This window comes from Sinohyriopsis cumingii, chromosome 5, assembly GCF_028554795.1.
Source record: "Sinohyriopsis cumingii isolate HCF-2022 chromosome 5, ASM2855479v2, whole genome shotgun sequence".
NCBI classification, from domain to species: Eukaryota; Metazoa; Mollusca; class Bivalvia; order Unionida; family Unionidae; genus Sinohyriopsis; species Sinohyriopsis cumingii.
In genome coordinates, this window is record NC_142965.1 from 136,700,890 (window position 1) to 136,772,978 (window position 72,089).

The 72,089-nt window shown below is 35.2% G+C and overlaps 1 protein-coding gene and 1 long non-coding RNA gene across 2 annotated transcripts; one reads left to right on the top strand and one right to left on the bottom strand.

Annotated features, from left to right (window-relative positions):
- Window positions 1-35,739: 35,739 nt before the first annotated feature.
- On the bottom strand, window positions 35,740-43,236 carry LOC149800314 (uncharacterized). The gene is made up of 4 exons (XR_016420958.1): window positions 43,159-43,236; window positions 40,407-40,613; window positions 38,779-38,873; window positions 35,740-35,925 (listed from the first exon to the last, which is right to left on the bottom strand). It is a non-coding gene; the product is annotated as an uncharacterized LOC149800314 (long non-coding RNA).
- A 26,910-nt stretch (window positions 43,237-70,146) lies between these two features.
- Window positions 70,147-71,280, top strand: LOC149800315 (heat shock 70 kDa protein 12A-like). Its single transcript, XM_089958385.1, has 2 exons — window positions 70,147-70,335; window positions 70,543-71,280. The coding sequence occupies exons 1-2, from the start codon at window positions 70,147-70,149 to the stop codon at window positions 71,278-71,280; spliced, it is 927 nt and encodes a 308-aa protein (XP_089814511.1).
- The last annotated feature ends 809 nt before the right edge of the window (window positions 71,281-72,089 follow it).

Below are 72,089 nucleotides of genomic sequence, written 5' to 3' on the forward strand. Positions count from 1 at the left end.
TTTTATACCAGACGAAAATATGTGCGTAGTCAGGTAGGCCTCTACCCTCAAATACAGAACAATATAGATATAAATTACATGATGCATCATCTAAATTAACAAATCATCCCAACACCACTTTCTGACTTTAGAAGTTCAGACCAAATTCAGCGTAACAATAGAGTTAATAATTATGCACTTAAATTGGCAATAAAATATTGCTATAGTCTGTGTATTTGCACCAAATCTTGATATAACAAATAGCTGTTAATGTCAGTAGCAGTAATAACGTTATTGCTACCTGTTGAACTGTATACTGCATATGAGTGTTAAGGGTACATGTAAATGAGAGTAATGGGGTCAATAAGAAAAGACTGCAGCAGTTGATACCATACAACAAATAACTCATTTATGCCTTCATTTAAATAGTAATCTACTTGCATTTTGTTATTCCTTCTCAATTTAAACGAGACTCTGAATACAATATTTCCAATAAAAATACTACTACTACTACTACTACTACTACTACTACTACCAGTAATAATAATAATAATAATAATAATAATAATAATAAAAGAAAATGTGTCCAGAAGATATTCCTTTGGAATAGTGAACAAAAATTGTGTATACACTAGGCTCAGAAAATGTAAGTTATCGGAGATTCTACACGGATGAAATCAAAATGAACTCATACGTCTTTTACTATTAATCAAGCTGTAACGGTACGTCATGGATACACATATAGTATGCTACAGTAGCTTAATTGATGTCATGCACATCAAGAGACAATCATTAATAGCAAATGAGTTAAGAGCTATTAATTGGACCATTGTAAACAGTACCACTTAATTGGTGATAGAGAAATTATGTAGATTCTTCTAGAAATAACACAAACAACAAAGATAAGCATAGAGTAAATTAATAAATGATGAATTATATTTCAAACGCCCACAACACCTGATATAAAATTCATTATAAAGCTCTCTCACATATTGGGTCGCTGACCTCTATAGTTAAGTCGAGAATTCTATTTTGCATGCAAAAATATTTATATTTTTGGGATATAACCTACACAGCTTATTTATGTTACTCTCACGTGTCGACTGCATTTGTACAGCACTACTCTCATGTTGCTGCGCATTGAATACAGTATTTATTTTACATTTGTATATGCGAAAAAACATATATGCTGAATCGCTTTCCTTTCAAATTTTGCTTTAAGCGACTACGCATTAAAGACTTTTACAATAGAGTTTTAGAGGTCTTTTTCATGTGACACATTGGCTGTTTGACAGTGGCACACAAATTTGAAAAATCAGTAAATGTACGTCAGACTGATTTCTATTAACATAAACGTTTACTATTTTATACTTTAATGTGCGTTCGAGCCTTTGTGATCGTTTATTCAAAACGGCACGTAAATTATTTCATGAGCAGTATTTGTCATGATGAAACAGCCGTATGATCCAGTTTTATCGCCATAACAAGGGTGCAGGACATACCCTAAATAAATGCTTTGGAAATTATTTTGTATCATATTTGATGTGTATACATACTTTGTCCATGGCTTAAACGATATACAGTTGAATCTATTTGTGATTAGATAGGCATATTGTCAAATGATCATAGAACAGTCCTCCCCATGAAAAATATTGATCTCTCAAAGCTGCTTGAATATGACAATTTTATAATTGTTATTGAGAATATTATTAAGATAAAACGATACAAAGTATGTGCAAATCAAAGGTATAAAAAGAAACCGTTGGACAGTGAGCCATTGAAAACTCCTGGATGGTGAATACTCACATAGTCCTAGTAAAGAACACATATATACCATGCAGACTGTCGTCATTGTAATTCTTGTCAGCTCTTTGGCCATTGGAGGTGGAAAAGCCTAACATTTCTCTCTCTCTCTCTCTCTCTCTCTCTCTCTCTCTGTTTCTCTCTCTCTCATTCTCTGTCTCTCTGTCTCATATCAAACTCAAATAGCGTGTACCTTTCCAACTGTAACATTTACACAATAGATCTTATATGAATGCACAGTTTAAGTGAAAGTTATTTAAGACTTTATATAGACTGCATCATTTCTGAGATAAAAGCGCAACTTACAATATTTGTAATTGCGTTACAAAGTTCATTTTGAACAGGCACAACAAGAAATATGACGACAGCAATATTTTTTGCTCATTGAATTGGCAAATTAAAATGTACATTATCAACATTTAAAGTCCTGATTTATATTTAGAGATATAAGTGTGTTAATTATGAACGTTTCGAAGATATGTGTTGTCTTCCCAATTCCAATATTATAATAAAGAGAATATTGCTAATTTGAATTTATCTTGGTGTTCAAAAACAGGACCTTAAAGTATTTCGGTAGGCAGGGATATTGTTATTTGACTTTGTGATAGTTAACCTTTTTGAATTGGAATATTTCATTATATTTTCCTGATATTTGTGCTGCTTAGCAAATAATTATATTACATATGTCACGGACATTTTCAGTGAGACGTAATTTCTTTTCCAGCCGGAAATATGGTTTCTGTGTGCCCTATGAAGTACATGATGGTTGTGGGCTGGACGGTAAGACGTTTAGCAACCGGTTTGAAATTAAGTGCACGTCATGTCAATATATAGCCCTAAACCATATCAATATCAGTCTATATTTTTGTGTTTCTCTTTATATCCATATTGTAAGGCGAACCGCATCTGTCACTGTGATATTTCCGCCGTCTTATTCTGATAATAATTTTCATACATTTACTTTTAAATATGTTCTAATAATTATCAATAAACAAATATAAATGATGATATGCTTATGTTTTGTAATAACCATAAACTGCAATTTTTTTTAAACGAAATCTTCCAGGAAATGGTAGATAAACAAAAAACGGTCCTGCGGTTGTTCGGTATAACCGATGCGTCATGAACATGGGAAAGGACAAAAACTAAAATTGACAATTCCACAGCATAACCTTTAATAAATGATCCAAAAATGAGTGTACATGAAGAAAGTTAGAAAACATGTCGAATGTATTGCACTCAATATTTGATTGGTTATGATGTAAATATGATCGATCTTTGCATTTTAACATCTTTCTGGTACTAATGTATATTATATATTGTATACAGTCTATTTCGTGGTAAAATATGCACATAAAGTATAATTATACATATACGGGGTTTTATGCATTAAACTACTTTCTCATTCTAAGATCATGTCGAGAAAATGATTTGTCTGCAAGAATAATAGTCGATTATATTCAATAACAATGCAAAACTATGGCCGGCGTGTCTATAATAACTGAGACTTATACATCTAATTAAGTAATCCAAGTCGAAAACAAATGTCCGTACAAACAAATATCGAAATATATGCAATTTTATAACAGTTGTATCTTCTAAATATACCGGAACAATTCCCGGTAAATATAACCTTTAACGACCTCAAGAGGACAGATTCGATGATACGAGCACACAACGTATAATAAAGTAGCAGTGATATTTTTCAAACGCCAAGCAATATTCGCGAATCTGATATATTTTTTTGTTAACTTTAGTCGAGGAGATGTGTCATTCTAATGCATGTATAAATGACAATCCAGGATGGTACTACTATGATCTGAGTTAGAAAGTTTGCTTGTTTAATGTTTGATCGGACCTAATGTACTTTAAATATTGTTTTTAATACAATGACAATTAAATGAGGAGTCTCGTTAATAATGTTCTTCCCAGCTGAAAGGCGAAACAAGAAGAAATGTTCACTTTAGTTAATTTCGTTATTTTTATGGATCCGCATGACATGTTTTTATTTCCTTTTATCAGTTTGTAAACCTATTTATTCTTCCTTCTTACCTGATATCATATCGAATTAAGTTCGGTTTAAGTTTTTATCTGGACCTATGTCTAAACCCTAACACAATGTAGAGAAAAATTTGTGTAAATTGTATTGTCTGTATTAAGCTTCAAACGAAATTCAAAATGTAATGTACTCTAAAATATCCTGACGAAACGTCCTGTCGACACAAGATTAATACGTTGATCCATGATTAATATGGACTTAGCCCAGCAGAAGTTAAGAATAGAGAACAAAATACTATTTCTGTTTTAACATCTTATGACATCATCTACAAGGAATAATATCCAAAGAAAACGAAGAATTATCATATTCACCTATATATCTAATATATTACTTCATGCTCAGTTTTCCAAAATATTGCAAGAACTGTGCAAACGTTGTCCTGATTTTATTCTCCATGACCTTAACATTATCAGACTCCTGGAATTTATTCGTACTAAAAGGCATCATGATGCACAACACGCTACCGAGTTCGAGATGTTTTTCCATAATTAATATTTAGATGTAAGCATAATAAATATAACATAACTATAGTTCATTGCAGATAAATCGGCAATAATAACCATATTAGTTCAGATCAAATTTAAAGGTAAAAAGGGAAGATGCTAACAAAGAGTAGACTAGTGAGCAAAACGCACTGATACCTGTATACCTAAGAACAATTAAAACGGGACCAGACTGCACAAACATAAATCATTCTAAATTCATTCTAGAATTATGTCATTTGATTGGTCAATTTTAACTAAGATTTTCATGCAAGCCAATGTGATTGCTCGATTCCACAATTAAGTTTATGTTAGTGAACATCATGCCTGCTTTCCCTAAAGATCGATGTTACAATATTGTGTATACAATACTATTTACATTAACATGAGGCATCATTAGCTCGGTCGACTTGTACATACATATACCGCAATAAGGTGGTTCTTGTTATGGTGTAGATGCAACCACAATCTTCTGGCAATTTCTTGTCATCTTGAAAAGTAACCAGTAATGGATATCGATCACCTAGAAGGCATATGGCTATAGCCAAAAGGAAGACCAGATGGTCAAACATTGTCGGTGAATGTGTTGAATTATGTGGACGCATCTTTCAGTGTTCCTGTTCGCATAGTTTATGCAACCAATTGTTTCAAAGTTTCTCTATTTTGTTTCATTGCTTAATTCTTATTTGATGTCACCTAAGCTTCATTTGTTCAATATCGAAAATTCTTTATGTCAGGATGCATTGTTTTAAAGTTGGTAAAATTCGCTATAGCATCTGTTTGAGATAAACGGTTTTCAATCTTTTTGTTTCTTTTAGCAGTTGAAGGTATCGTAACTTCTAGTTTTAGTTACTGTACATTACCAATCTATATTTAGTGTTTTTTGAGAAAGGTCCAATCAATGGTATTTTCTTTTTGCTAGTAAGAGTGAAACTATATGATGAAAAATATGAATCGTTTATACCATTTTCTGCTGAGCGCTTTCTCAGAAGATCCTTTTTAATTTTTATTTAGTTTTGGTTACCCTTATTTGATGGCGGATCGGCAAAGGTTGTAGAAATGTGAAAGTCATTTATGCAAGAATTCTTACATACTAATGTATTCGAATTATATTTCGTATTTTATTTCTAGAAGAGTTATTTATTAAATTATCTAAGATTTAATCCTTGAATATACAGAATATATAATCTAAGTCAAATCTTCCATCACCGTCAGCTATGGATAACAAATACATCTCACACTCTACTGATCTAAGGTATAACATCTAGAATTGCTCCCTTCAGAGTATTATGTTTAATTAGAGAGAATTCACGTATCCAGCCAACTGAGACTCAAAGATAGATAGTAAAGTTACTTGTACTGTACTTAATGTGATATAATTGCACACACAGAATAATTAACATTTTCAGTGGTTCTGAGCTGGTTTTTAAAGAACAGTGCAAAGCGACGAGTTCATCTGAGCAAACCTGCATCTGTACAATGGAATACGACCTAGTCTGTGGTACTGAGTGTCACACATATGGAAATGAGTGCGCTCTCTTAAGTGCAAGTAAGCTAAGCATTGTTTTTAAATCTTACGAATGATTTTGATTTATACTTTTTGAATGCATAAAACTAGAATTCACACAGAAAATACAATCCGAAAACAATATTAGCTAAACTTCTCATGCTAAAAGGAGCTAATATGTTTGTGCAGCATATTTCTTCCTGTCATAGACAACATGGGCAAAGCTTTGCCAACATTTGCATAAAATGTAGATGAGACAAGGGATGTTAAGTTGTATTCATAGTGTATTGTTAAGCATTCATGTCAGACGTTTTTCAATGGCCCACATGGGACAGTGCAAGGGAAAAAGTGCTGCTGAGAATGACTGCATATGTCCTTACAACTAAGAAACAACATGCGCCAAGGACGACAACGCAAATGGCAACACGTGAGCCATGAACTGCATATAATGGTTGAGTCACAAAAAGACACGTTCTTGTTCTCATCTACGGTTGTTAGAACAAAACTCCATCCCTGTTGTGTTAGATGTTTATTTATAGGCGTATATCTAGCTGGTAGATGTTTGAGTTTTCCATGTTTTATTGTATGTTATTTTGATTGGGTTAAATAATTTTAGATATATTTCAAATGTAAAATATAGTCATATTTTTATATTAACTTAACGTTGCATTTTCTTTCTCTTCAGCAATTTCCATTTTTGCATAAAATATATATCCCTGCCTCTATGTTCTCTAAAGTTGTTCAGCACGAAGCTCCAGGTCAAAAATAAAAAATTAAATAAGACATCCATGTTCAAAAACAACCATGCTATTACGATTTAGATAGAAATAAACTTACGTAGATAATGAAAGTTCTTTATTTGCTTTATTTTCCTCTTCTAACTAAAATACAAAAGTGGAATTATGTTGGGAACTAAGACTGAGTTCGTGCTTCAACAGTTTCGAGAACAAAGAACCAACTTTCTCAAATATTTTGTTGGAACAAAACTTCATTAAGTCTTCACTAAAGCTTTTATTGTTGTCTCCCAACTTGCATCAGATCACGTCTGCATCTCTTGCCATCTCACCGTGCCAGTCCCTGACCATCCATCTCTGCTTCCTAATAAGAGAGATCAATGTATGATAGATAGAGACCAACTCATGCATAACATCCATGTAAACGTAACATCTTCATTTTGTTTAGTAATGCCATGATGTTTGTTTGTAATCTTGTAGTTGTATATGTTGTATGTGTTATTGTAAAGCGCTTAGAACCTTTAAAGATTAGGCACTGTTCTTGTCCATATTATTATTATCAATATTATTATTATCATTATTTAAACTCTAGCTCAGTCTAAATATTCTTTTATATCTGAAACATCAAGATCATTTCATATACGTGCGAAGAGAAGAACAAATCTGAAGAAAATGTTTTGTATTTCGTGAATTTGTCAACCCAGATAACAGCATGCAAAACTTGAACTGTCATTTTGAACAACGATGGTACATTAAAAACGGTATATGTGGAATATTTCTTCTGTTCAGACACAGGTTCTACATTACTTTATATTGTATAATTGTGTGATTGTTTAATAATAAAGCCCAAACCATCAGTACTTGCTGAATGATTTATTTATTTATTTATTTATTTATCATTTTTTTTTGTTTATTATGTAGATCTTCCCTGAGACTGTCAAAAAATTGCGCCACTGAGTTGCTTATCACACAGATATTTCCATACAAATCAATACAACGTTACAGACAGCTTCAGTATCAATTGTGCATGGTGGATCAGTTGTAAACATCAATAGATTTGTTGCAGCAATCTAACGTGCTTCTTCTGATCAACAAAAATAATGGTTCCTTTAGGAAAATACTAAATGCATGATAGCAACGTAAACAAGTTATCGGTGATAAATTGCAAACGTGATAAAAGATTACAAGAAAATGATAATTGTATGAGATGTTAACTTCATTATTAATTACACTCAGTGCTGAATTAAACGCTGTGGGGCCCTTAGGCAATCAAAATCTTGGGCCCCTCTCGCAAATTATCTCCGAATATGCTTTTAACTTTATCAGCCAACAATTTTAATAAACCAATTTGATTACACAAAACAAAAATTAAGTTATTAATGTTATTAAACAAATTAACATTTTATGTTATTAAACAAAAAAATTATTAAATATTATTTTAATCCGTTGTCATGGGGCCCCTAAGGCGTGGAGCCCATAGGCAGATACCTTTCCTGCCTATTTGGCACTGATTACACTCGTCGTTACCTTTAGTAGAACTGTCTAATGTATATTACCTGTAAGGCTCTATTTCTATGTAAGCTGCTATTCCTCTAATAACAACTATTGAAACAACTGCCAAGTCTTTATTAGTTATCTTTTCATAAGTTTCATTGCAATTGCTATGTACCATTCCTGTTATCTTGAAATTCTGTGGAAATCTAATTAATTTACAAAACAATAACACACACGCATACACACACAAAGTTTATATATGTGACGCGTCCATATTGTACTATTTAAATACCCGAAACATGGCTGAGGTGGCTGAGGTTGATGAAGATGTGAAAATGAATGGGTATGAATGCCCTTAAGATTAATTTACAGATGAATACGATTACACTCTATCATTTTGAACTATTGAAATACATTTAGACGTAAACTATCAACAGATTGTTAACCAACTCTAGAACAACATAGATCTACAAATGCAAATGCCCAAAAAATGAGAGTAGCTTTTTCCCGGTTTTAACAATTGCAATGTTAGTGATGATTTTTTTCCACACATATGCTACAACTGCGTTCAGAGGCAGAGATGGTGAAATTGATATAACATCTGAAGGAAGGTATGCCCGGATTAATTTCCTTATTTTACTCTCATAATTGAATGAGTTTTTTTTTAAAAAAAAAAACAATGTCACTGTTAGAATGTGCTAACGCTACTAGTTGCTTAGCAATCAATGTAGCAATGATGTTAAAAATGTAGGTATAAAACGTAAGTAATTTGTACACTTTACCTCGGTAAAACATGTGTTTGAAATATTTTTAAAAAATCAAAATGTAGATATCTAGTTTAACCATCGGTTATCATCAGACAAACAAAACAATTTACAATTTACAATTTACAATGCACAATCCAAAATTTTATATGGTTTTCTAGGAATTCTAGTATTTATTTATTTTATAGAAATTGTTAATGGTCTTGCTTTTAAATAATGAATGTGGTCTAGAGACTGAAGGTTACATTTGTTCTTTTTTAAATGAGTGCTCCGAAAATGATCGTGTTCAGAGATTAGCGCACATGAGTGAATTTTTTATTTAAAGCATTTAAAGTGGTGAAGAAATGTCATATACAAAGCTGGTGCAATTATTGAAAAGCGGTAATTACAATGTGTCAGTGGGTCATTATTTAATTTTATTTGATACAACAAAAAAACAAATTTATTTATAATTTATACGAGGTCCTGGTCTGTTGAAATACCTACTACTTGATAGCAATGTATATGCTTGATATCGTTTGCATGAAAAATGAATCCATATGTAATAATTTTGATCCATTTCCAACTGAGCATGTTATTGACAAAGTTAAAAGAACTTGAAATTTGGGTCACAAAGAAAAGGAACAAAAATATTTTCGTAACAAATATTGTTGTAACTTAAATTAGTATTTATAATGTAATGTGTGTAATAGTATAATGTACAATGCTTTAAAATAAAGCCTCCTGATTAGGGCACACAACGATGAAAATCAGGGCGAGTTCACTTAAGGGTAATATGTTGGTGTGATGTTGATGAAAGAGATACAGATAACCTATGATGAATAAATTCATGCAACAAAAACAGACTCTGCATGAAAACAATAAAACTCAATTTTTGTACATCGTAAATATGCACATTTACATCAACCATAACAATAAAATAACTTAGTTATACAGCTATATTCGTTTACAACGTTCGAAAGGTGAGGGAGAAAAATATTTTCAAGAAAAGTACAAAATGTGATTGGCCAAATATAAATTTTATCATAATTTATGTCACAGCTATCTACTTTAATTTTTTTTTTAAATTCCATGGTTCATGATATGGATTGAGGTGTTGAAATATGCGATAGGTTTGAAACCTGCAAAACGCACGATACACCCCTTGGTGAAATACTTGGTAAGGTCAAAGTGTCAAAGGTTACAGAATTTCACGCAGGAGCGTATTCAGATATATTGCACACTATCGGTATCCACATGTGAGGCCCGTTTAGCCGAATGTCAAGGTAGCTGAAGTATTTTTGGCGCTGACAGGGCATACTTTTAATCATTTAACTGTTACGAAAACTTACTGTATGAAACGTTCATGTCGTTTTATTCACGTTTATAGCGGGGAGATTTTGTGGGCGTGCCTAAACCCTCTATCTGCCCTCACCCATACCCCACCACGAAAATACGAATGGGGTATAGCTGAACATCGATATAGTATACCACGTCTCCGTATCCCCGGCGTGAAACAATGTTTTCAGATCATGAAATACATTTAATTTCAGTGTGTACATACCATGTCCTACCATAATTAGCACAGGACTGAAATAGGTTAAATAAGGCATGTGATGCTTTGAACCGTAGTTATCTCCCACATGTTCACTATACAACCTTGAGAAAAACTTTAGATAGTAACGATTGTTAAATGACATCTGTTTTCATGACTATCTGGATGAAACATTTTTTTTTTGAAAAATCAAAATAAGGTATAAAAACATAACAGCCGATGAAACAAATGTATAATCATATTTTTAACTCAAAATGTATCGTGAATAATGTACATTTATAAAAATGTACGGTACCGCGGCAATAAGATGTTTATATGTGATAGCTTCCACTGATATGGACTGCTTCATTGAAATTAATAATAATAATAATAATAATAATAATAATAATAATACCATGATAATCCATGCATAACACTGTACAGTATTTATTGGTTAATGCATTAGTATGGGAAAATATGAACTAGGTTTTGGGACGGATATACTGCAATACATTGGGAGTGCAGTATATCCATCCGACCAAACGAGTTCATATTTTCCCGTACAAATGCAGTTACCTCTTTATTATATTCTCATTTCCTTATTCTACCTAAGGCTTAATTATATAAACAAAAGTACATTTCCAGAAACGAAGTAACTGAATGTATGCTGTACTCTTAACAAAATACACAATCGCATATTCATCAGTGCACATAAACAACATTATTAATACACACATATCTCCGCTCATATAAATTTGAAATTAGTTGCGCTCTAGTCATCACTTTTAAAAGCAAATCACATTTTGGTCTAGTTAAAATTGAAACTTAGAATTATATAGTGAATGAATGTGCATTGCAGCAACTTTTCCATTTATTCTGGAATGAATAGATTTTGGTATATTTGTAGAATCTACACAATTTCGTGATTATTGACTGGATTTATCTGTGCCAATTCTACATGAAGTACACCTGATTTCAGCAGCGAGTGATCAGCGTGTTGACATATGCATGTGTGTTTCTGTTCAATCATTGAACGTTTGTAATCATATTGTGCGAGAAATATGAATTCTTTGAATTCTAATTATTAAGACACCGCTATGGAATATAATGTTCATTTCATTTTGAGTGCGGTAAGGAGGGTGTAATTACACTTGGAATGTAGTCGAAATTACATTACAATTTCGAAATGTGTAATCAAGCTTTAGAACCTATGACACTCGGATTTGCAGAACTAAGAAAGTACATTTTGAGGAAATTCAGGATTAAGTCTATATTTTGCCATTCTTATTACCAGCTAAAGAAAACACGTTTATACCTTATCACTTCCTTGTTATTTGTAGTGACCCAGAAATTGTATGGCGCCTACGGATAGCCTAAATCCGAAATATTGAATCAAAATTGATAAAGCATAATATTGAGAAATAAACAGCTGGTATGTAGTAGTCCACGAAATATCTGCTTTAGTTCATTCAGAAACAAACTTAATCAACCAAAACGTAGAGCGTCTCTACGTGAGTGTAGATGATTTGTTTGCAAGTAGATCCTAATACCCTATTGGACATACGTGTCGTGCACGTGAGAGCAATATGAGGAGTGCAATATCTTTCAGACAATGCAACGTTAACGGAGACTTGCATCAGCATATACTGATTAATTATGTACAGTATAATACACGAACTAAATAAGATAAATAGACTGAGACAGTATCATACAGAAGTTTCTTAAAACTTTTAACTTCTTTTTGTAAATTTTTTGTAGTAGAAGAGCGCACGTTTCAACTATTAATTTCTGTGACTGCAGTACAAGTACTCAGGTAACAGGTGTGAGGATCTTTTGAACTTAGTATATGTATTTCACTCTACTGGTAAAATGTAACCATTAGACTTTTTCAAATAAAGTTTCATCGGAAGTTAAATAATTTTCATGCAAAAGATCTATGTTCTTCTGCAGATGGTTTGTGCAACTAAAATGATAAGGTGAACAATGTTCCTAAATACTAGAACAATATTCATAACGAGGGGACATGACATTTTTTAAAATGTGATTCTTGAATGTAGAGTTATAAAATGAGTTGTTTTTGCCAAATAAAATATTTGGAAGAAATTTTAGTGCATGTAGAATTGATCTGGTAATTCCATGATAGAGTGTCTTCAGCTTAAGTCTATAGAAATACTCGTTTGTTTTTCTTCTGACTTATGTCAATTAGCAATCCTTGTTTTCTTTAAAATTTATGCACATATCATTTATGTTAGACCAACTTGGGTAATTATTTACGGCATCATTTACTCTATATTTCATCCATATTTGTACCGACAGTTAAAGCAGCAGTGTCATTCGTATGCATACACGAGTCAGAATGACCAGATACCAAGATAGGTCAAAAGGTGGTACATATAGTGATATTTACTAAATGGGTACGTTTTTGACGGACGAACATCCAAATAGATGTGAGAAGAAATAAATTTTTTAGATGGTAAATTTGCAGACAAACACTCGATCACGTTAACGATCACTTCAATTCTTACGTTTATAATTTCTAATGTTATTCCTGCACTTGTGCAAAGAAAGATATTAAAGAATCCGTCGGGTTTCAACAATCTAAAAGTATTCCTTACGGTGATGTTAGTGATATTACTTGATCTAGTCATTATGACTTCATGAAGTTATTATGACATGCAACTATCCAGTCGCATGGGGCCATTTTTAAATGGCAACTATTTACCATCGAGGTTTATTCCTATCATCAGATGGAAAAGGCAAAGGTAATTCCCATTGTTTATCCGTGGTACTTTTGACGTTATCAATGTTATGACGTCACAGAAGACGCGACATCATCATGGACGTAAAAGTACTTAAACCTAAAGTTTTCTTCCATCTTTCATAAGCAAAACACTCATTTCATCATTTTTGTACAGGTTAGAATTTACGTTATTGTTCCACAAAGCTGTTATTAAAGTTAGTTTGGAAAAGCCTAGAGGACCACGAAGAGACCGACATGTTTCGTTTCACCTGTCATTTTCTCCACGCCCTGGCTTCTGCTGCAAAGATGTGGTTGATCAAAAGCGACGAGTGATTGATACTCCTCCAGTGGCGAATTTCACTTCGTTAAAGCTTTCTTGAAAAAGTAAATAACTATGGCGAACAATTTCGTCCCCACTCCACCAGAAATAATACCTACCTTAGGCTACATATTTCTCTTTTCACCCATCCCTGTTAGACACCTCCCCTGGCAGAATGAATCGCGTCACAATTAGTACTTCCAGTTCAGTACTCGCGAATGCAGTTCTAGTCTACTTTTAGAATGTGTCTTACTCTCTCATTTTGATGGTGACAAAACAGTTATATTTATGCATTTTTGATAGGGATTTAAAAGTATTTGTTTTTACTTGAGAATATGAGCTCAGGGTGTGGTTGTCTGTGTGTATTTCAGCGACAGTGCACAGTGAATAATAAGGCCTTGGTGATGATCCGGAAGTGAAATTTATGTTCCATTGCATGCTGCTCAATTTACAGTCCAGCCTCTCCAAACAATGCTGGTGAATCTTTGACAAGAACTTCACCGCGAAATCATTACTAAAGGTATGAAATGGTCACATCTTGTGTATTTTGACTGTACCAATAAGAAAATATAATTAAAATTTAAAAGATGTAATTTCAAAAAAAATCATTTTTTAAAATTTCAAAATGATTTTTCTCTTACAAATACTACTAAATGATATCTGTCGGAGACGACACTCATTATTATTAACAGCGATGTATTTGAACATCACATACAAATTGCAATGGAGGATTTTTTCAAAGTATGTCAGCGAACATCTCTTTAAATTATGTGCTAGCACATACTAATGATTGCAGAATATGGATAGAAAATGTAACATTCAATATATTATATGGCTTATTGCCATATAGGGACCTTGAGACAAACAACTGCAAGAAAAAGCATGTCCACAGACTGACATTAATTGTAAAGTTGAGAAACCTGATTATTCCAAAGGAGCTCGATGCATCCCATTAATGCCAGAATAGTTTGTGTGTGAATGTGGATCATCTGATTATAGAACCTCATTCCGTTAACAATAATAGGTTGTGCTACAATGGTAATCGGCATTGCATGGGTAATGGTGACTTTCCAGACTGCACGATAAAGTTGAAATTGTAGCATGGAATAATAGAGGTATCACGATATTTCCTATACTCCAACCCACATCCATTTCGAATTATGTCTCGCATGGAAATAAAGATGGATGGATGGATGGAAGGAAGGAAGCAAGTAAGGACGGATGGATTGATGGATTGATGGATGGATGGATGGATGGACGGACGGACGAATGGATAGTTGGATGGATGGATTAATGTATGTGTGGATGGATAAACGTATTGAGTAAGAAGGAGAAAAGAAAGAGCGTGGTCTTTATTTTAGTAGACCATGTTATTACGTCTGCTTCTTAAATACATTCCTTCCTTCCTTCCATTCATACATTCATTCATTCAGCTAGTACGTCATGTCATGTCATGTCATTCTATTTTAGTTTAGAATTTTTAAAGATTTGTTTATTTTGCTTTTTAATTTCTTTATTTGTGTCTTCATATTCATAGAAAACTGTTCCGACCTCTCCATTGGTCTCCTCAGGTGGTAGTAAGCAATACAACTGCACATAACATTTTGCACGTGGAATTAAGATATTATTTTGTCTCCATTGGCTCCTGCTAAACCTGTGCATATGAGTGATCACCCTTGGTGTCTATCATTCCTTTCAGTAGTCAGATTTCATCTTGCCTTGCTAAATCATGTACTTCAGATGGGCCTGTATCATATTTCCTCGTCTTGTTAAAATACGTTACCTGGTTTGTGGACACGTTTGATACAGCTGGTGGTAAGTGCAGTCTTTATCCATTGTCTCCAGTGATCTCAGAGTCCTTGTTGAAAGTTTACCTCCAAAAAGTGTGTTTCACTTTTGTTTTCAGTGATGATCTCAGTCTATTATTGAGTCTGTGCATTGTTGAATGCGTCCATGCCTCAAAGTTTCTGGAATAGTTCACATTTTAGTTAATTAAACACTGACTGATATGTTAACAGCCTCACATTTCTGTGTATGTTTTCAGTCGCAGTCTTTCTACGACATCACAGGATGTTCTCATCATTTTCTGTCATGTTAAGATGAGTTATGTAATGACGTTCCAGGTATGCTGATCGCATAATAGTCACTCCCCCCACACGCACACACACACGCAAAGACCTTTGAAGAATGCCGGCAATTTTAGTAGTCCCCTGTATAACAGGGTAGCCTGGCAACCAGTACTTGGGGAAATTGACATTTAATTCTCGTAACATCACCACTATTGTCCTCCATTAGTTGCTTGAAGATCAAACAGCAGCGTGCTTTAGTGTCTTGGCTGCCAATTTTCTGTTTGTGCCTTTTTCCTTCTCTTGTTCTTATTCTTGGAAACATGTTTTCACTAAATATTGCAGAATTACACCGTTTGAACTGTAAACGACCCAAATTGACGGGGTCCAACAGTCTTTCTACTTCCCACATTGGATGCACAATGTTTTAAGCATCTTGGATGACAGCAGCAGCCGATGCATATCCATCTGTTGTTGTATGTCTAATGAGAAACTCTTGCAGCAGAACAGTTGTCCCATTTCTCTTCCTATTTGATAATCTGACTGTGGTGAAACTGGTAACATATTTGCTCTAAAGTCAGCATGGCCTCCTGGACACTGCACATCAAAACCTTCCCCTCCAGTCCAACACAGCTTGTGTTCTACTGTAGTACTTACAATGCATTGCTCATCTGTAAGTTTCACAAGCAATTCCAACAGCCTGCGATGAACTTTGACCAGGCATCTTTTCATGTCCAAAGCTAAAGGCTTTGTCTCTTCTTTTAAAAGCAACATTATTTGCTCATGACGTTGAACACCCCGCATGACATATAACCTGTCTGACTAGTTTCAGCTTGTCTGTCATATCCATTTAACTGAGCTCCACAGTTGCTTTGCCTACAATGTTGGAGTCCATTTGCATAGATGTTCACCTAGGTGATGGTACTTCAGTGTCTAGAAGCAAGTATCTAGCCCTGGTGTTGCCCATTGGTGTCCAGTTTGAAACATCATATTTACAGCAGCAGCATTTGGTCCAGGTTTATTTGAATTTATCTCTTCATGCAACTTATTATCTGGTGGCTTAAAGCTGCAGTTTTTGCACATCATAATATGCTTCCATACAAGTCCCCTTTTTTCATTAGCAATTGGGAACTCTGGTCTGTCACATATGTTGGCTTGATTACCATGGCGATGAATGCCATAATTCCTCAGCTCAACATTTTTTTCATGCAGATGATACGTGTCCCATCGTGCCCATTCAATTATGTCTCTCACAGGCCCAGTTTTGCTCTGATGCTCTGATCATGGTCGTGTAATTTTTACAGACCCAGGTGTGCTATTACAGTCTAGTGCCTGAACTGACTGGAGATCCCCATGTGTCGGCTTTGTTACTGCCATGAGAGAGAACTTGTCTGCATCCATTTTCTGGTCACTGGAACACATGCAGCACTGGAACTTGGTAGGGTATTATCAGTCGGATATCTGAATCCTTTGTTAGGTGGAATATTTCCAGGTTTAAAAAAATGTGTCTTCCTCTTCTTGTACCCTTTCATGGTTTCAGTTGCAATAACTGCATGTAAAATACAAAACGTATTCTCTCTCTCAAACTTATATAACTAGGAAAAGGCATGCTAGCTTGGTTTCAGAGAACTACACCAACTTTTTAGTACTCAAGAAGATTCGTGATTGCAACGGATTTACTGGTCGTAGCGCTTACAATTACCTCCCTTAGCTACAATGTACATGCCCTCAAAAAATGTAAAGTTCCGGATAGTTTAGAATTTCGCACCGCGTGGTCAGCGAAACATAAAGTCAAGAAAGGAAGGAATCTTAGCTGTACTACATATCATTATGGTTAAACCAATAAATAGATTATATATATCTAGTATCTTTTATTCATCTGGAACAACCTTTTTAAAATTTGTTTAATTGTGTTTAACTTTCCTTGCATCAAATATATAAGATCCAATTATTTCACAGATTCCGTCCTTTTACTTTGGTTTGCCTTCTAAACCAATATTGATCCACCTGACCGTATGTAAAATTGCAGACAGTATGATTTGAAACAGAAACTGTTTGCAAGAAAATGCTCTTCAATTCAATAATAAGTGAATACTCATAAATATTTATATTTGTTGTCTTTATCTATCAGTCACTCGTTCTATCTTAGCACCATTGGATACTCGTTGTTAACCAGAATCATGTTTATACAGTATACATATGCAAACCCAAATTTATTCAAGCATACACATACCCATGCACCAGATGAAATCAGACAGACAGATATACGGGCAGATAGGTGAGATGTTCAATACATGAATAACGTGTCTAACACCGATATTTCTCCAAATTATATAATCTAAAACTTCCAAACGTTCAAGGAAATAAAATTAAAATAATCACCAAGGAGACTCGTACGTGCGCCTGTCTGTTCAAGCGTGGATGACCTAGATATAACTTAGGTTATTTCATGAAAAATATAATGAACATTAATAGAAATGCAACAGCCTAAATCAATAACAAAAGAACCTTAAGAAGTTAGAATTGTTTTCCTCGTTGTCGTTCATCCTCCTGTAACTGCACTGATTAGAGCTGTAAAAATATAAACATATTTTCATTATTCTTCAAGCAAGGTAAATTGCAAGAACAATCTTCTAACGCAGAGATATACGTTCGCACAATCAAATAATACAAACTAGAGTATGAGGTAGTAATGGAAAGATAATGAAGTTCTGAAAAGGGCAGAGAACATTTATTTGAAAGCTGAGACCAACGCAAAATATTAAAAAAGATGTAAACAAAATCTATCAGATATTGATATAATTTTTTTCAGATAGTGCGATATCCATCTTGATTTCTGAATGTGAGCAGTCTGTCACATTTTCTTGATCTACATATGCCATCTTTATTGACTGAACTATCCGGAAATGAGTTGCACTGAGACGTCCTCTGGTGTGTTCAAGGGGAGATGATAACCATGAAATGGTCAATTGGAAGCCTAACATATGAGGGTTCCTCCACTTCATGGGTGGAAATGATATCATTTTCTCGGTAAGTACCCCTAGCTAGCGTATTTAGATGCGTCCAAATTTCAGGTGTTACCTTTCAATGAAAGGCCCTGGTTTCATTGCTTCGCACCTGAAAAGGAAAATCATTGATGTTCATGATAAAGGAATGGAGAGACTTTGCCACGGAACAAAATGTGTCAAGGTTTAAATTTTCGTTAAAATTTAAGTTAAAATTACATTTTCCTATCAAAATATGCATCATATTATAAAACAAGTTTAATTTTTAGTATTTTTCAGGTTGGTGCTAAGACAAAAAACTGATTACAGTTTTTTTGAAGTGTTTATTTTGATGAGCGAAATCACAATTAAACTTTACGTTTTGTGCATTTTTTGACATTCGGCCATTTGGAATTGGCTTGTGCTTGTGTTACATTGGTGACAGCTAAACGCCTAATAACTGTCCTATTCGTGGATGAAATTCCTTAACACTTTCCAGCAGTATTTAGATCCATTGACTGGAAGTTTTGTCCATTGAGGTGAAATTGCCTAGCACTGTCCTGAATCGGGTCATAATTAATACTTCCCTTTCAGTACCAACGAATTTAGTTCTAGTCTGTTTTAAGAACATTTGTTTACTCTCATTTTGGTGGTGATAACAGAGTTATATTTATGCATTTTTGGTAGCGAGTTAAAGATAATGGTTTATTCTTGAGAATATGAGCTCAGGATGTGGTTTTATGTGTATATTTCAGCGACAGTTCACATTGAGTAATAAGGCATTGGTGATGATCCGGAAGTGAAATTTGTGTTCCACTGCATGCTTCTCTGTTTACAGTTCAGCCTTTCAAACAAAATGTCAGTGAAACTTTGGCAAGAACTTCACCTTGAGGTCATATTTTAAGATATTATAGATCAACATATGAGTTGTATTGATTGCCAGACAGTGGAAAGGTTAGTACTGAGAACCGAATGTGGAGAACATATAGTAAAATTAATTGTGTTCTAAAGATAGTAAAATGAATTGTGTTCTAAGTCCAGAACCGATTCAAGGTTATGTTTCAGGGTAAACCTAATTCTGCTCTGGAGCCTTTTTATTTTAATTCAGAATGTTTTTGATGACGTAACATCAGCGAAAAGCTTCGACTGTCTTAAGTTTTACCTTATATTTGAAATATGTTATAATTGTTGTTGTTATATTTTGCTTTAATTTAATATATTATTTTAACGAATTTCAACATATTTTCTTTCTTTTTTCTCATCTTATTGGAGTGCATGTTATTTTAAAAGGTCATCATCCAAATGCTTTACCAATTTTTACCTGTTTATTTGTAGTACTTACTTTTTTAATTGGCACTATATAGTCACGATTGTGCTAAGGTGCCGTCCAAACCTACATATATACATATTTCTAGGATGATGCAATTTAAAAAGGATTATCTACTGCAGAAGGGGTGGGGTGGAAATGTTTTATCTCAATCATTAAAATTAAGCTCGTGGTCGTCAGATAAATATACTGTATGCTATTTCAACGGTGAATGAGTACTAATGTACTAAGGTCAAAAATATAGCATTAAGTTGGATTGTAATAATTCTATTACAACCAACAAAAAATAAGAAACTAACGAAGAAGGTGTATGTGATTTAATTCGGGATTTCGGAGGGGAGGATGGGCAGGGGTGACCTGGGGGAGAGAGCTATTAATAACGATATCATCAATTATCAATACGATGAATGCATAAAAGGAGGGAATGCAGTGTGTGTGATTTTGATTTTTAACGCAGCTTTACAATTTTTCAGTCAGATCGCTACGATGCCTGCATTGTGGCAATTTATAATGATGCCTAACACTGGGGAAGCATGTCGCATACATTAAACATGATGTCCCACCCAGTCACATTATCCTGAGACCAGACCGACCAGTCCTAACACTACCCTCTTAATGCTGAGCGCGAAGAGATGCTACTATTCGTACCATTTTTTGAAAGTCTTTGGTATGACTTGGATGGGGATTGAACCCACGACCTCCTGCGTCGTTCTAACCACTAGGCCACCGGAGCGGTGAGGGAATACAGGCAAAAGTTGAAAGTAAATTGATACTTTCAATATTCTGATTCGGAAATTCTACGTGACATCTTTATCGTACTTGGAATCGCTATTTCATACCTTTGAATCGTTAAGTAATTGTTTTATTACTTGCACATTTTTTTCATTAAACCTTTCAAAAGCTGTCTATCTCTCGAGACATTTTTCTTGCAACTGCCTGGCAGCAAAGAATATGTCGATGGTGCCTCTCTCCTTTCTGAAGCCACACTGGCTTTCTGGCAGTAGGCCATGATCAAGATGTTCTGTGAGTCTGTTCAGCAGTAGCCTGGCGAGGACCTTGCCAGCGATGCAGAGTAGAGAGATTTGTCTATGGTTGTCTCAGGACTGGCCATTGCCTTTGCGTTTGTAAAGGTGGACGATAGATGCATCTTTTAATTCCTGGGGTATGCGTTTCATCTTTCAAATGCCACAGAACATCTATGTTAGTCTTCACACTAACTTAGGTCCACTAGACTTGTAGATCACAGCTGGGATGGAGTCTGCTTCTGGTGCTTTTCCACTAGACGGGAGCTTAATGGCCTTATGAGTTTCCAACACTGTTGGAGGGTCAGCCAACCTATCGTTGATCTCCACCTGTGGTAGACGGTTGATCGTTGATGGAAGTGGGTCTGTTGATGAATCCGTCAAAGTCTTCCGCCCAGCGATGAAGTATCTTCTCTTTCTCGGTTATGAGAGTGCTGCCATAGAAGCTCAAGAGTGGGGCTGATGCCTGATATTACTGGGCCATAAACATCACGAAGAGCACTATAGAAATTCTTCATGTCGTGTCTGTCGGCAAAGGACTGGATATCGTCAGTCTTTCGGCTCAGCCATGTGTCCTGCATCTCGCGTAGTTTCTTCTGCACAACTTGGCGGACTCTGCTGAACGCATCTTTCTTTGCAGCGGACTTGGGGTCGATGTTGTATGCACGATGGAAGTGACGCTTCTCCTCTAGCAGGGACTGTATTTCTTCATAGTTCTCGTCAAACCAGTCTTGGTGCTTTCGAGCAGTGACGCCAAGGGCTTCAGATGCAGTGGAGTACAACATATTTTTGAAGGCCATCCAGCATTTCTCTACGTCGTTCGAGTCTGTGGTTTCTGACTGGCTTGTCAAAGCGTCAGACAGAGCGTGCTCATTATTGCAGACTTTCAGCCTGGAGACGTTGAGTCGTTTTGGGACTTTAATTCCCTGTGGTCGCCTGGGAGGTTGAATGTTTAGATTCATCTTGGAGATCAGTAGCCTGTGGTCTGTCCAGCAGCCAGCAACACACATGGCCTTGGTCACACGAACATCCTGCCTGTCCTTCCTACGAACTAAGATGTAGTCGATATGATGCCAATGCTTACACCGTGGGTGCATTCAAGTTGTTTTATTGCGGTTGGGCAGACGAAAGTTGGTGTTTGTGACCAGGAGATCAAATGTTGGGCACATTCTCAAGAGTAAATGTCCATTACTGTTGCATTTGCCAATTCCATGTCTACCAATAACTCCCTTCTACGAGATGTGATCCGCACCAACTCTGGCGTTGATGACATAAATGTCTTGCGCGTGAGTTGGATTAAAGTGATGAAGAGTTGCGCTGCGTCAGCCTCACTCTATCGTCCAGGCTCCATTTTGTTGAGTTGCAAGACATAGTCAAGACGACTGGAATGGAGACTGGATGCAGTGGATTACCAAGGCGTCAGACGTGTCTTGCCGCGCTCTTAGCGCTCCACATCGCTTTGCTGGGTCCTCCTTTCTGCCCGTTGACCAGCTGGTGGTTCCTCCACGCAGTCCGCCGATTCCAGTCTTCACATGCAATGGGTGACATCCACACTATGCTGTGCAAGGCACAAGTCCGATGGGCTGGCCATGTTGTCCGCATGCCGGTTGAATGCCTAAATAAGAAGGTATTTTATGGAGAGCTACAACAAGGCAAAAGGTCTCACGGTAGTCATAAAAAGAGATACAAGGACACCCTCAAGGCTTCGCTGAAGAACTTAGGCATTGATCCTGATAGTTGGGAGAGTGTCGACGCTAACCGATCTGCTTGGCGCAGTCAAGTCAACGCTGGTGCGGAAGCCTTTGATCAGAAAATACTGATGGATGCAGATGAAAAACGTGATCTGCGTAAAACCAGGAACATCAGATCCGCGACTCCTGCCCAGCAACCTGCACATCCATGTCCACATGGGTTATTTGTGTGCATATGCACTTACTAGGCTGCTGTTCAAGGTCCATCTTTCTTCCGAGTAGCATATCTGATCGAGCAAAAGTAAGTATGCTACCATTCTGTGAACAGTGATTATACGTGATAAACAAAATTCGTCTGTTTTCAAAATCTAGGTTTGGATTTGGATAGGGAAGGACGGGTGCAGAAATAAAACCCATGTAAAACCTTCCGTACGACAATAGCTATCTACTGAGGCGGATTCAATAAAATCGGTTTCTTTCCTGGGGCGATGGGGAAACAAACAAGTTGGCAAGAGGTCAGTAGGATGGAACCCAGGGGGCGCAGATTAGGGATGATGCTGTATTTTAAGCTTTACCATGGTATAATATTAACATTTAATTATAACGACAATTTCCTATAATAAACGTTCCTGTTGTTTTGCGCTAGGTTTATTGGAAGACAAGGAGTGCCGCTGCATTCCGCCTTCCGCGATCCACCACTGATCTAGCTTTCAGTGTTTCATAAATCAACAATCTATCTTTTATATAATCAAATAAATTTTGCTTCACTCCTTACGCTTATTTGGCCTAGAAATAAGCTAAGGCAAATGTTATAATTGAAAAGAGAAACATGATCTATAATAAAGGTAGCTTATCGTGTACGCGTTTGACGATGAGAAGCAATTGAATTTAATTTTCAATATTTGAATACAATAACTGAATCTCATGTTAATTAATACAGTGTTCACGTCCTGGTCTTTTGTCCTTCCTTGTTCTAGCCACCGTGCATCTCGTTGGCTCGATGTCATATGATGTGAATTATCAGTGGAATAGATAAGATCATTCTCAAATAAAACTTGAACTTCGATTAAAAAAAGTTATATAACGAGAAACAATAATCTGTTATCAGTACAATGTTCTGCTCAATATCAAATCGCCTGTCAAAACCGAAAGAGATTAGAAGAAATTGTATGTCTGAGATTTCAAGACACCTTATTTTGAACACTTCTATTTGGCAAAACCATCAACTCACATCTCAAATATGAAGAACATGACCGCTGACATTTTCAAACTTTTAAACAATAACCGTCCGACATACTTAACTAAACTGGAATTTTAAACAAACATCTTACTCTTCAAGTTCGCAAACACCATTTAAATTCCAATATAAGAACACTCAGAATTGGGATACACTTTATCAAGCTTGCAATCACATCGGTTTTTATGAATTTTAATCCCACTTAAAGACTTGGAATGGCACCATATTGTGCAACCTCTCCATATCCTAACAAGAACAATGAAGTTGTTGCTGCTACCGTAATCGGCAAAATGTTCAGTGTTTATGTTTCTAGTCTTTTGTAATTTGTTATAGATCTTAGTTAACTTAAGTGTTGGTTTACATTTATTACAAGGAATCCCCACCCTATTAGATAATGGTTGTTCTTGTTCATCTCTGTCAGATGTGTAATATAACTGTCCTCCCTTATATTTATTGGCTCATCTCAGTATTCTATCTTCTACCTTTTATTTACTTTTGATTCCTGAGATCGGTTCTCGCATGAGGCTCCCTGAAGTAATTTTGAAAAAATCATAAGTGAATCTATGTCTTCATTTATTCCTTGCTATTGATGAGGTCTTCATACACGTACATATTTTATAATGCAGGGAGTTTTCTTCGATTTCGCAATCATTCGGTAATATTTCTATTCTATGAGATATAGTTGGTCATGAATTGGCTGTTGGACTTTGTTGTTTTCGTTCAATAACAAAGTCACTTATGAACATTACGTCATCTGCTGTGACTGTCTAATCCGCATCTACGATCAAATCCTACACCTACTGTTGGTATGGTACCCGTACTTATGTTGGTATGGGATCCGTACTAATTTTGATATGGTACTAGTACTAATGTTGGTATGGTACCAGTCCTAATGTTGGTATGGTATCAGTACTAATGTTGGTATGGTACCAGTACTAATGTTGGTATGGTACCAGTACTAATGTTGGTATGGTACCATTACTAATGTTGGTATGGTATCAGTACTAATGTTGGTATGGTACCAGTACTAATGTTGGTATGGTACCAGTACTAATGTTGGTATGGTACCAGTACTAATATTGGTATGGTAGCAGTACTAATGTTGGTATGGTACCAGTACTAATGTTGGTATGATACCAGTACTAATGTTGGAATGGTACTGGTACAAATGTTGCTAGGGTACTAGTACTAATGTTGGTATGATACTGGTACTAATGTTGGTATGGTACTGGTAATAATGTTGGTGTGGTAATAGTATTAAAGTTGGTATGGTACTGGTACTAATGCTTATCGCTGCTTAGGTCTCTGTAGTGGTTATCAATGTCGTCATAGATGGTTTACACTTCTTAGCTTGTGAAAGTCTCTTTCTGTTTCGTTTGAAGTCTGATATTTTAACTCTACCAAAATGTCTGGTAATATAATAACCGTTTTCTTTTCACTTTCTTCTTCCTTAATAATGTCCAATGTTTGACTCATCTTCGTGCTTTCATTTTTCCTATCGTTGCTTTGTTTTTTATGACGTTTAAAAATATCTCGAACTCTTCTTTCTGTTATTTTATTTTAGATTTTAACACATGATATGGTGACACTGACGGAGATGGAGGTAAGGGTGGTACCAGCCAAATTTCTTGCAAAGAACATAGGTAATCGCACACAGCAAAATTGAGATTATTTGCATCCAGAAGAATATTAGCTACAGCAGTAGTTGCTGTAGTCTTATCGTTCCGGTTATATAATGTACGATGTATAGACTGCAGGCGCGTCTCTAAACATTGTCTTTATTTTAGCCATATGTATTGTATTTGAATTCTTGAACAGTAACGTCACGTATCCGCTATCTTCCGAATGAAATATACTTCCTTGTTACCTTAAGACAGTATATCTCTATATTAACATAATGAATGCAGAAGATTGACACAAAACCATTCTTCGCGACGGTAATGATTGGGGCCAAATGACGGTCCTATTCAGCTTTGGCTAGAACCTGAGTTTTGAGTGAAACAGGATAAATACCTATATAATAAAAGTTAGTATCTTTAAAGTGGAGACAACCTTGTTTATGTATTCACCTTTTTCAATTCACCTTCCTTTCAATTCACCTTCCCAGTACCTTAATTCAGTGATGTTCCACCCGTGGCTCGCGGGCTGGTTCTAAATGGCCCGCCAGAGCTCGAGCAGCTATATAGTCGCTGCTTTTCAATTTTCTGCTGCCGCTCTCGGCTTCAAGAAAAATATTTTTCAGTGGCACATGGTGTCAAAAAGGTTGGACAGCACTGCCTTAATTAAAGACTAGATTATGATTGCTCAAGTCATATCCAATACGCGTTAATGCTCAACAGTGGAGCGTTAACATAGCATCAGCATAAATTTGCTCTTTTGTGGATGACTCATTTATTTGTGCAATATTTATTAGTTTTGCAAATACCTTTACCTCCCATTATCAGAAGTGACAATATCTTGATTCGTCTTTATAATGTTTATTGAATCTCATCCAGCACCGTAGATTAGCCCAGCTACTGTCTCTGCATTCAAGAAATACTCATCGGGAGGTAACTTGTCATGTAGCAATATGACACTTAAAGACTGATGCATGCTGTGTCTAGAGATGTTGCTAAGTTAATATCATGCTGTTCGATTACCTGTTCTGAAATTTCTAATCACTTTCTGATCAGTCTTCTTGCTGTTGACAATATCATTGCTCTAATTAAAGCATAACCTCCCCATGATGAATAAAGACAAATATCTAACTGTCGCTTATATATGTCGTCGCTAAGTATTGAAAACGGACATTCAATCATCTTTTCTTTCTTTTCTGAAAGGATTATTAATGTTTGATTTTGTTCAAGGAGGGATCAAGTATCACAGTGTACATGTAACGTACACACCAATTCATATCACACACTATTTAATAATACAATCGACTTCATCGATGAAGTATCTTGGTCATTATCAACATCTGTTGTACTGGTAACAGTTTTATCCCCTGGCGATTTAATGTACTTCATTAGATTTTCATCATGTTAATCGTTAATTTTGTGGAATTTAAACTGGTGGTATTGAATATTAACAAGGAAATAATTGAAAAAGCATAATGTTTAGTAAGTACTTAGAGGAATAACGAATAAAGACATTAAAACCGGCAAATATATGTTATTTTCTTAAGTTTATGTGCAAACAACATTCATCCAACAACATCCTTATGTCATAGTTTCGATACAAGACAGGGAAGAATGTTTTCAGTTTTGACCTCAACATGTTCCAAGATCATCTCTAAGGAAATACTTCATAGATTTTTGTTTCTCTTAACAACAGCTACTATTATTTCATTGCCATGGTTACTTTTCACCAATAGAACAATGATCGACGTGACTGGTTAATTTACTTATACAGCATATACGAGTTAGAAGACACAAGTTTGGTATCCTCTGAATCGAAACGTTTGTTGGAATGCGTAGATGGGTTCTTATAGCTGAGGTCCTCGTCTTTTCCCTGCAGGTATCTGTTATGCGTGAAACTGTGTTTTCCTTGGTTTTGCCATCGTTGTATCTTTACGCTTCATTCGGCACTTTAACGAAATTTCGCTACTTCATCATAATTTGAACATTATTGGGACAGACGCCTTTGAACCTTTTACACAGATTGTGGCATTCGTATACACGTCAATATAATAAACCAGTATAACAATGCTTGGAAATCACGATCCCGCAGTAGCTCTCAAAATCTCCTTTTCCTTCATTTTCGCCTACTAGTAAAAATATTTGTCAAAATAATTATATGACCGAATAGGTCGTTAAGCATGAACAAAAGATAACGACTGTAATAGTTCAAATCGAAAGTATTAGTAAAGTTTACATTGTATCACTAACAAACAAAATATTAAGGAAAAAAGGAGCCGCGGTTAGATTAACTATATCTCTCAATATGAGGCCATTTCTTTTGATCATGTGACAATACGGTGTCCGCGTTCACCTGGCTTCGTGTAGCGGAGTGCAACTCAGGGAGCATACAAATCAATGACCCAGAGTATACATAGCTGGAATCAGATCGCAATTAATAGTTCCAGTTCATTACCCACGAATGTAGTCCCAGTTTATTTTAGAGCACTTTTTTTCTTTCTCCTTTCGGTGGTGATACACGAGCTCAATATAGGTGTTGTTGGATATTTATTCAAAAGTAAGTGTTTATTCTTTAGAAAATGAGCTTATGGTATGGTTTTATGTATGTGTTTCGGCGACCGTGTACAGTGAGTAATTACGTCTTGGTGATGATCCGGAAGTGAAATCTGTGTTCTGTTGCACGTTGGTGTCTTTACAGTCCAGCCACTCAAAGAAAAGCTGGTGAACCTATGACAAGAACTTCACCGTTAAGTCACATTTGAATGTATTTTAAATTAATACATACTTTGTGCTGATTGTCACACAGTGGAAAGTTCAGTACTGAGAAACAAATGTAGAGAATATATAGTAAAATTAATCGTGTTCTAGGTCCAGCTATGCTCAAGAAACAGGGGGGAATAACTTTTATCATCTTTTGGAAATTAACAAGTAGACCCAGAAATCCAAAATGTCTTAATTTGCCCCATATCCTGTATTCACGTAATCACGTCTTGCATGAACTTATTGGTTTTTATGCAAAGTAAAAAAGACGATCTTGCGAGTCTGTCATTATTAAAATTTGTACAAGCATTTTAAGGTGAGTTAAGGTATGACGAAATGTTTAAATTTTATTTTATCCTCCTTTTTGACCAAATTCGCTCTCAACAGCTATATTTTCAGAAAATGCAAGAATGCTATCATTTAAAAAAAATATTTTTTTAAAGATATATAGCCAGCATGATGGAAGTAACACGTATAGTTATTGACATCGTTCTAATGGTACGTCCACATTTTGACCAATATAAGGCGTGTCTTCGATGTGTGAGTGAAAATCTCCATGGGGGAGGGGTTCGTTCGGGTCTTCTTTTCTAAGTCTTTTCGGTCTCTCCTTTCTGTTTCCATTCTCTGTGTCTGATCTTTTTTTTTCAATTGCTTTAGATGGTGTTGTTTGTAATCTGATAGGTTGGACCGTGTGTGAAGTGTCTGCTCCTTCAGCGTCAGCGCTTTACCCTCCTATCAAGCCATAGGCCTGCTTTTGTATGTTCCTTAATTATTAAGAAAATAGTTGTTCTCCCCTACTTGGCTTTCCATGCTCCATCTTGATATTGGAGTAATTCAGGGCCCCGGTAGGTATAATTGCTTCAATTGCTAGCTATCGACTTTGTTCTTGCTGCATGTTCTTATCGCTGACGACTAGAATGAATGTATGACACAGTGGGCCAACACACCTTCACATAAAGTCTAGATAGAAAAGGGTTTTCAGAAATTACGCCAGTGATAACATATGTAACATAACTCAATCGGGTCAGGTCGTGCTGTCTGTCGTCCAATTAGATACAGCGGACGCATGACGTCACTAAGATTTAATATTGCTGTTCAAGTATAACACCTATAAGTTAAACGAATGCGATGTATTGGGGTGCGCCTGCAGTTGATATATTATATACCCGAAGTGATAGATAGATAGATAGATAGATAGATAGATAGATAGACAGATAGATAGATATATCGATAGATCGATAGATAGATAGATTGATAGATAGATATATAGATAATATATAGATATATGTATATATATATATATATATATATATATATATATATATATATATATATATATATATATATATATATATATATATATATATATATATATATATAATTTGGATATTTGTACCTACATATATCTTTAGATAGAAAGAAAGATGGGTAGATAAATTGATAAAGAGATCGATAGATCGATAGATATATAGATAGATCGATAAAAAGATAGATAATATATATATATATATATATATATATATATATATATATATATATATATATATATATATATAGTTAATAGTTGATACCCATTAAGTTAATACCTTAGTTAATATTCATCCCCATGTAATTAATGATTCATCCCTGACAGAAATCTTAAAAAGCCAGATACATTGTACCTCTAAAGATGAGTTTTATAGGTGTCCCAGTTGAATCGAAGTTATTTAGTATAAAACTATTACAGCGTTATAGCCATTCTAAATAACATTCAAAGCATTTTATCTTTGTCACCTTTAAACATATGCATATAATCTGATACTGGACATGCAGCAGCTAACCTTCATACAGTTATTTTCTTTGGTTTTGATATCTTTATTTTACTGGATAGTTTTCTGCATTGTTCCATGATGCACATAATTACTGTTCTACCTGTGACTCTTCCTTGGAATGTGTGTTTGTACATATGTCTTCTATTGTTGTCTAAAGAAAGACCTTATTTTTTGTTGCCTATTTGGTGTTTGTGTGTGTTTGCTTGTTTGTTTGTTTGTGTGTGTGTGTGTCCTAGTATTTGTATTCAAACTTTTCTGAAAGAGATAAGTTTATATTTAGACGTACAATTAAATAAACCGTGCATTATATCGGGAAAAATCCTTGATTTGGATTACATTGCATAGGATGTAATTACTACAAAATGATGTGTTGGACCTAATTTCTTTACAAATGTCAGTATTTAGCAGTAATCACAGAATATCTACTGATACTTATTTCAAACAAATAACAGCAACATTTACGTGGGGATAGTTTGCGTGTGTCTATATAGAATAAGAAAACAAGTATCAAAGTAAAGATTAAAACTTTTAATGTAGGAATAATTTAGAAGCGATTATAGTGTAGCTGTCGATTATAATTTAACATTAGATAGCCTACGTTAACATTGGAGTAGTTTACAAGTGATCACGATGACAATAATTATTTTGTCAGATCTAACGTCAGGGTTATGAGAATTGATAATATAGTATAGATAATTTATTTCATAAAGTGTATCCATCTTAATGCTTGTGGCAGATTATAAGTGATTGTAGAGTGGCTGTCTATAACTATTTGAAAAACATTTGCAGTTTTGACATGGGAATATTTTATATTGATCGCTGAGCATATGTTGATAACTATCCAGGCTAATATGATCATCATTGAAGTGGATGTAGTTTACAAGTGATCGATGTATACAATGACCGACTAACTTTCGTTGTCCGTCTAAACAAGCTGTCTTTGTACGGATAATTGACGTAAAGAAGGTATACAATGTTCTAGTTGCCTCAAACTGGTTTCCATATTACATCTTGCACATGCATCGGTGCATATGCGTATAACAATTTACATTTAAATGTATTATTAAACACGTTTGTGCATTTTGGCATGCAAACAGATGTGAAGACAAATTTGATTTTGCATGTGTAGTTTCAATTCATGGAGTCCTTTACAATTTATAAATTAAAGGAAGCAACAATCATGATTATCGGCAAAGTTTGAGTTAAGCGGTAACTCTTACACTTTGAATAAAACAAATCTGACACTCAAACTTGATCTTTTTGTTTTATATTAGATCTCAGTTATTGTAAAGTTACTTCAAATTTAATTTAAAAAATCTTATTAAACTTGCACATGTTCAGATATGCACATCGACTGTATATATTGTGCAGTTGTACAGAAGTCCGTTTTAATCGATATAGAACAATAGCTGTTACTATTGATATGACATTTTACGTGGCACGATTTTAAAGACCTGTCGTAGCTGAAATTAGGAAATTCCTATTTATTCAACCAATCATCAGTATTGAATTACTAATTGTTCCTATTAGCATAAATAAAATAGTGCCATGGCACGGTCAGTTGAATCGTGGACATTGCGTGTAGAGCACTATTTCAGAAGATCATCGATGCATTTCTAAAGAGATTTAGTGTCCCTTTCAGTTCCCGGGTTAGTGGTCAATTAGCTTTTCCTATGGAATCGCAATAGCTTATCAGATTACAAAATAAATATCTGAGATTTGTGATAGGTGGATTTTTCATGACATGTTTATACCATTTACTGCAGGAAAGTATTCGGCAATTTACATGAGTTATTGCACTGTTACAAAACAGATGTAATCTGTATTTTTTTAGTTGGAATAGACAACTGTACTGGGGGGGTGCAAGGCCTGGACCTGACGTCCCGCTTGCCAATGGAAGGTGAAGCGTCTCTCTTAGCCTCTCCTTCCCAGGTGCAGTGATAGCCGCAGGACCACTGTCTCTCTCTCTGCGGGGCAGGAGGTTACTGGCATATGGCCTCTCCCACACTATTGTGTCCACAGCAGCACCTTCATGCGGGGCCCCCTGTTTTAACAGAGCCTGCTGTGTGGCGCGACCGAGTGCCTTGCGGTATATGTGGGTGTACAGACTGGGCTCGTAAGCCTTGGCAGTCAACCAGTCTAAGAGAAGGAAAACTCTGACTCCAAAACCGGGCAGATGAAGCTCGTTAGACTTGTCAGGCAATTCATCTAGGAGAAGGAAACTCTGATTCAAAACCCACCAAGTCCCATCCATTTGATTACGGCTCCACTGCCTTGTGGATATCTTCTGGAGAAGGAAAGGCTACGGGAGTAAACCCAGACAGAAAATCCGGAGTGAAGCCCCTAAGGCGGCTGGGGGTCGACTTCGACTTCCTTCCGGCAGCCCCTGCATCCAAACTGGTGCCAAATGTCATGCTCAGCATTCCTTTGGACCCACCAGCAAGGACGAGAGGGGGATCCTGACGTCTGGGCAGCCCAGGATCTCCATACTCCACCCCCAGGCTTGCGCCCTGGAGAGGACACTTCAGTCTCGCTACTGAGTGAGGAAACAACACGGAAGCTGACAGTTTACGGTTTACGGTTTATAAGTCCCATTCGATTGACGTAGGGAAGGGGCGCCACGGGTCAGCTTTGACGGTGGGAGGGATAATCGTGTCCCACTGGCCAACTATCACCCGCCTCAAGCCGGGCATCCCCCCGTCAATAAGGTGTTGACCCGCCGTCGTCTGCCTGCTCCAGTGGGTGTCTGAATCGGCCCACCATGGAAGAGCTCGACAAAGTGCCAACCTTAGAGGAGCTCAGCAAAGCAATCGACTCTCTTCCAAACGACAAAGCACCAGGTAGTGAGAGCATCCCGCCAGAAGCTATCAAACGTGGAAAACCAACATTGATTAAACCACTGCATGAGCTGCTTTGCCTCTGCTGGATGGAAGGAGTAGTCCACCAAGATATGCGCGATGCCACAATTGTGACCCTTTACAAAAACAAGGGCGACCGCAGTGACTGTAATAATTACAGAGGGATCTCGCTCTTGAGTATCGTTGGTAAAGTGTACGCCCTCATCACGCTCAACAGGCTGCAGTTGCTGGCGGACCGTGTGTACCCGGAATCCCAGTGCGGCTTCAGAGCAGGCAGGTCGACGACAGACATGATCTTCTTACGACAACTCCAAGAGAAGAGCAGAGAGCAAGGTCAACCACTCTACATGCTGTTCATCGACCTCACCAAGGCTTTTGACTTGGTCAGCAGAAAGGGCCTTTTTGAACTTCTGAGTAATATCGGTTGCCCCCCAAAACTCCTCAGCATGATAATCTCTTTCCATGCATATATAAAGGGAACAGTCCTGTATGATGGATCCTCCTCAACCTCCTTCCCAACTAACAGTGGCGTGAAGTAGGGCTGCTTGCTGGTACCAACACTTTTTGGGATCTTCTTCTCCCTGCTCCTGTCATAAACCTTCGACACGTCCACGAACGGCATATATCTACACACCAGGTCCGACGGGAGGCTGTTCAACCTGGCACGACTGCGCTCAAAGACCAAAGTGAGAGCTGTTCTAATCAGGGAGATGTTTTTTGCAGATGACGCAGCTCTTGTGACCCACACCAAGAAAGCCCTCCAGAGACTGGGAGACCGTTTTGCTGATGCCTGCATGCAGTTTGGTCTCACCATCAGCTTGGAAAAAACAAATGTCAGCGTGCAAGATACCACCATTGCCCCTTCCATCAAAATCAACGGTGTCACCCTGGAAGCAGTCAACAACTTTACCTACCTGGGGTCAACCATCAGCAACATTCTCTCGATTGATATGAAGCTGAACAGAAGGCTTGGAAAGGCAAACACCATCATGGATCGATTAACGAAGAGGGTGTTAGAAAACAGCGCGCTGACAGAGCACACCAAGATCCGAGTCTACCAGGCCTGCGTTCTCAGCAGCCTTCTATATGGAAGTGAGACCTGAAGTACCTACATGAGGCAAGAACACCGGCTCAACTCCTTCCATATACGGTGCCTAAAACGCATCCTCAAAATCAGCTGGCAAGACCGTGTTCCACACAGCGAGATCCTGCAACGTGCAAGTACCCTAAGCATGTACTCCCTGCTGAGCAAAAGCCGCCTTCGATGGCTGGGACACGTCCGACACATGGAGGATGGAAGGATGCCAAATGACATACTATATGGACAACTGGCCACTGGCATGATAAGAGTCGGACGCCGCTCACTCCATTTCAAGGATGTATGCATGCAAGAGGGACATGAAGGCATGCAACTTTTCACCCGATGGCTGGGAAGAGCTGGCCGAGGACCGATTCACCTGGAGACTGACGGTAAACAATGGCATATCAGTCGCTGATGCGAGGAGAGGCCAGTTGGCGGCAGAGAAACGTAAGAGAAAGAAGAACGCGGCATCAACCAAACTAACGCAGACTTCCCAGTATGTCTGCACCAACTACAATATGGACTGCCACTCACGTATAGGCCTGCACAGCCACAGCTGACGATGCCAACAGAGACAGACAACACACCAAGGGCGTTATTTGCATGGTCTTTCGAGACTGAGTAGCCAATGATGATGATGAGACCTTATAGAAATTCTAACGAAGTTGACAGAACATTAAACGTTTAATTCAAAGTCTGTTAGAACAAGATTAATAAGATTATGGTAACCTTTTCCATAACATTAATGGGAATAATGTATATACCGAATATGATTAGCCTAGATCTCCATAATATTAATGGGCTCAATGTCTAAACTGAGTATAATGAGCTTAGAAGTCCATAACACGAATGGCTTAATATATATACAGAGTACGATGAGCCTATATATCCATAATATTAACTGGCTAATGGCTATACCGAATATGATGAGCCTACATCTCCATAATATTAATCGGATTAATGTCTATACTGAGTATGATGAGCCTAGATCTCCATAATATTAATGGGATTAATGTCTAAACTGAGTATATATATATCGAGTATGATAAGCCTATATCTCCGTAATATTAATGGGCTAATGTCTATACCGAATATGATGAGCCTAGATCTCCATAATAGTAATGGGCTAACGTCTATACCGAATATGATGAGCCTAGATCTCCATAATATTAATAGGCTAAATGTGTAAACTGAGTAGGATGAGCACAGAACTTCATAATATCAATGGCTTGATGTCTATACTGAATATGATGAGTCTAGATCTCCATAACATGTATAGGTGTAATGTCTATACCGAGTATGATGAGCATAGAACTCCATAATATCAATGGCTTAATGTCTATACTGAGTACAATGAGCCTAGATCTCCATAATATTAATGGGCTAAATGTATAAAGTGAGTAGGGTGAGCCTAGAACTCAATAATATTAATTGCTTAATGTCTATACCGAGTAGGATGAGCATAGATCTCCATAATATTAATGAGCTATATGTCTATGCCGATTATGATAAACCTAGAACTCCATGCCATTAATGAGCTATATGTCTAGTACAAGTATGATGAGCCTAGAACTCCATAACATGAATAGGCGTAATGTCTATACCAAGTATGATGAGCATAGATCTCCATAATATTGATGGGCTTAATGTCTATAAGGAGTATGATAAGCATCGAACGATAAAGTATATCATTATTCCGTAAAGACATGCATGCTCAAAATCTGTGTACACACAGCCATGCTCTGAGAGAGAGAGAGAGAGAGAGAGAGAAAGAGAGATTGAGATCACAGTTGTGAAGAAGGAATGAGATCAAGACTGATGATTCCTTAAACCTTGTCGATAATTCTTATAAATGTTCCACATATTAATAAATAAACGAATTTGCTTGCTTGCTTTATTTACAAGCTGATGTAATAACGTATACAACTAAAATGCTCATAACAGTTCCAATGCATATTAAAACTTGAGAGAACAAGTTCGTTTGTATTGAAAATGTTCATGACAAAGTTGTGAAGAGCATGCCGTTTCACTGTCCAGTCGCTTCCAAAGTGTGTCGAAATAATAGTCCAATTTAAAACCTGAAAAAGGAAGTAATTCATAAATATTTATATATGAACATATTTTTATAATATTTTTGAAAGACAGATACACATAGACAGACATGTTTTTCTTTTCGTTGGTGATTTTATACACTTTACAAAGTTGTTTAACTGCAGAAATACACGAACATTTAGTATAATCACTAACATGAAATAGTTGTTGTTGTTGTTGTTGTAGGGTTTAACGCCATTTTTCAGCACGCGATAGGCTATACATGGCGGCCAGTATTAATGGTGGAGGAAGAAACCGGGAAATCCCAGGAAAGAACCACCGACCCTCGAGAAGCTACTGGCAAGCTTTCTCACATATCCACATTGGCCGAATCCGAGACTCGAACCCACGCAGACAGAGGTGAGATGGCAGTGATCCGTAACGGTGAGCGCTTTAGACCACTCGGCCACTCGGGGCCCCCATGAAATAGTATAAATGTGAATTAATGTTAAGCATATATATAATCAAGAAGGATGAGAAACAAATCTTATGTCTCGACCGATAAAATATATTGCCAACCCAGTCCCCTAAGCTTAGATAAATACATATATCATGGATATGGAACAAAGGGTTAATAGCCACCGCTAAAATAATGAAGTAAACTTTCGAAGTACATTGCAAGTCCGATCCCTCCCCCCCCCCCACACACACACACACATTTTGTGCCAGAACCAAAATGTTAGAGAAAGAAGGATATAATAATATATGCAGACGCCAGGACTGCTCAGGCGAAGAAAAACTCGTACCGAGCAAGCTGACGAAACCACTGTATTGGACGTTATACTCGTTCGAAGCAATAAAATTGATACACCTCCTGCACAATCACAAATCGTCTTACAGAATACGAAGGGAATAGGAATGAAATGAAATAAAAGCACCGATATTACTAAAATAGAAGTTATTATCAAATCAGTGTAGTAAACAGTTTTGAAACTTAAATTTTCATAACCCAATCGTAACGATGAATACATGCGAAACAATCGAAAACGGATTGTATAGGTTTCGCTGTAAAGTTTACGAGGTGTGTCCAGTGTACGTTAAGTAAGCACCTTAAATTAAATTATATAACCAGGTTATTACCGCTACACAAAACAAAACAATGCATTACACGAACTTTAGAGAAAAATTATTGCACTCTGCATAAATGCTGTTCATTTAAAAGAAATTCAGACTTCGTATCCAGTCTACAGTCTAACAGTGTATATAGAGACAATCTAAGGTGAAATTAATCCCAAAATGTGTCTAGTAAATAAACTAAACTAAGTTTGGTTTTAATTAACCAAAAATGTACAAGTTATCATATTGTTATTATAAATGTGTAACCAACTTGACTAAAGCACAAATTGGTTATTACTAAAAGTATGACCTACACGCGAAAATGAAATCGAAGGAATTAAACCCTTGTGTAAGCTAGTAACGCCGTAGTAAGCTTATATATTAAATTAGCATACAAGCAGGATGCAAATAGTCATGTTGAAAAGAGGTTTGATGGTAACTATATTTTTTGAAGATTTGTATTTTGCTTTTAAGTCGTAACATTGCGGATGAAGTGAAAGCAGTCAGTTTTCATCGGGAAATAAATGTGTTTATTAAACAATTAGTCTTACTACCATCATGATTAACAAGGAAATACATGAGCATTAACATTTTGATACTTTGTATGACAGATAGTTAATTTTGTATTCATTCGTCAATTTAGAGTTATATCCCCATGCTTTCTGTTGCAGGGTTTATATACACCTAACACAAGAATCACTGCCTTTGTTTTATCAATACGGGTAATTCGAATTAAATTATACTTCATATGAATAATATCCCTGATGTTGCAAATGTTGTGCCGAAATTAGCATATGAAACGAAGTACAACCAGAGTGCCCTCTACGACTAGGTGATTAAAAATTTATTTTATCTTGTGAACTGAAAGATATGTTTGTCACTTTAATTGTAACGCGCGAACACATGTCTTCGCTTATAACCTTGTTTGCTTTTTTTGGATTTATTATTATTTTAGTTTTCATTGTACACTGCAAATTACAGATCTATAAAACAATAACAATACTTGAATTGCATGAAAGTGAATTGAACTCTGTATGTCCGTACGTGTGTGTGTCTCTGTGTGTGTGTGTGTGTGTGTGTGTGTGTGTGTGTGTGTGTGTGTGTGTGTGTGTGTACGCGGGTCAGTCATGCGCTGTTCCAATATTTATAATCATCGGTCAACATATAGGCCAGTGGTTCTTATGTCATTATGTTGTGTGTCATCATGTCTGTTATCCACGGCATCGTTTTAAATTTTAATTGATTAAAGAAATAAAGCAATACATACAATTGGCTCAAACTTCCATTCACAGTGATGTTCTTCTAAGTTGTGTTGGAAGTAAGATTTATTTCAAATTAATGTTTTGATCCTATCTCCCCTGACTGTTAACACATTACTGTAAAAATAGCCTAGAAAAAGCTTGATATGCAGGCTCCACGCATAACCGAACAGCAACGGAATTTTTTTTTTTAAAAAAATCAAACCAAGCAAACAACAACAATGAAAACGAATACTACGAAAAACTACCAAGGGGATGTCTGGTTTTTGCATTAAAAAAACTCCGATCCACCTTCTCCCCACGACCCAATCACTTAAAAATAGATATTAAATTCAGGTAAAATGAAACATATTCTGGTTCGAAGGAAAATCACAGCCCTTTTTTATTCATCTTCCCTCCAGGGAATGTATAGGTCGGACCCTAAACAGATACAGTATCGATGTATCTGTAGTTATGCAGTGGAAGCATTATAAAATGAAAACCTTTCCAGCTAAAGTAATTTACAATATTTCATCTTATACATACACAAGGTTAATTGTTTTGTCCGTTGCCATTGTTCCCGTTGCCATTGTTATTGAATAGGTTCATAATGACAGGCAGAATTACGGCGAGGATTATCACTGTAACGAAAGAACAATTTAAATGATTTATATGGAATTTTCAATTATATTGGATTACCGCTGTTACGAAGAGCCAATTTAAATATTCATAATGGACTATTCGATTACAGAGTATTATCACTGTAACGAAACGTCATTTGAAAATTAGTAACATGGATTATTCAGCTAAAGTATCACATTTGTTTGTTTTTGTTTATAAATGAAATTATTCCTATGTTCAACATCCAAAATATGTTCCAGTCTGTTTATAAGAACAACACAATTAGACGCTTACTCTTATATCTTGTCTGCCCTAATTTAGAAATTATCATAGATATTATGTTAATATGATGATAAGCCCAAGCGTATTGATCACCGTACAATCATAAATCATACAATTTAAGTTAAATGTATTAAAGATATCGTTTACTGATAAAAAAACAATACACCGACAACTTTAAAAAAATATATTATTCTAGCCTCGTCTTATCATAGGATTAATACTATATACATATTTATTCGTATTGTAAACAGATTTGCAATGCTTACGATTATTAAAATTCATCTAAATTAACACCTATTTTGTCTATAGTACTTCTCTCTGAAATTTTCTTTCTTTATGTTTATAAACTATATATATATATATATATATATATATATATATATATATATATATATATATATATATATATATATATATATATATATATATACATTTTAATTAAGTTTAACTGATAGGACCACAAAGATTACACTATGGTAATTTACAAATAGGTAAAGCTTTAATCAATTTAAACTTAATCAAGCAATGATATTCGTGCTTTTCTTAGTTTTTCAAACTTCACCATAAATGACTGTGTCGAAAACATTTTAGAGCTGTTTTGAAAATAACGCATATTAATGTACAAAAGATCACAATTACATGTGTTTTCGGCCCTCACTTTTCAGCTATTCAAACCACAGTGGTCACTAATGGTACAGTAACTTTAATTTTACAAATTGATGTTAAGCTGTTAATTGAATGTTAAATGTGAATCAATTGGCCAAATATTTGGTTAAGATTGCCAGCTAATGCAATACTTCTTTCTTGTGTTGGCATTGATTAAGTACTTGTCCATGTACATATGTCTAATTACTGTAAGATAATCTAGGTTCAACTAAAATTATAATTAATTACAATGCATAGATTCTGCTGCACTCGTGTGGCAAAATGCACTGGGGAATGGGCAGTAAGGGCACATCCAGCTGATCATTAATTTTCATTACAAGCAAAATTTACGTGTGAAAAATATCATTTCAATACACATGAAAAAATGAAGAGATGGACGGAAAATAAATTGTATTTTCATGTAAAAATTTAATGAAATTATTGAATTATCGGTTTTACGTAATTATTTGTACTGATCACATTAAATCTCCCTATATAGTTGTCTCCGTCTGTCTATTCGACTCTTTAAATATATATATATATATATATATATATATATATATATATATATATATATATATATATATATATATATATATATATATGCCCTGCAATCAAATACTTACAGGGAAATATGAACTGGAGGATACCACCAATTCCGCCCCCGCTATATCCTCCACCAAATCCGCCTCCACCGATCCCGCCAATACCTTTCCCACCATATCCGCCAGCAATTACTGGATATGCTCCTGCATAGCCGTATCCGGTTCCATAGGTAAGGCCAACAAGGCTTATAATAACTAGGGCAATTGGAACCATTAACTTGACCATGGCTTCAAGGAAGAAATGCACTATAGTCAATACGCTAATGAAGAATTCGTTTTTAAATATCAATCATTATTTAATGCATTATTTAATACAAATTTCAGTAATCTTTGAAATGCGTGCAATTGATATACTCATGATTGTAATTCAGAAGCAAAGAACACTATAAAGGCGTAGTTAAATAGCATGTTACCTATTTAAGTGAATAACTACACTGTCTTTTCTGATTTGACTAAGTGAATAATATCTCTGAATTTATGTCAATTTATTTTTCACAAAATAAGATTGTGTTTACCAATAGTATAAATTGTGCAAATACTTCATCCTGATCTGCATAATGGACATCTTAAAATACAAGTATAAATCAATCAATTAATCTGTATTTTCTCAACAAGTAGAATTGCGTGAAATACAGATAATTGTTAAGACAAAGACAAGTACAACAATTTACACTGATGATTTCCAACATCATTCCAGAAACTTAATACTACACATAAAATACAATACGAGCGTAAATAAAAAATGACACATTACCGATGTATATAAATCTAAGAATAAGGAAAAAAGAGGAGGAAAAAGAAAAATATGTCCTATAACAGTACGGATACAGTAATGATAATGCCTTTTAACGGCTTTGCTTTCAAAATAGGTTTCTTATAGGTACAAAGGCTTGCTTGAAGTTGAGCTGGGGTGTTTTGTTTTATATTAACGTTGGGTCTTCATGCTAAGACGTACACTTCTTACACAAGGACCAGAAATTTGAATGAACAGATCTGAAAATGGTAAAAAATTTTTGTCAAGTTTATGTTCATGATCAGTTCATTCGAGTTTTAGTAACTGTGCCTCGCCGTTACTTTAATTTTTATGTTAGATCAAGTCGAAACTTTTCAAGCATGAAAAGTCGTTGGCAATTTATATTGTTAACATACATGATGTGACCACGTGCTGGAGGATGTCGGTATACTGATGACCACAGTTTAAACAATGAGTAGCATCTTGACTTTAATTACGACATTGATGTTATAAACCTATATTTTCCATTCGTTATTATCCTTCATGATTTAGTACAGAGTGGAAGGGCGAATTTGTGCTTGTAAATGTTCAAATCTAGACAAATCACGATGTCTATTGATTATGCCTATTGAAATAATAAATTATAGAATTATATTACACTCCATATCGAGTGTCGTCACCAATTGTGATTAATCACAGACAATAGTCTTCCAGAACGTGGGTTACTTTTCATGGAATAGTGACGAAATTTAAAGCGATGAAATTACCTCAGACTTGATGAATGTTATGTTGTATATCGATCGGCAGTCAACTTATTGTTAGGTTCAAAGACTCGAAACAGCTATAACAAAATGTTCAGAAGATATCAAGAACTATTGGTACAATATTTGTTTTTGGATTTTTGTATATTTCTTCACCTGAAGATAATATAGTCCTATTCTTTCCAATTTAGACAACAGTTATATATTCTTACGGACTTAAATGAACAATCTTCGTGTCAATGCATTCAAACAAAGACAAACTACACTGTAGTTACTCTCTCTTGAAAGACCTCTTTATTTCAAGCAGTATTATGACTAAGGTAGAATCTGACTGTAATCAAGCTAACATATTTCTTGTCCTTCAAAACTGTCGATGATATCAAGGAGGGCGACTATAGGTAGTACTATTTATTGGTTTCCTCGGTATCTGGTAACTTTTCCTTGTAACTTCCTGTGTTACTCACCTCTCTTAGGATACGAATATATTAATTGAACATGCCCATTTAAATTATTAGATTTAAACAGGCAATATTGTTAAATGCACCATAATATTAAAAGTATGTCTACAAAATTATAACGAATGCTGCAAATGTAAACTTAATTCATTTTTGTTTTATGTTCATTAAAGTTGACATAGAATAATATTCAGTCCTTTGCACATAACAAATTACACTATTGTAAGGTAGCTACCCATGTTTCTATATGAATATGATATGATGTACAAATATCTTAAAAGTTTGAGGCAGCTAAATAATATGTATAGGCTGCAGCCTTTAATTGTACTAGAACACACACACACACACACACACACACACACACACACACACACACACAACTCGAATACAACAATGAACCAATGATGCTGTGACACCTATTACGTATTCCGTAATCTCACAGTTACTAAGGATTAAGACTCGGAATTGCGCTTCATGAAGGTCTACCTGACTGGTTAACTCATGACAATTGGGTAAATAAATCGGCAAATTATTGCCTTATATTTTCTTTCCCCTCTTTAACATCGAGAAATATTGTTAAAGAATAGAATACATTAAGTGATGCGTGATATATGACGATTACACCGATCCTCATTTGATGACATACAAACTTTAATATACACTTGAATGTATGAGTTGTTTTTTATAGACATGCATATATAGTTATTTGTTTGCTTATTGTCAATTGTTCTGAATTTAGGAATTAGAAAGCGAATCCAGTCCACTTACACATATTTGATATATGTGTCTGTCTAAATTTTCCGAAGCATACCGCAAACGCTTACCTGAATCTGTATGCAGACCAGTATCTCCTGCTTAAATCGTTGTCAAGTTATTGCGACAAGTTGGTAGATAGCTTCTTTTATATAAACGATTAGGCATACACTGGCACACCTCTGAATGCAGACGAACACGATCAAATTATTGACTGGCCGGAAATTCGATTTAAAAAGGAAATGTCATGTGCATAAGCAATCAATTCAATGTCATTAAGTGTGGCAATCAAACACTATTGCACTTTTGGGTGGCTAGACACTTAGTCATTCCAATAAGTGTAATAGTATTAAATCATTAGGGGAGCGTAAGTACTTTCCTTGAAACATTACATTTCTATGTAATGCGTGTGTCACTATTCTAAGATTTCAACTTTTTAACAAACATATCTACCAGATTGTACATTTCAGCCAGTATTGTCACGATGTGCCGAAAGACACATCTTAAATCTAGAAATTTCTTTAGAATTTTTGTAATATATTTTTCACGTGTCTCTTCGAAGCGCGAAAATTATAACAATTCATTTTCATGTACGAATGAATTGCATGTGGTTTTATTTTCGCAACTTCGGCGACCAGATATAAAATCGAGAAAATCTAATCTCGTGAAAATGTTTGGTGTGTAACAACACGAGACAACCATTGCTGAAATTGCAGAATTATAATAATCGAAATGTTCCTAAATCATAAGTTCGCGTAAAGTTCATGACGTGGAAATCTCCTCAGTTTCACAGTATATCTGACACCAAAGAAAGTCACGTTTTCCTTCTACCAGGTTTGAGGGCAGTAATCATGGGTATAATTAAACGTTTGACTAAGCATCATCGAACAACGAACGCAATGTAAATTAAAATATATCCATACGTGAAGAAAAAGAAGAAGAAGAAGAGGTAACAGAAGCACAAAGATACATAAACCTAATTTACAGTCAAATCAGCAAAGTTGAATCAATGACAAAAATATTTACTGTAATTGAAATTTACTAAGACCACGCATAAGCATGATCAAACTAGTTTATGTTACTGGGCATTTCTGCGTGTATTGGGCAGATGCTGTGTAATAGGCAGGCGATAATCACAATTAATCTTTTTTTAATTTAATATGGACATATGATTTCCGCTGTATTCCACATTTGACTCTCCAAGCCGGCAACTAGTTAGTCGCAAGTGACATTTTTTCTGATTTTGCAGATCTCAGTCGGGAGTGCTGTACCGAAGAAACGCGTGCCGCACGTGGCCCAGTCATTCATGTTGTACAACCATGTAAGGAAGTACTTTTAACAAAATGCACTTTAACAAATGTGCTTAAGCGGCCATTTTATCTTTCTGGCCTACAGCCAAAATTGTTCAACAACTATCATGTAACTTAATTTATTTTGGTTGTTACAGCTCTGTGGCCTTACACTAAGTAATAGAATAAAGCAAAATTAACAAGTGTTGTAAAACTAATACATTTATCTCGAATACAATGTGAACGTTTTAAAAGGAACATACAGTATTATGATTTAAATCACAAATAGTCCTAACCGTTCTATCACATGTCCAAAAGTATAACCTATTCCTGATGAAATCCAGTCGTGTTCCGAATGAATTACAATCTTGAATATGCTGATGTGCCGAAAGTCCTGATGTATCATAATGGCATATAAGAACAATGGCACTGAATTAATTCAAAATGATTCCAAAATAGTGACTTAGCATAATAAATATACTTCTCAAATTGTAACTGAACACAAGTTAAGTAGGTTCCATTAGGGTATAGAATGAGTGGCTCTGAAATAAGCAACATTTATATAAAAAGCTAAGACACAATATCAGGACCAGGATGGCAGTCATTTTCCAGTAAGATTCTTAAACAACTTGTTTCTAGACTATTCACAGAGTTAAAAAACTAGACCTTTGAATCTGTAAGCATCCCATTAATAACTTTTATACCAGACGAAAAGATGTGCATAGTCAGGTAGGCCTCTACCCTCAAATACAGAACAATATAGATATAAATTACATGATACATCATCTAAATTAACAAATCATCCCAACACCACTTTCTGACTTTAGAAGTTCAGACCAAATTCAGCGTAACAATAGAGTTAATAATTATGCACTTAAATTGGCAATAAAATATTGCTATAGTCTGTGTATTTGCACCAAATCTTGATATAACAAATAACTGTTAATGTCAGTAGTAGTAGTAACGTTATTGCTACCTGTTGAACTGTATACTGCATATGAGTGTTAAGGGTACATGTAAATGAGAGTAATGTGGTCAATAAGAAAAGACTGCAGCAGTTGATACCATACAACAAATAACTCATTTATGCCTTCATTTAAATAGTAATCTACTTGCATTTTGTTATTCCTTCTCAATTTGAACGAGACTCTGAATACAATATTTCCAATAAAAATACTACTACTACTACTACCAATAATAATAATAATAATAATAATAATAATAAAAGAAAATGTGTCCAGAAGATATTCCTTTGGAATAGTGAACAAAAATTGTGTATATACTAGGCTCAGAAAATGTAAGTTATCGGAGATTCTACACGGATGGAATCAAAATGAACTCATACGTCTTTTACTATTAATCAAGCTGTAACGGTACGTCATGGATACACATATAGTATGCTACAGTAGCTTAATTGATGTCATGCACATCAAGAGACAATCATTAATAGCAAATGAGTTAAGAGCTATTAATTGGACCATTGTAAACAGTACCACTTAATTGGTGATAGAGAAATTATGTAGATTCTTCTAGAAATAACACAAACAACAAAGATAAGCATAGAGTAAATTAATAAATGATGAATTATATTTCAAACGCCCATAACACCTGATATAAAATTCATTATAAAGCTCTCTCACATATTGGGTCGCTGACCTCTATAGTTAAGTCGAGAATTCTATTTTGCATGCAAAAATATTTATATTTTTGGGATATAACCTACACAGCTTATTTATGTTACTCTCACGTGTCGACTGCATTTGTAAAGCACTACTCTCATGTTGCTGCGCATTGAATACAGTATTTATTTTACAGTTGTATATGCGAAAGAACATATATGCTGAATCGCTTTCCTTTCAAATTTTGCTTTAAGCGACTACGCATTAAAGACTTTTACAATAGAGTTTTAGAGGTCTTTTTCATGTGACACATTGGCTGTTTGACAGTGGCACACAAATTTGAAAAATCAGTAAATGTAGGACAGACTGATTTCTATTAACATAAACGTTTACTATTTTATACTTTAATGTGCGTTCGAGCCTTTGTGATTGCTTATTCAAAACGGCACGTAAATTATTTCATGAGCAGTATTTGTCATGATGAAACAGCCGTATGATCCAGTTTTATCGCCATAACAAGGGTGCAGGACATACCCTAAATAAATGCTTTGGAAATTATTTTGTATCATATTTGATGTGTATACATACTTTGTCCATGGCTTAAACGATATACAGTTGAATCTATTTGTGATTAGATAGGCATATTGTCAAATGATCATAGAACAGTCCTCCCCATAAAAAATATTGATCTCTCAAAGCTGCTTGAATATGGCAATTTTATAATTGTTATTGAGAATATTATTAAGATAAAACGATACAAAGTATGTGCAAATCAAAGGTATAAAAAGAAACCGTTGGACAGTGACCCATCGAAAACTGCTGGATGGTGAATACTCACGTAGTCCTAGTAAAGAACACATATATACCATGCAGACTGTCGTCATTGTAATTCTTGTCAGCTCTTTGGCCATTGGAGGTGGAAAAGCCTAACATTTCTCTCTCTCTCTCTCTCTCTCTCTCTCTGTTTCTCTCTCTCTCATTCTCTGTCTCTCTGTCTCATATCAAACTCAGATAGCGTGTACCTTTCCAACTGTAACATTTACACAATAGATCTTATATGAATGCACAGTTTAAGTGAAAGTTATTTAAGACTTTATATAGACTGCATCATTTCTGAGATAAAAGCGCAACTTACAATATTTGTAATGGCGTTACAAAGTTCATTTTGAACAGGCACAACAAGAAATATGACGACAGCAGTATATTTTGCTCAGTGAATTGGCAAATTAAAATGTACATTATCAACATTTAAAGTCCTGATTTATATTTAGAGATATAAGTGTGTTCATTATGAACGTTTCGAAGATATGTGTTGTCTTCCCAATTCCAATATTATAATAAAAAGAAGATTGCTAATTTGAATTTATCTTGGTGTTCAAAAACAGGACCTTAAAGTATTTCGGTAGGCAGGGATATTGTTATTTGAGTTTGTGATAGTTAACCTTTTTGAATTGGAATATTTCATTATATTTTCCTGATATTTGTGCTGCTTAGCAAATAATTATATTACATATGTCACGGACGTTTTCAGTGAGACGTAATTTCTTTTCCAGCCGGAAATATGGTTTCTGTGTGTCCTATGAAGTACATGATGGTCGTGGGCTGGACGGTAAGACGTTTAGCAACCAGTTTGAAATGAAGTGCACGTCATGTCAATATATAGCCCTAAACCATATCAATATCAGTCTATATTTTTGTGTTTCTCTTTATATCCACATTGTAAGGCGAACCGCATCTGTCACTGTGATATTTCCGCCGTCTTATTCTGATAATAATATTCATACAGTTACTTTTAAATATGTTCTAATAATTATCGATAAACAAATATAAATGATGATATGCTGAATTTTTATAGTAAACAAACAATGACATTCTTTTAAAAGAAATCTTCCAGGAAATGTTACATGCACAAAAAACAGCCCTGCGGTTGTTCGGTATAACCAATGCGTCATGAACATGGGAAAGGACAAATACGAAAGTTCACAATTCCACAGCTTAACCTTTCATAAATGATCCAAAAATGACAGTGTACATGAAGAAATTTAGAAAATATGTATAATGTATTACACTCAATATTTGATTGGTTATGATGCAAATATTATCGATCTATGCATTTGAACATCTTCCTGGTAATAATGTATATTATATCTTGCATACAGTCCATTTCGTGGTAAAATATGCGCACAAAATATAATTATCATTGTACGGGGTTTGTGCATTAAACTACTTTCACATTCTAAGAGCATGTCGAGAAAATGATTTGTCTGCAAGACAAATAATCTATTATGTTTAATAACAATGTACAACTATGACCGGCATGTCTATAATAACATGGGACTTATACATCTAATTAAATAACCCAAGTCGAAAACAAATATCTGCACAAACAAATGTGGAAATTTATGAAATTTTATAAGAGTTGTAACTTCTAAATATACCAAAACAATTCCCGGTAAATATAACCTTTAATGACCTCGAGGGATGACAGATTCGATTATACGAGCACACAAAGCATAATAAAGGAGCATTGATATGTTGTAAACGCCAAGCAACATTCGCGAATCTGATATTATTTTTTTTTAAAGTTTAGTCAAGGATATGTGTCATTTTAATACCAGTATAAATGACAATCCAGGATGGTACTAATACGATTTGAGTCAGAAATTTTGCTTCTTTAATGTTTGCTCGGTGATAATATTCTTCTCAGTTTGAAAGGCGAAACAAGAAGAAAGGTTCATTTTAGTTAGTTTCTGTATTTCTATGGATCAGCATGACTTGTTTTTCTTTCCTTTTTTCAGTTTTTATGCCTATTTCCTCTTCCTTCTTACCTGATATCATATCGAATTAAGTTGGGCTTCAGTTTTTATCTGGACCTTTGTCTAAACCTTAACACTACGTAGAGAAACATTTGTGTATATTTTATTGTCTGTATTAAACATGGAACAAAATCCAAAATGTAATGTACTTGAAAACATCCTGTCGACACAAGAATAATACGCTGATCCATGATGGATACGGACTAAGCCCAGCAGAAGTTAAGAATAGAGAGAAACATACTATTTTTCTTCTAACATATTGTGACATCATGTACCAGGATGAATATCCAAGGAAAACGAAGAATTGTCATATTCATATCGTGCTTCATGCTCCTTTTTTCAAAACTATTGCCAGACCTGTGCAAAATTTGCAATGATTTTATCACGCATTACCTTAACATTATCAGACTCCTAGAGTGTTATTCGTACTAAAAGGCATCATAATGCACAGCACGCTAACGAGTGCGAGATGTTTTTCCATAATTAATATTTAGATGTAAGCATAATAAATATAGCATGATTATAATTCACTGGAGATAAATCGACAATAATAACCTTATTAGTTCAGATCAAATTTAAATGTAAACAGGGAAGATGCTAACAAAGAGTGGAGTAGTGGGCAAAATACACTGATACCTGTATACCTAAGAACAATTCAAACTGGACCAGACTGCACAAACATTAATCATTATATGTTCATTCTATAATTAGGACATTTGATTGGTCATTTTTAACTAAGACTTTAATGTAAGCCAGTCTGATTGCTCGATTCCTAAGTTAAGTTTATGTGAGTGAACATCACCATGCCTGCTTTCCTAAAGATGGGTATTACAATATTGTGTATACAATACAATTTACATTCACGTGAGGCATAATTAGCTCGGTCGACATGTACATACATATTACGCAAGCAGGTGGTTTTTGTTATGGTGGAGATAAAACCAAAATCTTCTGGCAATTTCTTGTCATCTTGTAAACTAAAATGCAAAACAATTACAATTATTACATTAGAAAAAGAACCATTAATGGATATCGACCACCTAGATGGCATCTGGCTATAGCCAAAAGCAAGACCAGATGGCCTAACATTGTCGGTGAGTGTGTTGGATTCTGTAGACGCATCTTTCAGTGTTCATGGTCGCATATTTTATGCAAACAATTGTTTCAAAGTGTCTCAGTTTTGTTTTATTTCTTCATTCATATGTGATGGCACCTCAGCTTCGTTTGTCCAATATCGAAAAATCTTTATGTCAGGATGCATTCTTTTAAAGTTGGTAAAATTCGGTATAGCATCTGGTTGAGATAAATGTTTTTCAATCTTTTTGTTTCTTTGAGCATTTAAAGGTATCGTAAAATGTAATCTTTTTTGTTGCATACTTCCAATCTCTATCGAGTGTTTCTTGAGAACGGATCGCTTCAATGATGTATTATTTTTGCTAGTAAGAGTGACATTATATAAAGAAGAATATGAATCGTTTATACCATTTTCTGGCTCCTTATATGAATATGCTTTCGGTAAATTTTGTCACTTTCTGTTGAGCGCTTTTCTCAGAAGATCTTTTTTAATTTTATTTAGTTTTGGTTACCTTATTTGATTGCGGATCGGCAAAAGTTGTAGAATTGTGAAAGTCATTTATGCAAGAATTCTTACAAAGAAATGTATTCGAATTCTATTTCTTATTTTATTTATATGAGAGTTATTTACTAGATTATCTAAGATTAATCCTTGAATATACAGAATATATAATCTAAGTCAAATCTTCCATCACCGTCAGCTATGGATAACAAATACATCTCACACTCTACTGATCTAAGGTATTCCATCTAGAATTGTTCGCTTCAGAGTATTATGTTTAACTCCAGAAAATTCACTTCAACAACAAACTGAGACTCAAAGATGGATATTAAAGTTACTTGTACTGTACTTAATGCGATATAATTGCACACACAAACTAATTAATATTTTCAGTAGCTCTAAGCTGGTTCATAAAGGAGAGTGCAAAGAGACGAGTTCATCTGAGCAAGCGTGCATCTTTACCATGGAATACGACCCAGTCTGTGGCACTGAGTGTCAAACATATGGAAATGAGTGCGCTCTCTTAAGTGCAACTAAGATAATTATTTTTTAATCTTAAGAATGATTTCAATTTATATGTTCTGAATGCATAAAACTATAATTTACACAGAATATACAATCAATCAATATTAGCTAAACTTTCCATGCTAAAAAGAGCTGATATGTTTGTGCAGCTTATTTTTCATAGACAAAATAGGCAAACCATTGCCAACATTTGCACAAAATGTACCTTGAGACAAGGGATGTTAAGTTTTGTTTTCATGGTGTATTGTTGAATGTTCATTTCAGACGTTTTTCAATAGTCCATTTGGGGCAGTGCAAGGATAAGAGTGCTGCTGAAAATGACTATGTCCTTACAACAAAGAAACCATGTGCGCCAAGACAACACGTGAGCCATGAACCGCAGATAATGGTTGAGTTACAATGAGAACTCTTCTTGTTTTCATCAACAGTTGTTATAACTAAACTCCATCCCTGTTCTCTTAGATGTTTTTTTTTAAATTTATTATGAGTTTTTGATGTTTTATTGTATAATCTTTCGATTGTGCTTAACATTTTCAGATATATTTCAAATGTAAAATATATCACTTTGTATATTCTCTTAAAGTTATATCTTCATTATCTTGAGCAATTTCCATTTTTTCCATAAAATGTATAACCCTGTCTATATATTCTCTAAAGTTGTTAAGCTCGAAGCTCCAGGTCACATTTCCAAAATTGAATATGATGCATGTACTTGAAATCCATGGTATAAAAAACTACCGTGCTATTCGGATTTAGAAAGAAATACATTTACGTAGATTTAAAAAAAGTTCTTTCTTGTATTAATTTTCCTCTTCTGACTAAAATACAAAAGTGGAATCGTGTTGGTCTCTACGACTGAGTTCGTGCTTCGACAATTTCGAGAAGAAAGAACACACTTTCTCAAATATTTTGTTTAAACATAACTTGATTTATCTTCCCCCTAACTTGCATCAGATCACGCCAGCATCACATCGTTCCAGTCACAGACCCTACATCTATGCTTCCTAATAAGAGTGACCTCCGTATGACAAATAGAGCCCAGCTCATGCATAACATCCATGTAAAAATAACATCTTCATTTTGTTTGGTAATGCCATGATGTTTCTTTTGTAATACTGTAGTTGTATATATTTTATGCGTTATTGCAAAGCGCCTAGATCCTCTAAGATTAGGTGCTGTACTTGTCCATATTATTATTATTATTAACAATAATATTGTCATTATTGAAACTTTAGCTCAAGCCAAATATTCGTTTCACCGGTTCCATCTGAAACATCAAGATTAATTCATATAAGTGCGAAGACAAGAACATTTCTGAAGAAAATATTTTATATTTCGTGACCTTGTCAACCCAAATAGCAGCATGTAAAACTTGAACTGACATTTCGAACAATGGTGGTACATTAAAAACGGTATACGTGGAATATTCTTCTGTTCAGACACAGGTTCTACATTACTTAATATTGTATGATTGTGTAATTGTTTAATGTCTAAGGGCTAGTGGCTTATATGGATCATTGGTTGATTATGTTTATATGCTGAGGTTTGTAAACAAATTCAAATTGTAAACTTTTCAATTTGTTTTTTTGTGTGGTTTTTTTTTTTTTTTTGCTGCATCTCTCTAAGTCCGAATCCGCAGAAGGAAGGTAATTTTGATACTTTTCATGTAACTATCACACTCGTCACTTTAAACATGAATTCTGTGCGATAAAGCCCAAACCATCTGTACTTGCTTGGATGAATTATTTATTTATTCATATATTTGTTTATTTATTTAATTATGTATTTATAAATTTATTCATTTATTTATTTATTTATTTATGTCGATCGTCACTCAGACTATTAAACATTTGCGCCATTCTATTGCTTATCACATCTATTTCCATAAAAATCACATGCAAAGTCACATGCAGCTTTAATATCAATTGTGCAGTTGCAAATATTGGTAGATCTTTTTCCTGCAATGTAACATGCCTCTTCTAGTCAACAAAAATAATGATTCCTTTAAGAAAATACTAAATGCATGCAAGCAACGAAAACGAGTCCTCTGTGCTAAAATGCATTCTTGAAAAGTGATAAAAGATCACAAGGATAATAGTCTGAAATGGTTAATTTCTTTATTAATTACACTCAGTGATGGATTAAACCCTGTGTGGCCCTTTGGCAGTCGAAATATTGGGGTCCCACACGCAAATTATCTCCTAATACGTTTTTAATTTTACCAACCAAGAATTTGAATAATCCAATTTTATTACACAAAATAAACATTAACAATTATTAGTGTTATTAAACAAATTAGCATTTTATGTTATCAAACAAAAATTAATAAATACTATTTTAATCCGTTGTCGATGGGCTCCTACGGCGTGGGGACCATAGGTAGGTTTCTAATCTGCCTTTTTGGTAATCCGGCACTGACTACACTGTGGAAATAATCTGTCATTACTTTGAGTAGAACTGTCTAATGTATCTTACCTGTAAGACTCTATTAATATGTAAGCATCTAGTTCTCTATTAACAACTATTGTAACAGCTGCCGAGTCTTTATCAGCTATCTTTGCATAGGTTCCATTTGCAATTGCTACGTACCATTCATGTTTCTTATCTTTAAATTCTGTGGAAATCTTGTTATTTGATAACATTGTTTTTCTTCTAAAAAATCACACACACACATACATACACACAAAGTTTATAGATGTGTCGTGTCCATGTTGCACTATTTAAATGACCTAAACATGGCTGAGGTGGCTGAGGTTGATGAAGATGTGAAAATGAATGGGTGTGAATGTCCTTAAGATTAATTTACAGATGAATACGATTACACTCTATCATTTTGAACTATTGAAATACATTTAGACGTAAACTATCAACAGATTGTTAACCAATTCTAGAACAACATATATCTACAATTATAAATGCTCACAAAATTCCCGGTTTTACAAATTGCAATGTTAGTGATAAATTTATCAACAAATATGCTAAAACAGCGTTCGGAGGCAGATAAGGTAAAATTGATGTAATATCTGAAGGAAGGTATGCCCGGATTAATTTCCTTATTTTACTCTGAGAAATTAAAAACAATTTCACAGTTACAATGTGCTGACTCTACTAGTTGCTTAGCAATCAATGTAGCAATGATGTTAAAAATGTAGGTATAAAATGTAAGTAATTTGTTCACTTTATATAGGTAAATAATGTGTTGGAAATATTTTAAAAGATCAAAATATAGATAGCTAATTTAACTATCGATTATCATCAGACAAACAAAACAATTTACAGAGATTACTAGCATAGCCTCAAATGAGTTGTTAATGAAGGACACGGAGATACTACAATGAATGACTACCGCTGAATAATTCATTGAGGGAATTATTACACGGGTGGGGGGAGAAAACTTGTATATTCAAATGCTGTACAAATTTGTAAGATAAAAATCCAGGTTTTGACAATTAAATTTGAGGCGTGTGAAAACAGACAGAAGAGTTATAAAACGTTGTCATCCACAGTCAAAATGTAGAAATCTACCCAATGAGCAAACATATTTTACAATGTCGTCTAGGAATTTTAGTACTTTTTTATTCTATAGAAAATGTGAATGGTCTTGCTTTTAAATAATGACTGTGATCTAGAGACTAAATGTTACATTTGTTCTTTTCTAAATGAGTGATACGATCATATACAGAGTTGGTACTACTACTGACAAAGCGGTAGTTATAATCTGTAAATGGGTCATTATGTACTTTTATTTACTGAGAACAAAAGTACCAATTTTTTTTACGTTTTAAGAGGTTCTGGTCTGTTGAAATGCCTGCTACTTTATAGCAATGTATATGCTTGATATCGTTTGCATGAAAAATGAATCCATATATAATAATTTTGATCCATTTGCAACTGAGCATGTTATTGACAAAGTTCAAATAACTTGAAATGTGGGTCACAAAGAAAAATAAATAAAAACCTTTTGTAGGATATTGTTGTATCCTAAATGATTATTTATAATGTAATGTGAGTATTAGTAGAAGGTACACTGTATTAAAATAAAGACTTCTGATTAGGGCACACGACCTGGAAAATCAGGTCGAGTTGACCTAAGGGTAGTATGTTGATGAAACGGATCCAGATAACATATGATGAATAAATTCGTTCAACAGAAACATGTGCTGAATGAAAACAATAAAAATCGATTTTCTGTACATCGTAAACATGCACATGTACATCCAACATAACAATAGCATAGCTTAATTCTACACGTTGATACGTTTACAACGTTGGAAGTTTGAGCGAGAGAAATATTTTCAAGAAAAGTATAAAATGTGATTGGTCACAACGATCTACCTTTCATTTTCTAATGGAATGCTCATCAAAGAAAGGGGTTTCTAGTAAAACAAATGTCAAAAGAATGTTTAAATAAACAAAACAGGTCACTGTGACCTTATTTGGCATAGTTGAAACCATAATTTTTGAGGGGTATAATTCAGTTAGATAATGCACAACGTACAGTAATGAAGGTTGCACATAAATATAAAGTATTACTAGGATTTTTCTTTTTATATATGCATATATAAAGTATATATTTTAAATGGAAATAATCACGCGTGTACTTTGATCATTGTCGGGGTCACTTGTAAACAGTAATGTTTGTTTCAAAAGTATTTTCAGAAATTATATGCATTGATACGTGCAAGTACAAATCTACAAACCATGAAAGACAATACATACTGTTTCCTTCTGTAGTAGGTCAAACAGAATTACAGTTACACCTACATAGCATCGTAACTAAACGAAGTTCGTTCACTTTCTCTTTCTGTGTTTTTTGTTATCTCAAATTTCGGGGTTCATGATATGTATTGAGGCGTTCCAATAGACAATAGATTTGAAACATACAAAACCAACGATACACCCCATGGCGAAATCCTTGGCACCCCATGACAAAATCCTTGTTAAGGTCACAATGTCAGAAGTTACATAATTTCACGCAGGCACGTATTCTGATATATCGCACACTATGGGTACGCACCCGTGGGGCCCGTTTAGGCGAATACCAAAGAGGATGAAGTATTTTTTAGCGTTTACAGGGCATACTTCTAATCTTGCAACTGTAAAAGAAATTTACTGTATGAAACGTTGATGTCGTTTCGTGCATGTTTATAGCGGGGAGATTTTGTAGGCGTGCCTGCTCATTCTACCTGAAACCATACCTACCCCACCCCGTAAAATACGAATCAGGTATAGCTAAACATTGGTCATGGACATAAATTTAATATAAGTGTGTACTTAACATGTCCTACCATAATTAGGTAAGGACTGAAATATGTTAAGTAAAGGGAGTAAATTATCGTGGCATGGGACACTATTAACAGTAGTTATCGAAATACAAGCTTGAGAAAAACTTTAGATAGTAACGATTGTTAAATGACATCTGTTTTCACGACTATCTAGAAAAATTAAAAGAAGGTATATGATCATAAAAGCTGATGAAACAAATGTAGAATCATATTTATAACTGCATTGAACCGTGAATAATGTTCATTTATACAAATGTTCGGTACCGGGGCAATAAGATGTGTATTTGTGATAGCTTCCACTGATAAGACCTGTTTCATTGAAATTAAATAATAATAATAATAATAATAATAATAATAATAATAATAACAAAAATAATAACAATAATACTCCATGCATAAAAGTATACAGTATTTATAGGTTAATGAATTCGTATAGGAAAATATGAACGAGATTTTAGGATGGATATGCTGCACGACCTTGGGAGTGCAGTATATCCATCCGACGAAACGATTTCATATTTCCCATACAAATGCAGTAACTTTTTAATAATATACTCATTTTCTTATTCTACCTAAGACCCAATTATATAAATAAAATACTGTTCAAGAAAGAATGCACTCCCAACAAAATACACAAGCGCATATTCATCAGCACACAATGACAACATTATTAATACGCACATATCTCCGCCCAAACAAATTTGAACTTCGATGCGCTATAGATATCACTTTCAAAAGAAAAAGGCATTTTGGTCTACTGAAAATTGAAACTTACAATTATATTGTTAACGAATGTGCATTGCAGCAACTTTTCCATTTGGTCTAGAATGAATAAAGGTTGATATTTATGTAGATTCTACAAAATTTCATGATTATGGACTGGATTAACATGTGTCAATTGTACAAGAAGTACATGTGATTTCATCAGCGAGGAAGCAGCGTGTTTATATCTGCAAGTGTGTGTTTCTGTTCTGTCATTGAATGTTTGGAATCATGTTTGCGAAAAATATGAATTATTTAAATTATAATTATTAAGACAACGCTATGGAATATAATGTTCATTTCATTTTGTGTGCATTTGTAATTTAGTCGAAATTAAATTACAATTTCGAAATGTGTAATCAAGCTTTAGAACCCATGACATTCTGATTTGCAGAACTAGGAAAGTCCATTTTGAGGAAATTCAGGATGTAAGTGTATGTTTGCCATTCTTACTACCAGCTTATTCCTTATCGTTGGCATGTTATTTGTAGGGACCCAGCAATTTTATGACCCGTCTGGCGTCTATCTCTCGCCTAAATCCAAAATAAGGTATCAAAATTGTTATCGTGGAATATTGCAAAACATCTTGTATGTGGTAATCTACGAAACAACTGCTTTAGTTCATTTAGAAACAAATTTAATCAACCAAAACGTCAGTGTCAATTATTTGTTTACAAAGTAGTTTCTAATACACTATTGGACACACGTGTCGTGCACGTGAATGCAGTATGGTGTGTGCAATATCATTGTGACAATGTAACATTAACGGAGACATAAATGAGCATATAATAATAATAACAATAATGTATGTACAATATAACACACGAACTAATTAAGATAAAAACTACAACAGACTGAGACAGTAGCATACAGAAGTTTCGTAAAAATGTAAACATCTTTTTGTACAGTTCTTTTGTCGTAGAAGAGCGCACGATTCAACTGTTAACCTCTGTGAGTTCTGTACAAGTACTCAGATAACATAGTCAGAGGATCTTTTGAACTTTGTACATGTGTTTCACTACCGTTAAAATATAACCATTATACTTTGTAAATAAAGTTTCATCGGAAGTTAAATATTTTACGTGCAACAGATCTATACTCTTCTTCAGATGATATGTGCAATTGAGTTGACAAGGTGAACAATGTTCCTAAATGTTGGAACAATATTCATAACGAGGGGACACGAAACTTTTTTAAATATCATTTTTAAGTTAGTTTTAAAAAAATGAATTGTTATTGTCAAATCAAATATTTGAAAGAACGTTTGCTGCATGTAAAATTGATTTGTTAATTCCATGATATAGTATCTTCAGCTGAAGTATATAGAAAGACCAGTTTGCTTCTCCTTTTCTTCTGACTAATGTCATTTAGCAATCCTTGTTTTCTTGAGAATGTATGCACATATCTTTCATGTTAGTACCAGGTTGTTAAATTATGTATGGCATCATTTACTCTGTATTTCATCAATATGTGTACCGACAGTTAACGCTGTAGTGTCATCTGTATGCAGAAACTAATCAGAATGGCCAGATACCAAGATAGGTAAAAAAAAGGTGGTAAATTTAGTGATACTTACTAACTTGGTACGTTTCTGACGGACAAACATCGATCTAGATGTGAGAAGAAAAAATTGTTTAAATGATAACTGTGAAGAAAAACACTCGATGACGTTCACGATCACTTAAATGCTTGCATTTTTAATTTCTAAGGTTATTCCTGCATTTATGCAAAACAAAACGTAAAGAATCAGTCAGGTTTCAACAATCTCAAAGTATTCATTACGTTGATGTTGGTGATAATAGATGATCAAGTCTTTGTGACTTATTGCAGTTAGTATGACATGCAACCATCCAGTGGCATGGGACCAGATTAAAATGGCAATAATTTTCTTTCGATGTGTATTACCATCATCCGATAGAAAAGGAAAAGGAAGTTCCCATCGCTTATCAGTATTACTTTTGACGATATCAAGAAAGATTGCAACGTCTTAGAAGATGCGACATCATCATGGACGTCAAGGTATTCAAACCTAAAGTTTTCTTCCCTTCTTCCCTCTTTCCTAAGCGAAATACTAATTTCATCAATTTTGTACAAGTTAGAATTTACGTTATTTTTCCACACTGCTGTTGTTAAAGTTAGTTTGGAAAAGCATAGAGGACCACCAATCGACCGACATGTTTCGTTTCACCTGTCATTTTCTCCAGGCACTGGCTTATGTTGCAAAGATGTGATTGATCAAGAGCGCGAAGTGACTGATACTCCTCCAGTGGCGAATTTCGCTTCTTCAAAGCTTTCCTGAAAAAAAAAAATAACCATGGCTCACAGTTTCGTCCCCCCTCCGGACATACCTATCTTATCCTAGATTTTCCCCTTATAGACCAACTTTCCACACATCCCTGTTCGACGCCGATACCTCCCCTTGCAGAAGGAATCGGCTCAAAAGTAATACTTCTAGTTCAGTATTCACGAATGTAGTTCTAGCGTATTTTTAAAACACTTTTTACCGTCTTATTTTGGTGGTGATATAAGAGTTATATTTATTCATTTATTGGTTGGAATTGAAAATGAGTTGCTTATTCTTGAGGAGATGAGCTGAGGGTGTGGTTGTCTGTGTGTATTTCCACGACAGTGCACAATGAGTAAAAAAGAGTTGGTGATGATCTGGAAGTGAAATATATGCTCCATTGCATGCTGCTCTATTCACTGTCCAGCCTCTCAAACAAATTCCGGTGAACCTTTGACATAATAGTGATTGTAGAATATGGACAGGAAATTTAACATCCAATTGATTATATGGCTTATTGTCAGTTCGTATAGTAATAACCGAAGTTTTAAATTTCGTCCAGATATTCGTCCAGATTTTCGTCTTGACTCAGCATCAGACATTTATCGTGTTGAATTTGACTGGAATGATCGTTTTGACATCCATAGCAATGTTTCTTGATCAATTACGTAATGTGTTTCTGCCAGGTGAGTGGCAAAACAGGAGACTAAGTGATGTTCTTGTTCTGGCCATCTGGACAACATGACTGTGCCCTTTTCGTCTTTGTGTTGCGGTTCTATTTCCATGGTCTGCTCCCATTCTATAGATTCTCCACTGTTCAAAGAGGGAGTACTGTCTTTCAGAGCTTCTAATAGTCTATAATGACTTCTCTCAAACTGTTGATTTATATGGTATTGTCGAATTCAGCATACAAGATCACATTCAGCGTGTGGATTGGAGGTGGATGTGCAAACAAAAGTTCCATACGAATCTAACTGGATTTTATAGGGTGGAAATGTCCCTCGTTGCTGCCTTTGTCTGGAGTGAAATCAATCGCCCACAAAGCATAATCGTCGTACGTAATACTGTGACTGGTGTTGGTTCCTAACTGTCCGGTACCTTCGCACAGGTACGATCTCAAGTAATTTATCTCTTTACCAAACTTAGGTTCAAAAGGCCTGGTACACAACGTCTTGCCATCGCGACTGACTTCGATTTTGGACACGTTGTTATGCTGAAACTCCAAAGGATTTTCCTTGAGGTTTCCGTTGAAGGCTGTATTTTTGACGATGCCAACGATTAAACGTTTGGGCAACTGTCCTTGGAATAGATGATCTTCGATCATGGAGTGATGTACAGTGGGAATGATGAACGTTTTCACTTCTACGCGTCGTATCGGATACTTGGCGGTTGTTCTGCTCGAAGTGTGACTGATATCTTTTCCCATTTTAGATAACACTTCCACACGACATACGTAGAGTCTGGCTTCTTGGATGACAGTTTTGTAATAGGCAGTATCACCCATTAAATGGAAAGCAGTAGATCTACGATTCAGTCACAGGCGGACATTCACCCCATTTAGTAAATACTTATCTTGCAACCACATGACCAAGTGCAAGCGGTCAATCAGTTCTAAACTTCAGTTGACTCCAATGATTTTGTTTGTTTGTTCTATAAATCCCATATTGTTTGGGTTTTCGCTGGTTAGATCCACTTCGATTTTGTCAAAATGGCCTGACGAGTCAGGTCTCCATACCACGCAAGCATCCAGATGAGTGTTCTTGGCTTCTTTTCCGAACGTCAAGAGATTTTCCAGATACGCGCGGTAAGGGTAAGTGTTCCACTTCACTGAATAAGGAATGCATGAAGTTGTTGATGGGGGCAACAATATCAGTTTCCTTTAGATCGCGACTGTAAGTCATTGTGTCGATCACTTATACCTTCAAGTACAAGTAACTGCTATTCAGATCGATGTAATCTTCGGGTTGTCCTTTGAGTTCCTTTGGGATTCTTGCACCGTCATCATGGTGGATGGCATGGCAAACAGATCCAGTTCCGACTTGGAACAGGCACAAGACTCTCGGTACTTAATTTTTTGTCTCTGTCTCTGTAATTTTTTAATAATCAGAAACGTGTAAGTCTCAGACGGTTCTTCTTTTCTTAGTCTTTCTAGCTTTATAAGTATGAAGACTACCGAAGGGGTGTTTTCTTCGTCTTCTTTTTCTGCCGTGTCCCTTCTGTGGCGTCAGGGAAGCAAGAATGCCTGACTCGGCAGTGCACAGGGCATATATAGGCGTTTCTCGTCGGCCTAACCTGTCTTTGCCCGTTTGCAACAAGACATTTTTGCCTGCTCTCAAGAATGTGTCTACGGGGTTTTGTTTGTCGATGATGACATTTTGGAGGAATTATTTGCCTCGCGTCAATGCGGCATCTTTCAAAGCGTGCAATCCTCGTGTCACCATCGGTTTCAACACATGAGCCACAGAAAGCAAGACTGATTTCAACATATCTCCTAAACCATGTCCTAGCTGTCGAGTGACACCTCGGTACACTGGATACACTTCTTGCGAATCGTTAAAGAATCGTTTTCGAAAATGGAATATTGGTGAATTGAATGTTTTGTTCCAGATCTCCTTTTATAGCAATGCTGACAGTGTCGAAATATGACCTACTGACGGGTACATAATAAGGATGTACAAATTCGCGGTGAACCTGATAGGTGTTTCCACCTTTGTCGTCAGCGTTCGTGACAAAATCCACTTTGAAAGGAACGACACGCAGTAACGGTAGGGAGGTGAGTCCCACCACGTTGTACTCCACCAAATCTCAGTACACAAAGATTAAATTCAGCCCTTGATTCAGTTCTACCGGGGAATTAAAGTATTTTGCACAATCCAGGTTACTGGTAATAGTTGGTATGGGGTCACCCGACAGTATGTTCATGTTTCCACCCAAAATGGCATACAATTCAGGATAAAATCTAATACCTTCCAATTTCTCCTCCGGAAATTTCATCAGTAGGAAACGAGTTACTTTATGGTACTCAGTGGTGACAGTTTAGTTGTTTTTTGTCCAAAAACTATTTAAAAGCAATACATTGAATCTGGTAGCAACTGAGTTCACCAAATGTTGACCACTAAAATAACTGACCGCATGAATATGCAACCCATACGTGTGCCGATGAAATTGCTCTTTCTGTAGTATTGGTTTAGCGTTAGATGCAGTTACAACAATTGAGTGAGTTATCAAGTATTGTTACAGTTGATCGTCATATGATTCGACCTCAAAAGTGTTTCGATTTTCAGTGATGTTTTTGATTTGGGTAGGGTGAATGATTTCCACCAAAGACACTTCCCAATAGGCTTCGTTATCCAATTGGATGGCAGTGTAACAACACAAAGTATTTTTGGGAAACATCTCCATGGAACTGTCAATGGGTAAAATTAAGTAAAATTGGTTATTGTTGTTCATAGGAGGAGTGTCTCCGCCCAAAATGTGATTGTTGTTGGAGTGGCGACTGACACTGGAACACTGGACGTAAGATTCCCGTTGTTCCCGTTCGAGGAGTATTTTAGGGAAGGATTAGGAAGAAAAAGAGCCCACGATAACGATTGGCAGGTTTGACATGCGCAGCATCACTTTCCATGGTAGGTGTAGTGGTAGTAGTAGTGATGACAAAGTTCCCATGATGATTTACTGCATCGCTTTCATCACAAGGCACATCATCGCACTCCTCTTCAGAGTCCCCAATCTTGAATGATGTCTATTTAAACGGATTCATCTTTCTTGTTTGGTTTTGGTAGTCACAATGATGTATCAGTCTTGGACGTTGTCACTTTTTATATGCTGATCAGTATCAACGTAACACCACGGCAAAGTAAAGTGATTGGGAAACATCGCTCGTATATGGTACACGATTTAATATAGCTTTTCCAAGGGTCGACTGACGATTTGGTGAGTGGGTAAACGTACAATCTTATGCGGATCGTCGGTGGTCACTCTAAAGTTCCCATCCTCTAAAGAATGCAAGTCTTCTGTCAATACCCCAAAGTTCATCACTCGACTGGTGCGATAATTGGAGTCAGTCCTTTCACTGTACACTCGTTGTGCACTTCTCCTTATTTCACTCGGTATTCGTAGCCGTAATTGTTAGGACCACAGCTAGCAAACTTAAAATTGTCTCGTCGGGCTGCTCGTCTGTCCAGGCTCCTAAACGGTCTCATTCGATGTCAGTGTGTTGTTGACCCAAACGATCAATCTAGATGCAACTGTCCGTGTCAAAGTACAGCACACGATCACTTAACAGTTCTAAAGCTTCGTACAATGTTAAGCGAACATGGGCTGTCACGTAAGCCGCATTGCTGACATTTCCAAAATCATTGGCTTGTACAAAGTCTAGATCTCCGACGTAATTGACTAAGATCAAATCCTCACGAACGACATATACGGTGTTCAGAGTGATTGCCGATGTTGAAGGTGCTGAATAGTGCTAACATGCTAACAGTCTTGATTATATCACAACAACAAAATCCAAAATACCGTTGAATGAATTCGCAATATTTCAAAAATGTTGTTTTAGTGCGAAAAATCAATTAGCACCATGAAATTCCAAAGAATAATTTAAATAAATAAATCCTCTCAAATTAAATCTGAACATAACTTGAGGTCTGATTCCGCTTCTTATGTTAATATATGACTGAGCAACCCTAATATAAGCAATGGTGACATAAATACCTAAGACACGATCTGAGAACTAGCATTTGGGCCAATAGCCCGTTTCCAGAACATTCGAAGTTATAGCTAATATTACATAGAGCTATGTTATCCGAATGGAAATTTCCACCAAGCAGTAAATACAAACGTTTCTAGAAAATTATAAATTCAGAATCAAAGTTGTATCTAGAAATCAAGCCTAGTAAACATGTTTACACTGGATGATATTAGATATAATGATGGATAAGGGTAAATCAAACCATGCAAATTATATAGACATAACAAATAACAAAGAATATACTACAAATAGGAAAGCTGCATCTGTTGGTTGTTTTGAATGCTATTTTAATATTCTATATTTAAATATAAACCCACGTCAACATGAAAGACTAATCTTAGGAATTAATATACTCGTTCATATCTAACTGAGAACGAACATCGCAGGTTTTACATTTCTTCATATGGATCATAACTTGCATCTGACATTTACACTATTTCTAAGGGTCAAAACGCATTTTGTGATATTAACAACATAATAAAATAAGGACCATTCTAAGCCCAGATTCATCAAACTTGAAATGTATATGAACATGTTTATACAGTGAATACTTGGTAATAGCGACAACGATGAACGTATCTTTTTTGAAGAGTAACTCAAAAATTGAAGCATTTTCAAGTAAGAATTATCCGTGTTCAATAATCAACTATACGAAATTTTGTCTACTCTTTAAATAACCTGAACACTAAAATATATAATTACTAGAGGTACTGAAAACTGTGAAAAGAAAATATTGCGCTTGATTTGATATTAACAGTATAAACCTTTCTTAATTGTATTGTCATTATCAGTCGAAATTTATGTACAGTGTCCAGCAATGTGTATAGTATGACTTGCAGCAGAAAATAACATTTTGGACACGATAATTTAATAGTAACAGATCCCTTTGATAAATGAGATCAATTATTTGAATTGTTTTCAGCGTATATCAGAAACGTAATATTTTGTTTCCAATATACGATTGTTCAAATTCAGAAGAAATGAATAATAGAACAACCACCTTGACAATGTTAGCATATAGTGTTAAATATATTGTAATATATGTACGTATGTTTGTGAAAAGTACAATTCTGTTAGAAAAAAATCTTAGGGAACGTGTTTGATCTCTATTATTCTTTGATATTAAAGATAAAGGCTATATGGCAAATGTTTTTGTCATTATGCAAAATAATATGATGACTGTGGTAATGAGACGAAAACATTTATAAGTTAAAATAAAAAGAACAATAAAAGGTTTCTAATTAGACTGGATTTTGAGCTTATATCAATGTTGTATGTGACGTTTATTATAGTCCTGTACAAGCATAGGTACTTCTAAATATACTTCTAAAATTCCAATAATATTAGCATTATCTGTAGAGGACATTACGTTTGCTTATATTACTATTTTAGTTGTTCATTGGTTGGTAATTTAAGATTCCGACAGACTTTTGGTTGGCACGTGATCAATCCATACAATTGTTCATGTATATAAACATTATAAATCAATTTGGCCATGATTTATCGTATTCTCCATCATTTAGAACTTGCTGTCATTGATCCACGTCGCCTCGCTCACTTGTTTTCAAAGTTGACGTAAGTATTCTTCTTCTTTCTATAATAATCAAGCTTTGAATTGTGGGCTTGGTCATGATGGTATATGGACTGTGCTTGCAGGCTAGACGATGTGTACCATTTAACCGTAGACTTGCTTTCGAATCTCCGTAGACTAAGAATTAAAAATTATGTAACCTGGTTTATAGTATTATTTGTATTAAATATTAATTCGCCTAGGATTATCAAGGATTATTATTGTAGAAACAAGTGATAAGAACACTTTTCGTTCTATTTGGCTTATATCTGTAATTCTCTCTCTCTCTCTCTCTCTCGTGATGTGTGTGTGTGTGTGTGTGTGTGTGTGTGTGTGTAAACGCCCTTGCGGTTCGGGGTCTTCAATAGTAAGAGTTGGTGGAGGTGGGTTCAGGAGCAGTTTATTTTGTTCTTTGTGAATTTCAAAGCAATCTTTGCTTTTGGAGTATTTTATCTGGAGAAGCAAACACAGATGAAAATTTAACGTACAAATGTTTTTGGAATTGTTGTATCTATTATTATGTTATGTTAAAATGGTTGCTGTATACATGTTTGAAGCAACCTTATCTTTCTTTATCTTACATGTTGATTTGTTCACCCATGCTGTAGCATAAACACAGAAATGGTAAACGATTTAATTTGCATTTTCGACTATAAACCGTAAAAGGAGAATAACACTTATTGTAAATATTATGTTTTGTTATGCCCTAAAGGACGATGTGATATGAAATTATTGTGAATTCGACAAAGTAATACTTGCTGGAGAATATGAATTACGTACATACGCTATATGATATCTATATTTTATACATCGAAACAAAACGCTAACAAGATTTGCAGATGAAAGTAAAACAACAATAAACACCTGTATATTCTTCTATCCACAGGCATCAAACACTATTTTAGTTGCAGAAATATATTTCGGAACTACTTATTCCGGCTAGGCATTCTCGTTCAAACACGAGTACGATACAGACCCAACGAAGATCGGTATAAGGTTGTGGTATGGGGGACAACTCGTATCGATGAAGGCCCCGACAACAGTCTTGATAAATCCGGACGGAAGAACGTTTCATTCCTTTGGTTATGAAGCTGAAACCAAGTATAGTGAGTTAACATCTGAGGACAACAATGAACACAAAAGATGGTATTACTTCCATCGCTTTAAAATGATGCTACATGGAAAATTCGTATGAAGACAACAATACCACCAAATCATCAATTGTTGTTGTGGTTGTTGTGGGATTTAACGCCATTTTTCAGCACACGATAGGCTATACATGGCGGCCAGTATTAATGGTGGAGGAAGAACCCGGAAAACCCCGGAAAGAACCAGCGACCCACGAGAAGCTACTGGCAAGCTTTCTCACATGCCCACATTGGCTGAATCTTAGATTCGAACCGCCGCAGACAGAGGTGAGATGGCAGTGATCCGTAACGAAGAGCGCTTTAGGCCACTCGGCCACTCGGGGCCCCACCAATCATCAAGATATATTTAATGTCATTAGAGACAACAATAGCAACAATACAAAAAATCACTAACCTCACAACGAGGTTAGTGGTTAATAATAATAATAATAATAATAATAATAATAATATTAATATTAATATTATTATTATTATTATTATTATTAACACTTCTTCTGCGCTGATAATATACAAAATTCTTGAAAAACTCAGTGAATCAAGGGACAGGTCATTTTATAGATTTGATCAGGTGTTTCAGATTATCAGGGTGTCCGACATTTTCAGATTATTAGAAGAAGACAAAGCAAGATTATTATCAAGATGGTAGGGAAATAGAGTGTCCAGGATGATGACAGACTGATGTTAAATGATGCATACGTGACAAGACGCAACGGACGACAGCAGCAGGGCCATGTCTTCGGCTTAATTGCATTTGTCCAGGTGAAATAATAATAATAATAATAATAATAATAATAATAATAATAATAATATATTACTAGTATTACTGTTCTTATTCTTCTTCCTCTTATCATTATTATTAGTACTTGGAGACTATTTTAAGAACTTTGTATGTACCTGATATATAATAATGTACTGAAGCGTTTCATGTCGAAATTTATTCAGATCATGCCTGAGCTACGTTTTATTAATATCTAACGTTGTACGTCATTTCAGGCAACAATTGGAGCTATTTGATTACGAATACCAATTTTCTCAGCTTTTAAAATCTCCCTGAAATTGAAGCCAATTTTAAACTTGTATAATTATCTTTAAAAGACAACTTTTGTTATTCAGTTTTACTTTTTCATTTTGAAAAGCATCATAATTTCATGTTAAGTCAGAACAAATTGAATGATAAACATTTGAAAGAAACATTTATATAACCATGTTTTCCACTGTTTTCTTAACTGTTATTCTCTCGTACTGAAATGTTTGTTCTAAACATAAATGATTTTGTGGGTTACCGAGACTCAGAATAAATCACATGATGCAAGTACAGGCAGATGCGAAGTGGTTTCTCGTCGTCCTTTCCTTCGTATCAGTAGGATATTGATAGGATACAATTATTAGGCAGTATGCATAATCAAGTTTTGAAAGTCCATGGACGGCTGTACCAATAGATGCAATTTTAAATAGCTCACCGGGTCAACTGTGCTCCTGTACAGGGTTTACATAATTCTTCACGCTGAGGCAAGCGTATTGACAATTGTTGTGCACTTTTCTCTCCTTATCATTACATTTTTAGCAGCGGTAGAGCTCGATCTCTAACAGCGTCTGGATATTTTGAGCATTGCTCCTTTTAATAATCATACCGCACGGTGCAGAAAAACTCACATACATATTGCGTGCGTTATTGATTAAGTCCTGTCTCAAACAACATAACTGACTGTTGAATGACGCCTGCTCATAGCCTTTAAGGACTTCTAGATGTATGGATCAGAAGTCTTCATTTTTCATAGATCACACTTATATTAATTGAAAGATACAACCTTCCACCGATTTCCTAATGGTATTAATTCAGTCTTTATTTCAGAAATCACGTATACAATTATCTCTTGAACACAGGGATTGGATAGAAATATAGAAATAGACGATGAAGCGCAAAAATCATTACCAGCATAAACAGTCTTCTCACTTGTTATTCTTTATCTGAAAGACGACATGTTGAAAAACAGCAAAGATCGACTGTCAAGTGGGCACATCACAGAAGATGAGATCACGTGGGTCTTGACCGTGCCAGCCATCTGGACTGATGCCGCCAACAATTCATGAGGGAGGCTGCATGTGAGGTTGCTTTAACAGTTGAATATTAAAGTTCAATGTTTCTAGAATACTGATTCTAAAAGAATGTTTCATTAAGTTCCAATAATTTATATGAAATTATATCATATTGCCATTGTTATTTTGTGACATATATTGAGTAAATGGTTACTTATTACCGTGATATCCACCTGTACGTCCATCGCCAGGTGATGATCGTAGATGTCATATGATCAAAATTTTTGAAAGTCTATTTAAAAGTTTGAATTATTTGTTCCCCGTCGTGATCGAAAGTACTTATTTGTTACTGAACATTTTCTGTTAAGTTGTGGAATGACAAGGGACAATACTTTGCATGGTTATGAATACATTATTATTTAAAAGCAAAAAAACAACATTTCCAATCTTTCATATTAGCATACGGATGAGAATAATCAACTGATTTATTTTGTAGATACTAACAGGGGCGGGGCGGAAAAATACGGCTATGCCCTATCACGCTTTTCTGGATCAGCCACTGACTAATTCGTGCGTTTAGCGATCGTGTACGTCTTTTTTAAGCATGGACGCTCAATATTATGGTCGGTTGAGAGAAAGATCTGATGTAACAAAAATAGCGGACCAATTACAGACCTCCAATCTGAAAACCAGAACGATATAGCGTATTATCAATAGTTAAAGATAAACAAAGTTTTGATACATTTCAGCCATTTCATTGTAAATATAAAGATATTTTTCGTATATGGTTAAATATTCATGGTTGTCGTTGCAAACAAAAATATGAACTATATAACGACTCAAGCACAGTTTTAATCCAGTATACAGACTGATTTTTTCCACACCACTTAGTATTAGTTTGCTAATTCTTATGAATGAAAGGGGCTACTGATAAACATCTCCATCCAGTCGAACAATTCGATATACATACATGTTGCTTTTGTACAAAATTCAATAATTGTCTTTCTCAGCCAGGGATTAAAAACGAAAACCTGAAGATAGTACTAGAACCAGAAACATCGTCCATTTTCTGACGCCTTCTCTCAGTAGAGAAGATGGTCGAAGGAGGAATGGCTTCGTTTAAGCGAGGATGAATATACACGGTGCTGGACGCAGGAGGTTACTTAATCACTTCATTATTTTTTCATCAATTTTGCATTGCCTCTATATTAAGTACTGAAACTGCAATTTTCAATCGAAACCTAAAGCTAAGAGTTTATAGTAAAACTAATACTTTATATAAATCTGTAATAATATACTTTTCTTTCATTTATTCCATAAAGGTGAGGTTCGAAGATGATTACGTTTTGACATACTCTCAAAATTGTAACGCAAATATTTGTTACCAATAAATAGATCATGAAATATTTCTCAGAAATACTTTTGGAAGAAAGCAAATATGTAGCGCAGTACAATGTATCTTCCATAGGTGGAACCATAGATATCACTGTTCACGAAGTTTTGCCTGATGGAAGTCTGAATGAACTTCACAAAGCCAGTGGTGGAGCATGGAGAGGAACTCAAATAGACGAAACCTATAAGCAATTTGTAATTAGCCTGGTTGGAAATCCAGTGTTCCTGTGCTTACAGCTTTAGAACGAAGAAGACTATCGGGACATATTCAGAGACTTTGAGATAAAGAAGAAAGATATTGCTCCAGATAACAATAATAAAGTTGCAGTTCGATTACCGTTCTCACTGAAAGAAATCTTTGAAGATGAATCTGGTGAAGATCTTCGCACATTCATTTTACAGACAAGATATGCCAATGAAGTGTCCTTGACATGTGACAAGCTCCGCATAAACGCCTCCGTGATGAAACGTTTTTTCTCTAATGCCATTTACAGCACTGTATCCCATTTGAAGGAGCTGATGAAAGACAAGAATGTCCGCAGCGTATCTAACATTCTGATGGTGGAAGGGTTTTCTGAGTCCAAGATGCTTCAACATGCCATTCGTTCCAGCTTCCCTAACCTCAAAGTCGTCATACCACAGGAAACAGGATTGGTGGTTTTGAAGGGGGCAGTAGTTTTTGGCCATAGCCCATCTTCTGTTTCACACCGTGTCTACAAATACACATACGGTGTTGATCAAGCACTTCCGTTTGACACTGACAAAAATGACATCAGGAAGCGAACAGAATACGATCATGTACCACATTGTGATGACATATTTGATAAGTATGTTGAAATAGGCCAATCTGTGGCATTAGATGTGACTACTACAGAACAACCTTACATACCGAAGTACGAAAGTCAAAGTTCCATTAGATTTACAATATATGCCTCAACCCAGAAATCCCCAATGTACGTCACAGATGACAGTTGTGTGAAGCTTGGATACGTCAATATTAATATTCTCGATAAAAGTGTGCCAAGAGACCAGAGAACTGTTATTTTTTCTATGACGTTTGCAGGTACAGAAATCGAGGTTACAGCAAAGAAGAAAAGAACAGGAAATGCTATAAAGGCCACTGTCAATTTTCTTGGTTAGCTTGTAAGTAAACGACCTATCTTCATAAAGATATTAAAATATAAGTATAGTCATGTAAAGGATATCATTGAGCAATACAAATTGAATGTGTATTCAAACAAAGGAGCCATACATGTTAGCATCTTGTCTATAGTTCACATTATCTTCTATATCATTTTCATACAGCAAAGAATTATGGCTGAAATAGTATCAGTATGTGTATTTAATTTGCATTGTTAGTTAGTATTTATATCTTTTTTATTTCCATATATGCTATTGATAATATAACATTATATGTCGGACTTTACCTTGTCCAAAGTCAAGTTCATTTTCTACTTAACCTGAATCATTGACTTTCCTAAATTCTGTAAACACCTAATGCATACATAAAATATTATCTATGTATATACGTTTAATATTAGGATCATTATAAATATAAGTAAATATTAGGATCATTATAAATATAAGTAAACATTTTGTTTTAGGTCTGGGTCTAGGTTATTGGAATTCCTTTATAAATTTACCTGGCCTACAGAATAAATTTCCACATTCTGTATTATAACTGTAGTAATAGACTTTTAATTATAATTAAGATTTTATCTCGTAAACATGAAGAGCTTTCTAAAATTTCGTTTTCCATTAGGAAATAGTTTTGTTTAATATCAAATGCTGATTTTGACCTGACGTTAAGCAGAGGAAATTATTATCTTGTTTTTCTAGCAATTAATTATTCGTGGTTTAAGATTTTAGCAGAACCAGTTGTATTATTGTTGATCCAGTAGTTAATTTGGGCTGGAATTTATTTACTCAAATTATTTAATACAAGTGAT

What these genes read in the sequence shown, in the direction of transcription:
- LOC149800315 (XM_089958385.1), top strand. Translation starts at nt 70,147, where the DNA reads ATGAAATATTTCTCAGAAATACTTTTGGAAGAAAGCAAATATGTAGCG. An exon ending in ACGAAACCTATAAGCAATTT is followed by an intron (nt 70,336 to 70,542) that starts GTAATTAGCCTG and finishes TTCATTTTACAG; the next exon opens with ACAAGATATGCCAATGAAGT.